Here is a 72089-nt window from a genome sequence, read left to right as displayed (position 1 = left end):
TAGCCCAAACAATTATATACCTGAGCAATGTAATGGTTAGTTGTAATTAAATATCTGTTGCCTTATTCAATACCATGATGTGCATGCCTAGTTTATTCTGTTATGGGAGATTATCAAAGCACTGCCATAAGAGGTAAAACATCTTGTTGGAGGCAAAGCTCACACCAGAATTCACTCTGTCCTATAAAGCAAAAGTTGAGTACCTGAATACAGCAATACCTGTGGACTCCAAAAACATCCTGGCTGCAGTGCTGATGACCTGTCTTTGAAATTAGCCATATCTCTAGCTCAGCAGTTGCAATAAAACTTTAACAAATATATCACTCTGTAACATTGCTAACAGTCTGACAATGTCACAATCTGACAATATCAGCCATGACTTGAACGTGCCAGTGTTGGACAGGGATGGAAAGGTTAAAAATTACACAACACCAGGTGAAAGTCCAACAGGTTAACTTGGAAGCACTAGCTTTCAGTGCGCTGCTCCTTCACCAGGCTGTTGTGGAGGTTAAGATCATGCTCACAGAATTTATAGCCAAAGGAGTCCAGTGTCATGGAGATGTGATACAGTAAACAATCTTAGATTAAAACTTCTACCTTTTATAACGAGATATGCTGGTTTCTGTTCTTTGCTATGTAAATCCCAGAACTTCTTTTAAATTACATTCTCAAGATAGCTCAGCTTTTTAAACAATAGGTGTGAAGTCTGTCTGTGTCCCAATGCTATGTCAGGCCGAAAAATCCTCTGGAAAGTTTTGCAGAGTTTTGCATGGGTTCATGCTGTTTTTGAGCAAAATAAAATTGAATTCTGCAAACACAAATTCATCCATAAATTTATATGTGTGCGCATGTAGGAGCGACAGATTGAGTTTGCATGTGAGTCTGTACATGTGGGTGTGAGAGAGAGTGTATTGTGCACACTACAGATCACACTACAGGTGACCCCACTGCACGAAACACTCTCTCTCTCACATACACACACTCCTATATACTCACACCCACGCATACCCTCCCTCATACATAAACTCTCTCTCTCATGAGCACACACATACATCCTCCACACTCAGACCAACATACACCCTCTCACGCACACCCCATCACACTCATACATACACTTAACCAAGCTTATATACACGCATATATACACACACACTCTATCACACGCACTCACACCCACATGCACACACTCACATGCACAATCTGTTGCTCCTACATGCGCATACATATAAACCTATGGGGTGAATTTGCTTTTGCAGAATGACATTTTATTTTGCTGCATAAATCCATGTAAAACGCTGTAAAACTATACAGAGGGTTTGTCAGTCTGTCATAGCATTGGGTCACAGACAGACTTCACATCTATTGTTTAAAAAGCTGAGCTATCTTGAGATTCAAAAGAACTTCTAGGATTTACATATCAAAGAACAGAAACCAACATATCCCATCATAAAAGATGAAAGTTTTAATCTAAGATTGTTTATCACATCTCACATCCACATGCACACACTCACATGACACTGGATTCCTTTGGCTATAACTTCTGTGAGCATGATCTTTTTCCCTCCCCACATACCTGATGAAGGAGCAGCGCTCCGAAAGCTAGTGCTTCTAAGTAAATCTGTTGGACTATAACCTGGTGTTGTGTGATTTTTAACTTTGACAATATCAGGTAAGCACTGATAACAAAGAACAAGACAAATCCAATGTGACCATCACTGCTTCACCAGTCTATTGGCAATCATTTGCAAAGTGATAGATCGTATCTCCAAAGCTGCCCTCAAGCAGCACTTACTGATGCTCAGTTTGCCAGTCATCTAGCTCCAGATCCTAATATCTAGACCAGGCTTGGTCCAGACTGCAGAATTTTCACAGAGAGTCAAGGCCCTTGACATCAAAACAGCATTGGTAACCCTGGGAATTGAACCTAATCGGGATTGTTAGGGGGAGGGGTTGGGTTGCAAGGAAGCATCTTCAATAACTAGAATCACTTACCAAGTGCAAAAGAAAATGGTTTTGTTTTTCATAGTCCAATCATCTCAGCCCAAGACATCATTACAGGAGTTCCTCAGCATAGCATCTTGGGCTCAACACCCAAAGATCTTCAGATACTTCAAAAGATCTTTTCTAGAAGTAGAAATGTTAATTGATGCTTGTGTGGTGTTCAATTTTCAAATCCTGAAATAATTACTTGCAAGCAGCAAGACTAAGACAATGTTCAATCTTGTGTGAATTAAATAGCAAGTAACATTTGTTCAACATAAATGATTTCTAATTGCCATCTTAACAAAAGAAAATTTAATCAAAACAATGACATTACTGAATTTCCTACCATCAATACCCTAAGAGTTATATTGACTAGAAACTTATCTGGACCAACCATCTAAAACTGCTGTTGGAAAATCAGGTCAGAGGTTGAGAATTCTGTGATGAGTAACTCACTTTCTGACTTCCTGTCCATCATTTACATCTCACAAGTCAGGAGTGTGATGAAATACTCTCAACTGGCCTGGATGAGTGAATCTCCAACCATCCAGGACAAGCTAACCTATTTTATTGTCATTCCATTCACCATTGTAAATATTCATTCCCTCAAGTGTCAATGCACAGTGGTAGCAATGTGTACTATATACATGGTGAACTGTAACAAGTCATCAAGGATCCTTCAACAGGTCCTATCACCTAGAAGGGCAACAGATCATAGAAATTATAAACCTGCAGGTTCCTCTCCAAGTCACACACTATCCCGACTTGGAACTATACCACTATTCTTCCACTGTCAGTAGGTCAAAATCCCAACATTCCCTTTCCATTATCACTGTGGGAGTACCTGCATCAGATGGACTGCAGGCAATCAAGAAGACAGCTTACCACCACCTTGTCAATATCAGTTAGGGATGAGCAAAAAATACTGGCCTAGCCAATGATGCCCAAATCCTCTGAATTTGTTTTAAACTGTCTGGAACTTCATTGGTGATGAGTTTGCCCATTTCTCTATTTGCCAGTACCATACCATAATCTCTTCCATTCACCTCTGTTTTCATTTTGGTTTATTAGGAGTTGACCTAAAGAAGTGTACACAAAACAATACAAGCCTCTTGCAGAAATAAGTAGCAATCTTGATACAAATAAATCAGCACACCATATGTACAAAGGTGAAAGCCCATCTAAACATAAGTTGTGAACATCAAACCCAGGTGGCCACACACAAAAATACAAGTAAGCATACACAGAAAATGAAAGCATGCATACTTAAACAATATAAATGTTAGAATATTGGTTATCAGAGTTTACTTCAAAAGGGGTTTTGGACCAATTTTAGTAGAAGCTGTTTTACAGATGGGTAGTTGATAAGGCAATCCAGCTGAATGTCTGGTGTAAAGTTGTGGAGTTAAAGAGATCTACAGCACAGAAAAAGGCCTGTTGACCCATTGAATCTATGACAACCAAAAATAACCACCGAACTATTCTAATCTCATTTTCTAACACTTGGCCCATAGACTTGTATGCTTTGCCATTGCAAGTGTACATTTAAATATTTCGTGCATGTTATGAGGGTTTCTGTCTCTAACACCCTTACAGACAGTGAGTTCTAGATTCCTACCACCCTCTACCTGAAAAATAAATCCTCATTTCCCCTCTAAATGTCCTGCCCATACTTTAAATCTATACTGTCTGATTATTGATCCTCCCAAACAGGGGAAAATTCCTTCCTGTCTACCTTGTTGTGTTGTCATTCTAAATCCATACCACTCAGGTATAGATTTCTAAAGTCTCTCAATGACAGTCATATGAACATCAGCAAAATCCTGGAACTACCTTGGACAACATTGTGGGTCTAGCTACACTACATAGATGGCACCAGAACAAGAAAACAGCTCACTACCAGTTTCTCAAGGCTATTTTGGATAGGAAATTCATGTGGCTCGCAATGGCCACATCTGGTGAATGGATAAGCAGCATTCCACCACCCAGACAAAAGTTACTGGGGATGCATCTCATGGAAGTGTTAGATGTCACTTTGATTAATGCGTCGATATAATATTGAGGCTATTGTGTTAACCATTAAAGAAGATCAAGTCTTGACTGCACACCTTTGACTGCAATGATATGATGTACTAATTGGAGCAGCAATGTCAGGTGTGCATGCACAAAATGTGGTCTGAGATTCTTTATTACAGATGTTGTTAACTGGGAATTTGTAATGCCAAGGACTCTCACAAAAAAAATTACAGGACCTGCCTATAGCTGGATGCCACCAGCATGCAATTGAAAATAAATGAATGCTGCTGTCTAACGGTTATAGACTCCAGCACATGTGGTTTATCTTCTGCTCCAAACTCTGATACTTACAGCCTAGTTTCACTTCCCAAATGAAGAACCAAAACCCGCTGCTTGGCCCCAGAGGCAATGGTTCACTGTGTTGTCAAAGAGATAAAGATGGGAGCTGGTACATTTGTCAACACTATCAGTCTCATCCACAATCTGTCCATTTTGATGACAATCTATTGTCAGTTAGCTCAGTTGATTGGGCAGTTGATTTGCATTACGGAGTGACACCAATAGAGTGGGTTCAATCCCTGGTCTGGTTGAGGTTACGATGAAAGACTTTCTTCTCAATCTCTCCCCTGGCCTGAGGCATGGTGACTTTTAGTTTGAACCACCAGCAGTCATCGCTCTCTAATGACAGAGCAGCATTGTGGTCTGGTAAGGTTATGGTGACTTTACCTTTACTACTTTGATAAGATAATGGGCTGCCTTTAGCTTTCAAATTGTGTAAATAGATTACTTTTATAATGATCCAACATTTTTAATATGCTCAAACAATCCTCCTGAATAAAGATGCTACAACTTTCCACAAATATATTTACTGCTAAATACTCACTTTCTCTGGTTGTGATACTTTCTGTAAATGTTGTAGATTTAAGAATAAAAATCTTCCTCATATTTTGGGCAGTTATATGTTGCCAAAAATGTCAAGATCGGTCGACATAATAAGATTGTTGAGTACTTGCAAAATAAAAGCCATGTAATATGGATGGAATGCACTGGCTAAACCATCTTTTAGTATCAATTATGGAAACTGTGGAAACCTGAGATAATATTTACAAAATGAGGTGAAGTAGTGGTTGTTGATGTCATGGTCAAGTTTGAAGGAGGTTCATTGCTGGAAAATGCATGGACACAACTAAGTACAAACTTTGGTGTCTCTGATGCTTGATAAGACTAACTCAGTTATATTGAATTCAAGGGTTTGTCATCAGAGCTCAGGAGAAATGATTTTATCCTCATGATAACTTGATGACATTTTAAAGAACTACAAAAATCAAGACTTTTACCAGCCAGATTACCAGATTGACTATGTTGCTTTCTCTGCACATTTGAAGCATGTTTATGGACTTTTATTGATTATCTATCTTTGTGCAATCTGTGAATTTTGGTACCATGCCTTCAGTCTTCTCATCTAAACCATTGATGTAAATAGTAAAAAGCTGAGGCCTTGGCACAAACCCTTGTGGACTCCACTTGTCCTTCCAATTAGACAAAGACCTATTTATATGTAGTCTCTGTTTTCTTCCAACCAGTCAATCTTCTATCCATGCTAATATATTACACTGTTCACCACGAGCTTCTATTTTCTATAACTTCCTTTGATGTGACATCTTATTAAATACCTTCATGAAATCCAAGTATATCATTTCTATAGGTTAACCACAAGTATTATTCTTAGTCCAAAACATTTCCCTTTCAAATTGGATGTAAAATTAGTTCATATTGTTATTGCTGCTCCATGGGGTCCCTTTAACCCTGAGATAATTGTTGAATCCTGTCACATTTCACAATATCAAGTCTATCATAAAATTCCCTGGACTCCAGAACGTACTGCTCAAAGAAATTATCTCAAAAACTTTCCATAAATTCCTCATCCAAGCTGTTACAATAATCTGATATTTTCAGTTTATATTCGGATAATAGGCACCAATGACTAATGCATCCCTTTAACACAAGTATGGCAATTGCTAAAAAAAACTCAACAGGTCTGGCAGCATCTGTGGAGAGAAAACAGAGTTAACATTTTGGGTCCAGTGACCCTTCTTCAGAAGTTCTGCCGAACCTGCTGAACTTCTCCAGCAATTTCTGTTTTAATATCTGATTTCCAGCATTTGCAGTTCTTTCTTTTCCCTTTCTCACAAGTATTGACTTCTTATACACTTTGTTTTACTTTGTGATTGCCATCAGGAAGCCTGTAGACCATTTGCGCCAGTGACTTCTTTCTCTTACAATTCCTCATCCGCACGAAAACCAATTCTATATCCTGACCTCCTGAATCAAGGTTATCTCTAACTATTGCACAAATGCCACCCTAATTAACAATGCTAGACCCCCATCTTTACCTAACTTCCTATTCTTCTTATATATCACATAACTCACAATATTCAAAGCTCTGTCATCTTGCAGTTGCATCTCTGCAATGGCTATCATATTTATATTTATTTACTTCAATGTGTGCTGTCAATTCATTTACTTTGTTATGAATGCTACAAAAAGACAAAAATAGTCTCTTGTACTTGAATGAATGCTACATACCTTCAAGTTCAAGAGACTAGTTTTGTCTTTTGTTATCTCTGTAACATCCAGTCTTGCCTTGTTGTAACTTAGGTTACAGGTAGCAGTATTTTAGATGGACTTAAAATTATGAAACATGGAAGATGGACACCAACTCGCACAGCGCTTCAGAGAACATTGTGGCAGAACACTTCAACTTCCCCTCCCACTCCACCGAGGACATGCAGGTCCTGGGCCTCCTCCATCGCCACTCCCTTACCAGCTGATGCCTGGAGGGAGAATGCATCATCTTCCTCCTCCATGTGGATTTCACCAGTTTCCTCATTTCCCCTCTCCCCACCTTATCCCAGTTCCAACCTTCCAGCTCAGCACCACCCTCATGACCTGTCCTTCCCACCTATCTGCTCCACCGTCCACTCTGACCTATCACCATTACCCCACCTCCATCTACCTATTGCACACTTCCACCCAGTGCCACCCCCTCCCATTTATCTTTCCATCCCTGAGGCTGCCAGTCTCATTCCTGATGAAGGGCATTTGCTTGAAACGTCGGTTTTCCTGCTCCTCGGATGCTGCCTGACCTGTTGTGCTTTTCCAGCACCACACTCTCGACTGTCATCTCCAGCATCTGCAGACCTCACTTTCGACCAGCCAGAAAAGCTTCATCCTCACCAGCATCTAGATCATCATCAATATTTCAGGGAGGGTGTTTTTTTTTCCTGCAAGTTTCATATGAGGCTGTAATGCACACCAAAGTTGTAGAAGATGCAATACACAGCCACAATGCAAACAATTCTCTGTGAGTGGTACTGCAAAGAATACCCAGACCTGCCCAAGCAAGTGAAAGCATTCAGCCTGCATGATAGCTCTAGCGATCCCAAAGTTTTGGTTATAAGTTGGACTCAGCTTTGTAATTGGGACAATTGTACAGTGTTATCTTCTCATGGTCTTTAAAATATCCCATCATCTCCTGCTTGTATTTTCAGGAGGAGCAGACACTGTGTAGACGTTTGAGCCTGGCTGCCACCTCCTGTCAGGAATGGTGCACTGCTATCCTCTGAGGAGCCTTCTCTGGATTGCCAAACCTTCTCAGCCTGTAACCCATTTCATGCAGAATCACATTCACCTCACCAGTCATCGGGCATGTGCACTGTGCCATCTCATCGCTTAGCCAACGAATCAGATTCATGTCACTAAATTGCGGTTCCACTGATCTGTACTTCTATTCCTTTAGATTTAGCAATGTTTAACAAATATTTGATCAAGTTTGAAGTTCTGCCTTTTCACGGCAGCATGTCAGTTTTTTTCACAACGTCCATTCGGCAAGCTTTCAAACAATAGGCCAAAAGTACAAAATAACTTCAAAATAATCATGTCTGTGAAATGACTCAGCTTCTTGATTAGCTTTGGGAAAGCAGCGAACCAATTCATAGAATCATACAATCATAGAATCCTTACTGTTTAAGCAGGCCATTCGGCCCAACAAATCCACATGACTCTCCAAAGACCATCCCACCCAGAACTCGCTCCTCCCCACCCTATCCCTCTAACCCTGCATTTCGCATGGCTAACCCACCTAGCCTACACATCCCTGGACATGATGGGCAACTTAGCATGGCAAAATTCCAGCTCCACGTAGTGGAGACTGGAACATCTAGAATGTAAAGTGATAAGCATCTGAGTGCAAAGAAAGATAATGGAGGAATACCCATGAATTGATTAGGATATTTTGCCTAAGGGATAAAGTTGGATCAGAGTGAAGCAGGAAATGGTTTGTACATTGGAATTTTGTGATGGGATCATTTGTACAGTTATGTGGAGTTGGCTCTGACATGACAAGAAAACTTTCCTGTTGAAAAACTTTAGAGCGTCTGCTTTGAATTTAAAGCAACTGTCTCTCTTTATTCTGTTCTTCTTCATGTCTTCTCTGAATCTGAGCTGGTAGTATGCCACATAAAAACTAGTACAAAGGCTACCTGTGCTATAGCTACCACTGGTTTCATTACTGCTGCCCAACAGAAACCGACAGCCAGGAGAGTTCAAACTACCACCATGTTTCACTTTCTGAGGAATGTGAGATTCTGCCAGTTTCAAATTAAAATAAAAACATTTCTTATCTGAAAGCATTTTACCTCATACCCTGACAATGAAGTTAAACTAATCTGTTTACTCAGAGACGAGGGCTTTAGCAAAATGGGGTGCTGGTGGACTTGAGTGAACAGAATGGGAACCTTTGTTTTAAATTCTGACTTGTTGTACTCATGTACAATCTAACCAATGTACAAAAAAAACTAAGAGTGTTCTGTCATTAATCTGCTGCATAAAGAAACTAATAAAGAAACTGTGGAGTGAGCTAAAAAAGCTGTTGCTGACTAAACCATTAAAAATGTTTAGAGGTAGAAATGGGTTGTAAGGAAACAGTCCTTTTTTTTGCTTTGAAAAATCAAACTGGGCTGTTTTATTGCCTTTGAGAATGACAACCCCATCTCAGCCACACCTACTCCTGAAAATAATACTATATTCCTCATTCAAGCAGTGTCCTGCAAACTCTAAGCACGTCATGTTGAAATGATAGCAGCATGCTGAAGATCATCATGGGCCCTCTTTGTTTGAAGCCCAGTTGGCAAAGTACATTTTTCTTCCTCTGAGGATCCTGACTTCCATTCTTCAAACTGATTTTTTAAAAATAGGTTGGCCCATTAATAGAGACACAGGGCTGAATCTTACATATTTTTAGCTAAGTATCAGTTTAGCTGAGTTTTAAGCAGGGGTTCTCTCTGTGAGGCCTGACAAGATCTTGCTAAACATGCCTCATTAATCACCTCAACCCATCCCAATGATTCCAACCCCATTTTAATATCCACCGTTCCCAGAAGAACTCATCACTCACTTTTTTTTCACTGAAGATTGGCATTCACTGTGCCAGCTCCACCTTTAAAAGACTGTGCACTCAGACCAGCTTTGGCACCACAAAGCGTCCTTGCTTGTCAAAGAACAGTCTTTCCAAAGATGTCTGTGAAATTATTATTGATATCAGGCAGAAGTGAGTTCAGTGAATTTAAATAGCCTTCTTTTAACAACATAATACAAAACAGTGAACTATTATCGTCATCATGATTGTGTCTGCTATATTTTATAGGACATTTATAGTATAGCCGAAATGTCATTGGACGGCTAATCCAGAAACCCAGTCTTATGCTCTGTGCTTTTGATTTCAAAACTTACTGCAGCAACTGCTGAAATTTAATTTCAGTCAAAAAGTTTCAAATGTAAAACTCATTTCCATAATGATCACCATGAAACTATCAGGAATCATGGACACTGCTTCGCCTGAGGCCCACTGAAGATGTTACCTAGTTGGGTGACAAAACGTCTGGAAATGAACCTCCCAGGTCAGCGAGCAAACCTACATCCAGAACCTCAACCTGAGCTATAAATCTTCTCAAAACTCGCTATTATCAGATTGTATAAAATTCCCATCTGGTTTATTAATATCCTTTATGTGAAGGTGGAAAATGGCACTCTGATCCTTGAACAGGGGCCTGGACATCCTGGTCAAAGGGATGTTGCAAAAGAGAAGAATCCTGTTCTCAGAGGGCAGGCACATGAGGCATACCACCAGACTCTAGTATCCTGGTCCGAGGTTACCACCTAGATCAGTATGATCTCCACAGTCTGTGGAAATGGCTAACAGTGCCATAAGAAGGTCAGATCCTTCTCCACTTATCCAAGGTAAATGCCATATCCTTCTCTCTATCTCTCTTTCACCCAGCTCCTACCAACCTGCTACTGTTATTATTGTCTAGAATATTTCCCTCATTTACTTTTATTCTGAGGAAGAGAGTTCCGAGGTCTCGGGGAAACACCAGTAAAAGGCATCATTGGCAAGGTTGCCTCTTGCACCTCCCAGCAGCTCAGATACTAATACCTTGGTGGGAACGTCAGGTTTAGGAAGTTTGGGAGCCCAAGCAGGTGAGCAGTCTGCAGCTGACTGGAGAAGAAATGTCCCAAGCCACTGGCACTTTGAGATGTGCCAGAGATCAGGCACCTGCTCAGCCCCAGGCAGGAGAGAATCCTGTGGTGAAGACAATCAGGGACTTTGCCCACGTGCACAGGGAGGATCAGACAGGGATGTCAGTCATAGTAGTCCACATTACCAAGAGCCTGTAAGAATGCAGCTACACAATGGTGACACAGCTGTCGCAATTATGTGATCATCTGCCTTCTCCAAGGACAGGATGGTGGATGCCACCAGGCCCAGCATATGCAGTACCTACTTCTGCCCAGTGACCTCACAGCCTGCTGGAGAGGTACACTCATCTACACTCTAGCAACTCAGTCATTGATCCTCAGGACTGAAGAAATGGCGATAGAGTGATGGAGAACCTGGAGTGGACCCCAGGTGCTCCTTCCTCACTGGGAGACAAGCTAGTGCCAGGAGGCACCAGCCAGATGTGGAATCACACAGACGTTCTTCTAACGTCTTCTCTCAGGACACTCAGGTGGCTGGAATCCTCCACTTCCGGTCCATTTGCCTTCTTCCCACCCTTGGGAATTCGAGTTTAGGGTCAACGACTAGATCAGGCAGCCCCAGATGAGAAGTGCTCAGACTCAGGTCAGTTCTGATGAAGGGTCACTGGGTTCAAAACATTAACTCTGTTTTTCTCTCCACAAATGCAGGCAGGCCTGCAGTGTTTCCAGCAATTTCTGCTTTGGTTCCTGGCCACGTTAGCCCCACCTCTGACACTGGTTGCTATGGAGCCACAGAACTGACAGTGACTCACTCCCTGGACTGCATAGACTCCCTGAGCAGGATTACCCTGATTGGATACATGCTGAAAATGTGTTGCTGGAAAAGCGCAGCAGGTCAGGCAGCATCCAAGGAACAGGAGAATCGACATTTCCGGCATAAGCCCTTCTTCAGGATTCCAGAAGAAGGGCTTATGCCCGAAACGTCGATTCTCCTGTTCTTTGGATGCTGCCTGACCTGCTGCGCTTTTCCAGCAACACATTTTCAGCTCTGATCGCCAGCATCTGCAGTCCTCATTTTCTCCTGATTGGATACGTGACCATGGCCAATCCTCTGGACTGGTATCAGATTCTGTCCTTAGCTTGTTGTGCCGGGACCTCTGATTGATGGGTACTGGCATGAACTTTGGTAAGGACTACTCTCCTTCGACTTTGAGACATGGCTGCCAGCTTTCCCCATGTGCCGTGTGCAGGTCACGTAAGCTGCTTGGACATGGTACAGCTATGAGTTGGTACAAACATAGTTAGAGACAAAAAAACTGCAGATGCTGGAATCCAAGGGAGATAAGCAGGAGGCTGGAAGAAAACAACAAGCCAGATAGTATCAGCATGTACGGAAGTCAATGATTCAGGTGTAAGACTGAGGGTGGGTGTCAGGAGAGCTGCAGCTAAAGGGGGTTGGGGTGTGGTGAGATGGCACCTCCTCCATTCCCCGTTCCACAGTTCCAATGCCACTCCCCCAAACACAATGAAGAGAGTGTCCTCCTTGACCTCATCTATTACCTCACCAGTCTCTGCATTTAATGGATAATCATTCAACACTTCTGCTAACTCCAATTAGACCCCACCACTGAGAACATTTTCCCTCCTCACCCCTCTCTGCCTTCCACAAGGACCAATCCTTGGTTTGCGCCACTCTCCCCACCAACCTCCTGAACCCACAGGTACCTTCCCCTGTAAATGGAAAAGATGCAAAACCTGCTGGTACACCATCCCCCTCACCTCCATGCTGGGCCCCAAACAGTCCTTCCAGGTGAGACAGTGGTTCATCTGCATCTCCTCCAACCTAGTTTACTGTATCCAGTGCTCTTGATGTGGTTTTCTCTACATCGGGGAGATCAAATGTAAACTAAGAGAATGTTTCGCCCAGTATCTCACCCGGGACTGCAGGGGCTGACTGGATTTCCCAGTCACAGCCCATTTTAATTCCCTCTCCGAATCCTTTTCTGACATGTCCATCCTCGGCCTCCTACCATTGCCACAGTGAATCAGATGGCAAACTGGAGGAAGAACACCTCATCTTCCATTTGGGCAGTCTGCAGCCCAGAGAACTTAACATTGTGCTCTCCAATTTCAAATAACCTCCCTTCCCATTCCCCAACGCCCTTCCCAGCAACCCCTCTTCCTTCCATTCCTCTGACCGGCCCTTCCTTCCAGCTACCAACCGGATTCATTCCTCCTGTCGACCAATTAGGTTGTACCGACTTCCTGGGTTCACCTAGCCTACCTCATCACCCTTCCCCCACCCCCTTTACCAGCAGCTCCACTTTCACCCACCCCAAGTCCTGAAGAAGGGTTACATCTGAAATGTTGACTTCTCCACCTCCTGATGCTGCCTGGCTTGCTGTGTTCTTCCAGCCTCCAGTTTGTCCACCATGAGTTGGATTTGGCACACTGCTGTATAGAGAAATGTATGCCCCCTTAATGCAAACTGATAGTTGCATGACTGTGCTAATACACAAGGCATGGATGGTTTGAGCATGCAGGTAGGTACGAAGTGTGCACACTAAGAGAGCAAGTGAGCAGACCTGAGACATAGCCTAAATGAAGAATAAACTTGCTAGTTACCAGAGTGCCCTGCAATGAAGGTTGTGCTCCTGTAAGTGGATGAGAGAGGTGCCATGAAGATAAGTCGTTGATCATTATCAAATACCAGTGGTAGGTCTGCACACAGCTGGTGCTCATGGATCATATCCCAGGATGCTGTTGCACGGTGACCAACTTCTTCACAGCCAATGGCAAACTGAAGTTGCCAGGTGCGCATTCTGACTTCTATGTCAAGAATTCTTAGCATCTAGATTGTTCGTGGTGGGTGATACAATAGAAAGCTGCATGATTATGAGATATGCATAGAATTAGGTCATTAACAAGTAATAGTCTTCCTCAGTAGGGTACTGCATCATGACAGCTTCACCTCAATATCCAGAACTTAGTTAAAAGATACAGTGAAGTTGTTCCTGATGCCAAAGCAGGCCTTAGTGAACTTCATGCGCAATTCTGATATATTTGATTAGATTAGATTCCCTACAGTATGGAAACAGGCCCTTCGGTCCAACAAGTCTACAGCGACCCTCCAAAGAGTAACCCACCCAGACCCATTCCCCTACCCTATATTTACCCCTGACTAATGCAGCTAACACTATGGGCAATTTAGCATGACCAATTTACCTAGCCTACAAATCTTTGGATTGTAGGAGAAAACCGGAGCATCCAGAGGAAACCCCTCGCAGACACAGGAAGAATGTGCAAACTCCACACAGACAGTCGACCAAAGCGGAAATCAAACCTGTGTCCCTGGTGCTTTGAGGCAGCAGTGCTAACCACTGAGCCACCATGCCGCCCTCCACTGAGCCACCGTGCTGCCCCTAGCACGCATCATTCAGGTCCCTATAAGATTACACCCACAGAGTTCACCCCTGGCAGCAGAGTGCAATGAATGCATTGCTCTCTCAGATCACTAGATCTACTGTCAGTGCCTGCTCTGCCATGGTGGGCCTCAATGGTATGGTCCCCTATCTTGGCTCTTTCCATGGCTCCCACCTATGTGGCTGTGATCATGTGAAGATCAGTGTCCCCTCTATTAATATAGGCCCTTTCCTAGATATTTTAACCCATTTCTCCTAAGAAAGGAATGCATGGTATGGCACTTATCACCTTTAAGGTCAATGCAAGTTGTTTCTATTCATTAGAAGCTGCTAAAAAAATCCATGCTTACAGATCTTCAATAATGCTTTGACTCTGAATACTGCGGAGAGGTCATAAGTAGCCCATGCATATATTTCTCCTATACTTATGTAGAGATTGTACCAGCCAGGTGGAACTCATAGAATATGGCTTCCCTGACTGGGCTGTTAATCTGGTCCCATCAGTGAGTCCTGGCTGACAGAAAAGAACTGGAATCTCAGACATCCTGTTCACTCTGAGAGCTAGCTCTGAGAGAACTGGATCATGTAAATAAAGAGTGATTTGGTGACTGGATATTGGCCTCTGTGGAGCTTTCTCAGCTGATGTGCAGCATGCACCCTGAGGCTTCACAGTTTCTGTGCTCGGTAGATGGTGAACATTTAGACCTAGTCCTATCCTAAGAGTTAGGGTACTGCTCTCACCTAGTTGGAGTGTAATATGTGATTGAATCTTTTCCTACACTGGATCCAAATTTGTCAGTTCACATTTTTTCTGCTGGTTGTCCAGTCATGTCAATTTCATCTGAGTTTCTTGTCTCTTCTTGCCACCCACTCCATGTTATCCTCCAGGAGGTCGCCTAGTCAACATCAGGGAATCTTAAGATTGCCCTGCCTGAGTGCCAGGTATTTGGCTCTCCCTGAGACATTTCAAGTTGTTTTCATTCTAATATCCTCTAACCTGAAGGAACAGTATGCAAAAGGTAGCTGCACTAATGCCTGCCATGGTCTGTTTAAAATCAGCACTTGGCCTGTACCAACAATTGGCTGCCAAAATCTGTCTCTGTGCCAGTTAAGAGATTATTTCTGTGAGACTTGGGGTAAATGATTATCTCATTCCTGGGGCAGAGTCAGGATCATTTGCCTTTTGTTCTCTGGCTCTGCATCAAGAACCATGTTTCCTGGTTTCTTTGACAAGCTGAATGAGCAGAAATCGCCTATTACCTCTGGTGGTTGTGCCATTAATCTTTATCTGTTACCCTGTCAACATTGTAACTTGTGATCTCAAATGAAACTCTGACATCCTCATTTCTTAAAACAGATTTCCAGAGGCTTATTTTCCTCTTTAACAAACACCTTTTCTTTCAACAATTCCTAATTTTCTGCAAAGCTCAGTTTTATCCAAGACTCAAACCTGGCTCAATGGGGAGATCTATCAAACATTTCCCTCACACTCTTGAGTAAAAGCAAGAAACAGCTTGTCATTCAGTAGACTTTTAATCTTTAACTCTCTTTCTCCACTATAGCCTTCTTGTTTTGCTCTTTTGTCAATTTTCCAGATCCTGTTTTTTCTGAATTTCTCTCCCTTGTTGCTCTTAAACTGAAGAACTCTCTCCTACAAAAGTTCTCCATCCACAATTGCTTATCTCAGTGACTCAATGTGACTATAAGCAGATCCATGGAAAGCTTCAACAGTGCCACGATGATGAAAACAATGGTCTGGCCTTAATCAAGCATGGATGTTTTTGTTCCATCTGCTTGGTGTCATGCACTCAGTTCTCTTTAATCTCAGAACAGGCAATGTCATTAGATATAAATAATAATTTAAATGGGCTCTTTCTCAAACTTTTCACAATATTTTGAGTGGATAAATATTGTCATAATTTGAGGAACCAAACATTGCAAGCATTCTGAGAAAATTAGACAATTTTAACGAGTTTACTGCTGAAGCAAATTTCCTGTTTTATCAGTGGTGACTCCATCAACTTGACTAATTGCTTCTTCCTGATTCATTTTTGGTATTCTGCAATGTTTCAGAATTATCCTCAAAATATCTTTGTAGCACTTCCATTGATTGAAAAGGTTGCAGGCACCAACACGCTCTTTACAATAGAAAGTGATTTCTCAGACACGTGACATGAAGAAATGGCGGGCCATTCAAGGTGTACCCCCATCATCAATGCCCACATGCTGATAACATTAGTTTAGACAAAATATTTTGCCAAATATTTATTCCTCAGCCAATTTTAAAACAACAAATATGATGGTCATTCATCTCAGTACTATTTGAGAGTCCTTGCTGTGCACTAACTAGCTGTTGAGTTTCCTTACATTGCAAACATGATCAAACATTATAAATATATTATTGGTTGATGTCCCAAGTTCATGAAAGGCACTATATAAATGTAAGTTCCTTTTTCCTTTTCTCTAACTGGTTGATCGTTTTATCTTGCTGCCATAACATTGATTGCCAAGGAATGTGATGAAACACTGCTGCTGGTTTTGTTTTCTGGTAAGATTGAAACACAAGCTGCAGATCCAAAATAGATCATGATGTGTTGGAAGTTGTATTCTGACTAGGCCATTAGGGCACCGAAATCAACAACCAAAAGTTCATAAATGATCTCTTCAGAGACTTTTATCCTTGCCTGTAGCTGATTAGCATTGTATTTTGAACCTGCTTTAGAAACGGCAGTATTCTCAGAAAAGATGTAGTACATACAACAACTCAGATGTTAAGAGCTGTATAGAAATGACAGGCACATGCTACCAATACAATGCATTTCCCTTGGCCTCACTTCAATCCAGATTCCTCACTTGATGCCTAACATTGATAGGAATACACATGTGACTGAACAAAAGCTAGCCCCGTCAAGGTGACTGGTTGATGAGACCAATTTCTCAGAAAACGAACAAGGAAAACTACTCATTAGGTTGCCATGAATGTACAGTAATTTCTATTGTCATTCAGTAGAAACAGAGAATTAAAAAGAGGAGAAGCACATGTTCACAGCTGTGGAAAGAAAAAGTTTTTATTGCTGATGGTATTCAGATGGAGCCTGTCTGGCTTGAGTTAAAATTAATAAGAATCTGGTTACCATGTTCAGAGTATGTTATGGACGACTGAATAATAGGAAAAGAATTGAGATTTGGAGAGGTTTGCGGCAATGCCAGACTTGTTTGACCATCTCAAAGCAACTGGGGTAAAACAAATGTTTGTAATCAGATAAGGAAGAGATCTTAGAATGCACATAGAACGATTTCTTTTTCAATTGGTATAAAGCATAGCTTACAAGAAAGAATATAATGGCAAATTTGATTCAGGATAATGGAGCAGGACACATAATGGTACACAGGTAGGACAGCACTGAAGGAATGAAGGCGCTGACCTCAAAATGAGCTAATCTTTCACCCTTTTCGCAGGCAGGAGACAGCATGCATGCAGTTCCCATTGGAAGCATGCCACATGTCACATTACCAAAAGCTGAAATATAGTGACCAGGAATACCACCTGAGACAGGCATGAAACTCTGCAAAATCAAAGTTTTGCACCTGTATCAGACCTGTCTTTCAGAAATTTGGCTGCCCTGAATTCAACTTGTGTCAAACTAGTTGTATTCAGGAAAACTGCATCTATATGCAGTCTAGCAATCAATCTGTACAGGAAACACTAGAGACTTTTACAAACAAGGTTAAGTTTTTTTTAAAATGCTGCTCAGAATGTGGAACCAGAATGGGCAAGAGTTCTCTTCCCATCTGTGTGGAAATATTCAGGACAACACTCAAGTGGTGTGGTGGCTCAGTGGTTAGCACTGCTGCCTCACAGCACCAAGAACCAGGTTTGATTCCAGCTTTAGCCAACTGTGTGGAGTTTGCACATTCTCCCGTTGTGTGTGTGGGATATTCCCACAGTCCAAAGATGAGCAGGCTAGATGGATCAGCCATGGGAAATGCAGGGATAGGCTAGGGGGGGAGGAGATGGTACATTGTGTAGGTGGGCTGCCCTTCAGGGGGGGGGGGGAGGGGGGGTGCAGTGTGGACTCGAAGGGCTGAATGGCCTGGTTCTACACTGCAGGGATATGATGAATTGCCAACCTAGTAAGACATGTTCTATTTACCTCTGATCATCCTAATCATTTCCTCCTTCGAAATCTCCTTCCCAATCACCTCCCCATCCCTTCTCCACAGCACTCAACCATCTTTCTCCAACACCAGGATTGTATAACAGCCCCTACTAGCAACAAAACCGGCCAAAACATACATTTCCTTTGCTTGTGAGTTGCCTGATGATTCAAAGCACACATTTGCAGCTTGCCAGTGTAAATTAAGTGAGGTCCAAGGCTCCATTTTTGGGTGCCTCTGGCTAGCTATCAGTTATGCTCGTTTGGCTGGATGGTTGGTTTGTGAAGCAGTGTGACACCAACAGCGTGGATTCAATTCCCATTACTGACTAAGATTGCCACGAAGGATTCTCCTTCTCAACCTCTCCGCTCACTTGAGGTATGGTGGCCATCAGATTAAATCACCACCAGTTGTCTCTGTCTAATGAGAGAGTAGCCCTATGGTCTGGTAAGACGATGTGAACTCTCATTCCAATGTAGAGATTATTTACTGAGTCTAATCAATTTCATTGCAAAGTCTTACTCGATTCAGGTCAAGTTATGTGAATAAAAAGGATTAGTCAATAGTAAAATGTCAGACTGAAAGTTAGACAATATTAGTGGGATGAAATGATTTAGTTCACATTAACTAGTTCAAGAATAGCTCACATACATAAGGTGAATAACACCCAGACTAAAAACACACACCAATGAGGCAAAAGTAAGACAGAAAAGATTCCTTGGATACATAGGATGGCTAGCTTTTAACTAAATTTGAAAAATGGACACCTGATAAATATAAACAGAAGGAAACAATGAAAGTTGTAAAAGCAATGCACAAGGGAAGAAAAGCAGAAATTAGGAGATCCAAGCAGAAGCATGAATGAATAGTATTAATCAACATGAAGCAAATAACAAGAATATTAAACAAGAATATTAAAAGTGAAAGGACGGTCAAGAAATTGACAGGTTCAATTGTGATAAAAGGAATAACTTTGTATTTGGGAGTGAATGGAAAAGATGCCTCAATTTTTACAGAACAAGATGAAAAATACATTGTGGATGTACCTGAGGAGGTTGAGAAAAAATACCATTGGATTTAAATACACAAAAGCAATTTATTGATGCTATAAAAGAATAAAATTGGAAAAGTCACCAGGTCTAGATAGCATACAATTAGAATGTTGAAGAAAGTTGTTGTGGGGTTGCTAATCTTTCATTAGGTACCATATGTTAGATTCATGACAAAGGTCAGGGTGTGGAATTAAGGAACAAGTACCTGAATTACTTGCAAATTTAGCACAAATATGCAGGTTGCGGGATAAGTAAAAGCAATAATCTATAAGATTAGGTTTGGGACCTCTGTTTCATAATTTATAGTATTTGTTTGAATTTAAAATCAAGTAACTCAACAATTGAAAAAGTTGCCAAATTGAGGAATACAATTAACACTGAGAAAGCATGTTACATAGGGCAAGATGAAACTGGAAAACTTGTAGACTGGACAATTAAATAGTAAATTAATCATAGCATTGTGGAGTCATAGAATGATACAGTACAGAAGGAGACTATTTAGCCATTGAACCTGTGATAGCTCCTTGGTAGGTCTAAACAATTAGTCCCACACTTCTCTGATAACCCTTAACTGCCCTGTGGGCAATTAGGGATGGGATTTAAATGCTGGCCTGGCTAGTAACACCTTCATCTCGTGAATGAATAAAAAATTACTTCCCTTCAAGTATTTATTCAATTAATTTACTTCCACCATCTTTTCAAGCTGTCCAATCCTAATTACAACAACTCACTGTGTAACATATTACTTTCTCAGTTGCCCCTACCAATTATCTTAAACACTGTCTCCAGATTACCAATCCTTCTTCAGCCAGAAACAATTTATTTTTATTTATTCTATCAAAACAGTCAGAATTTTGAACACAGGTGATGCTCACCCTTTCTCCTGCAAGGGTGATGCTCCGCCTGGCCTATCAGTACTGGGGTCTCTCACTTTTGGATCAGACGAGAGGCTGAATTTCGAAAGCCCTGAACCCGGTGCCAGGATGACCTCCGGGGGAAGGCTCCGGCACCAGCTGACCGGTGAACACTTTTGGGTTCGGCTACCTGATTGATCTGCCAGTAACATAAGCTTGTCTCAAAGATTAAGCCATGCATGTCTAAGTACTCACAGCCGGTACAGTGAAACTCTATGACTCTCTCAAATCTTCTAACCTTCTCTGCCTTTTAAAGAAAACAACTCACTTTTTCTACTTTCTGTAAGTAACTGAAGTCCTGAATCCCTAGAATCATAAGTTAATTTCTTAGACCCCAAGACCATAACAAATAGGAGCAGGAGTAGGTTATTCAGCTCTTGAGCCTGCTCCACCATTCAATAGAATCATTGCTTATCCAACTTTCCTCACATCCACTTTCTGGCCCTTTCCCCACAGTCCTTGTTTCTCTTACTGATCAACAATCTATCTACCTCACTCTCAAATATACACAAGGACTCTACCCCAAAACTTTCGGTGGCAAGGTGTTGCAAAGATTCACAATGGTGAGAGAAGACATTGCTTCCCATCTCAGTCAAAATTTGCATTCCTTTTATTCTGAGACTAGGGTCAAGACTCCCCCATAACTAGAACTATCCTTTCAGCATTTACCTGTCAAGCTGCTTAAGAATCTTATATGTTTTTGGAGATCACCATTCATTCGTTTAAATTCCAAAGAACTCCCACTTGTTTAACCTTTGTATAAAGACAGTCCCTTCATATCAGGAAACATCCTCATGAACTTTCTCTGAACTGCCTCCAATTAAATGATGCCTTGCCTTAAACATGCAAGCCAAAGCTTTTCACAGTACTCCAAATGTGGTCTCACCATCATCCTGGACAGTTGCAGTAAGACTTCCCTATTCTTATACTCCAATCCCTTTGAAATAAGGGACAACATTCCTTTAACCTTCCTGATTAGCTGATGTACTTGTATGTTAGCTTTCTACATTTCATTAACAAGTATCCTCTAGTACCCTTGTGTTTCAGTTTTCTGCAGTTCTTCCTGATTAAATAATACTTTATTCTTCTGTTTTCCTTCCAAAATGCACAAATTTGCATTTGCCCATGTTATATTCCATTTGCCACTTTTCACCCACTTACTTAACGTGTCAATATCTCTCTATAAACAGCTTGTATCCTTCTCACAACCTGCCTTTCCACCTATTCTTGTAATATCTGTAAATGTGGCTATAGTACATTTGCTTCCTTCCTCCAAATCATTAGTATCTTCTGAACACTTTCTCATGCTTTGATATCCTTCTTATAGTGCCCAAAATTGAACACAATACTCATGCTGAGGCTTAACAAGTGTTTTATTAAAGTTTGGCATAACTTCTTTCAAATTATTCAGTTTCTCTATCAATTAAGCCAAAATTCCCACCTATTTTTAGCAGCCTGCTCAATTTGTCTGACCACGTTCAAAGATTTCTGTACATACACCCTAAAGTCTCTCTCCTCCTGTACCTCCATCAAAATTGAACTATTTGATATATAATGCTTCTCCACAATTTTTCTATCAAGATAACTTTATGCAGCTTTGTGTTACATTTAAGCTTTCATAAAGAGACTAAATCGAAATTCCCAAAAGTAATCATACTTGACTTTAAACAGTAACTGTTTTTGTCCATGGATGATGTTGATTCTGTTCCACTTATTGAACACTTTCTGTATTTTATTTTATCTGTCCACTTAAGCAGAGCCTGTTTCTGCATTCCTATTGTCAATTACATTTCTACATTTTGTGGCATCTGTAAACTTTGCAATTGTGTTCTTTTACCCAAGTCCAGGTCCCTAACATGAAAGCAATGTTCCTAATGCAAGGAACCAAACTGTCTATCAATAATGCCCCACCCCATTCTGGCATGAAAGGAACTAATTCACCACCAAACTCTGCTCTCTGTCCCTTAGCCAAATTTGATCAACTGTTTCCACTGCTTTTTCATTTATCATTCAACTTTGCTAACAGGTCTATTAAGTGACAACCTGTCAAACAGCTTTGAAAAATTCATAAATATCATCAATTATACTATCTTTGCTAATCCATTCAGCTGTATTATCAAAGAATTTGATAAATGCAGTAAAATGTCTTTAACAAACCTGTATTGACTTTATTTAATTAGTCCAAACATTTCCAAACCTCAACTAATTTTGTCCTGGACTGCTATCCATAAATGTTACCACCACCCATCTGTACCTTCCTCCACCCACCAATCCCAACCCCTGGGCAGCACCAACTATCCCAGAGCTGATGTTAAGCCAAAAGCAAAAACAGAAATTGCTGGAAAATCTCAGCAGGTCAGGTAGCATCAGTAGAGAGAAATCAGAGTTAACTCTGACTTTTCACCACAGATGCTGCCAGACTGCTGAGATTTTCCAGCAATTTCTAATTTCCTGCATCTGTGGTTTTCTCATTGTTTTTTAAATCTGATTTAAAAATCTGCAGTTGCCAGGTTTCAGCATCTTTGAGAGTAGTAACATAGAGGCAGGAGTAGGCTATTCAGCCCCTTCAGCTTGCTCTGCCATTCACTATGAACTTGGATGATCATCCAACTCAGTACTCTGTTCCCACTTTCGCCCCATATCCTTTGATCTCTTTAGCCCTAAGAACTGTGACTACTTCTCTCTTGAAAAGCCTTAATAGTTTAGCCTCAATGATTTCCTGTGGCAGAAAATATCACCGGTTGTCTGGGTGAAGAAATTCTCCCTCATCTCTGTCCTAAAAGGCCAACCATTTATGCTTAGACTGTGACCCCTGGTTCTGGACTACACAGTGATTGAGAACATCCTCCCTACATCTACTCAGGTGAATTCTGTTAGAATTATAATCCCAGCTATATTCAGTCTATCCCCGTATGTCAGTCCTGTCATCAGTCTCGTAAAGGAGGGATTAGAAAGAGGGGAAGAACTGGCAGCTCAATATTCCAGGATATAGAGGTTTCAAGTGTGATAGAGGTGGGGTCAATACATTATTAATAATGGAGACCATCACAACAGTAATGAGAGAGATATATCTTGCAAGGCTATCAATATGAGACCATTTGAATAGAGGTTAGAAATGATAATGGGGCAATCACTTTGCTGGGATTATACTACAGGCCATCAGAGGGAAAGAGAAGAGCAAATATGCAGGCAAATCACAGACTTGTATGACAGGAATAGGGTTATAGTAGGGGATTTCAACTTTCCTAACAATAACTGGGATTGCCTTAGCGTGAAATGATTAGGCAATGTGGAACTTTTAAAGATCATCCAAGCGAATCTTTTATGCCAATATATAGGTGGTCCTACTAGAGATGGGCCAGTGCTGGACTTAGGTAATGAAGCTAGTCAACTGGTTGAGTGTCAGTGGGCAAACATTTTGGGAATAATGACCACAACTCAATGTTTCAAAGTCATTGTAGAAAGAGATAAGTGAAGATTTTAAATGTCTAATTTGGGATAAGGTTGAGTTCAATTTCATTATGCAGGACCTGGCAAATTTAGACTGGTAACAGCTTGTAGCAGATAAGTCTTAAAATGGGAATCTTTTAAAGGTAGAATGGTAAGAATTCAGGGTTGACATATTTGTCTAAGAGTAATAGACCAGGGGCAGCAAGTCCAGGAGTACCGAGAGATAAATTGAATCAGGTTTTTTGGAGAGATTATTTGGTCCAAGGTCTAATAAGATTTTTCATTGTATCTAACCAAACCCACCTTGTTAACTACCTCTCCTTCATTTATAGCACTGCTTTTGTCCAATTCCAGCTCCATTTTACCATGCACCACTCCTAAAACAACTCAATATTACCATGATATCCAGAATTGACAAGCATCACTTGCACGTGTCATTTAAATGCTCACTGTGTGCCCAGACAAGAACTGTCAGTCTGGAGCTGTACAGTTCCTGGCATTTGTCCCTGACATATAAGACAGGGGCTCCTCATCCCTTATGTGGACAGCATCCTAACTCTGACCGCTGTGATAGGCTAACTGACCATTTTCAAGTCCCTCGTCTGCAATTGAAAGCTGCCCTTGCTTTACTGTGCCAGGAACACCTGAGTGAAGCCTATCCCTTCTGACTTGACAGAAATCTGCTGACAACTATAACAAGCTTCCTTCCTTTGTGTCTGAGTAAAACAGCATGGCAAAATGGAAGTAATATGAGACTGATCACTCTGGCTGATGGGAAAGTGCACAAAAGTGAGGCAAGGCAGGGCTGCTGAAAGCATCTGGACAGAGTAAGTGCTAAAGACACAGCAAACAAATAGCCCAGAGATGCAGCATGGTCCAGTTAATGAGCTGGGTGAAACATGTCCTTGCTGACACATTACAAAGTAATTTGCTGGTGCAGTGCAAGGTGAACATTGAAGTATAAAATTGTACTGTAAATGGATTGGAGATGTGCCATGAAGGTTCTTAATGGTCAGCACATAGCAGATACCAATGAGAATAAATGTAAGGTGTGTGGCTGGTGTCCATCAAACATGCTTTGATTTATTGGTGCTGGTGTCCAACATAGATACCCTTCGGAATAAGCAACACGCAGAATTCGCCAGGTACCTGCTCTGGTTTCCATGTCGAGGTTGATTGATATCCAGCTTGTTTGGTGCATCTGTAAGCTGAATACTAATGAGATGAGTTGGACCATTAAAAAGGCATTTAACAACCTCTAATCCTCCTGGACTAAATACTTGCTTTTGCCGAGCGAGGAACTCAGTGCACCACTGTCAAGAAAGATGCCCCTACATCAAGGTAGACCCCTGGAAAATGTTCTCACACAATTCTGTCATAAATTTCATTGATGCCTATGTCACTTAGACCCCTATAAAATTTTACTCCCAGTTAAATGTGACAGAATGGGCTTTGTTTGGAAAAAGAGCCACAGAAAATGGGGGGGATACTAAATGAATATTTTGCATCAGTATTTACTGTGGAAAAGGATATGGAAGATATAGACTGTAGGGAAATAGATAGTGACATCCTGCAAAATGTCCAGACAACAGAGGAGGAATGCTGGAGGTCTTGAAACGGTTAAAGGTGGATAAATCCCCAGGACCTGATCAGGTGTACCCGAGAACTCTGTGGGAAGCTAGAGAAGTGATTGCTGGGCCTCTTGCTGAGACATTTGTATCATCGATAGTCACAGGTGAGGTGCTGGAAGACTGGAGGTAGGCAAATGTGGTGCTACTGTTTAAGAAGGGCGGTAAAGACAAGCCAGGGAACTATAGACCAATGAGCCTGACCTCAGTGGTGGGCAAGTTGTTGGAGGGAATCCTGAGGGACAGGATGTGCATGTATTTGGAAAGGCAAGGACTGATTAGGGATAGTCAACATGGCTTTGTGCATGGGAAACCATGTCTCACAAGCTTGATTGAGATTTTTGAAAAAATAACAAAGAAGATTGATGAGGGCAGAGCAGTAGATGTGATCTATATGGACTTCAGTAAAGCATTCAACAAGGTTGCCCATGGGAGACAGATTAAAAGGTTAGAACTCATGGAATACAGGGAGACCTAGCTGCTTGGATACAGAACTGGCTCAAAGGTAGAAGACAGAGTGTGTGGTGGAGGGTTGTTTTTCAGACTGGAGGCCTGTGACCAGTGGAATGCCACAAGGATCGGTGCTGGGTCCTCTACTTTTTCTCATTTACATAAAAGATTTGGATGCGAGCATTAGAGGTACAGTTAGTAAGTTTGCAGATAAAATTGGAAGTGTAGTGGACAGCAAAGAGGGTTACCTCAGGTTACAACAGGATCTGGACCAGATGGGCCAATGGGCTGAGAAGTGGCAGATGGAGTTTAATTCAGATAAATGTGAGGTGCTGCATTTTGGGAAAGCAAATCTTAGCAGTACTTATACACTTAATGGTAAGGTCCTAGAGACCTTGGAGTGCAGGTTCATAGCTCCTTGAAAGTGGAATTGCATAGATAGGATAGTGAATAAGGCGTTTGGTTTGCTTTCCTTTATTGGTCAGAGTATTGAGTACAGGAGTTGGGAGGTCATGTTGCAGCTGTACAGGACATTGGTTAGGCCACTGTTGGAATATTGCGTGCAATTCTGGTCTCCTTCCTATCGGAAAGATGTTGTGAAACTTGAAAGGGTTCAGAAAAGATTTACAAGGATGTTGCCAGGGTTGGAGAATTTGAGCTATGTGGAGAGGCTGAACAGGCTGGGGCTGTTTTCCCTGGAGCGTCGGAGGCTGAGGGGTGACCTTATAGAAGTTTACAAAATTATGAGGGGCATGGATATGATAGATAGACTAGAGGGCATAGGTTTAGAGTGAGAGGGGAAAGATATAAAAGAGACCTAAGGAGCAACTTTTTCACGCAGAGGGTGGTATGTGTATGGAATGAGCTGCCAGAGGATGTGGTGGAGGCTGGTACAATTACAGCATTTAAGAGGCATTTGGAAGGGTATATGAATAGGAAGTGTTTGGAGGGATATGGGCTGAGTGCTGGCAGATGGGACAAGATTGGGTTGGGATATCTGGTTGGCATGGACAGGTTGGACCGAAGGGTCTGTTTCCAGGCTGTACATCTCAATGACTCTATCACTTAATATCTTCGAAATTAAGAAACTAAATAGGGCAGAAAAGCAAAATAATGAAGAATACAGGAAAACACATTAGAATATGAGTCTCACTACCACAAAGAATGATTGAGATAAATAGATTAAACTCTTTCAAAAAGATATTAGACAAGTACATTAAAGCTAAGGAATAAAAACACCAGCGCAATCTTGTTTGACTGAATGACTCGGCTTTGTTCCCTGCCCTCAATTCAGCATAATTTTACTCCTTTTAATCAGAATTTTCCAATTTTTTTTGGAAATTCAGATTGAACTCAAACAATACGGCACAGTGTTTAAAAAGAGAAAATGTTGAGAAGCTATTTCACATTACCTATCGTGGATATTGGCAAATTTCTAAGAAACAACTTTCTGAATACCAAATGCAGAAAGGGCAACATGCATTCGTCTTCTGAATAGACAGAAAACCAGGAGCAGTAGTCACAGTTTCCTGATGCTCAAAACTAATTAGTGAGACTTGCTCACACTAATGAGCATTCTTACTACTGCCATTTAGAAATGGAGTCCATAATGAAATGAATGAATGCTTAGAAAGGATTAAGCTGATTGGGCCCAGTCAATATGAATTTCTAAAAGACTATGATGTGCTTGACTAATGTAAGTAATTTAATTAAGAGTAAATATTAATAAAGGGAGTGCATTGGATATTCAGACAACTAATCCAACATCTTTAAAAGGAACTGAATGAGAGAAAAGTCAGGGAAATGGAACTAGAGTAGATGGACGAATTTGAAGAGCTGATGATGACAGATGTGGGCCAAATGGCCTCCCAACATTCTTTAGTTCCCATAATTCATGAAGTCTCAAGCAGAATGCTTCATGGCAATTAACTTCCTTTGTACCATAGTTTCTTTGGAATAATCTTGCTGCCAAAAAATGTGATTTTAATATCTGTAAATCTTTTGGAAATTTTTCAACAAACTACATATTATCCCAGGTACTTTCTCATATCTCAGTATTGAGAATGGACATTGCATCTGTAATGCATTCCTAGTGGTCTTGGAGAAGGGACACAGTTATGGCAGGTGTCAATGTATGACATTCATTGCTTTGTTTGACATTTACCAGACTCCTTCCTGTCTGACTAGGCAACACATCTGGGGAACAGATGAGCAAAGAAAACATGTTATTTTTCAAGAGGCAAATAGATAGATTACCCTTAACTGTAGTTTGGTTGGGCCGAAATGTTTCCATCCTCAAATATAAGGTCACTCGGTTGGATGACTAAAAGCATAAAGAGATCAAATAAGATTTGGATGGCAAAATACTCTGAAGGTTGTGTTGGAAAAATAATTGAAAATATCTTTATTGACTGAACATGTTGCTCGAACAGGCAATTAATTAGTCTTCTGAAAAGTAATCCAGTACAACCTTGCTAGTGGGATCATCAGCAAATGGCAAAGCAAATAGTGCGGAAATGTATTTCACACAGTTACAACACAGAAGAATTAAGGAAATTAAAGAGTTCCAGGATCAGGAATGAGGCCAACAGAGCCAACCCTCAAAGGTCTGAGAATAAAATATTAAGAAAAAACAGTTCCAGCCTTGTTTTATTACTGTTAATCCCATATACAGAGCAGGATCTTATTTATTTAGTGTTTATCACAACTAATCAAAACATTCCAAAATTCTTCATGTAATAAATTTCATTGAAATTGAGTAGTTGTTCTTCAGCAGGGAAATTTAGCAAACAATTTTGTATACAGCAGGATCCCACAAACAGTAGTTTGACATAAAACTAATTCCCTAATTTTTGGGGGCTGTAGCTAAAGAAAGAGTTCTGAGAGTGAGACACTGAAATAACTTTCTGCTCTTCTCTAAATAACACAATACATTTATAATATATGACTCATTGCACACTGCACCTCAAACATTTGGCTTTAAAAATGCCTCTTACAACTGGACAGTTTTGTCTCCCTGTTTATTGTATGAGACATCTCCCAGAATGGAGGCAAGTTTTGACATGGCAGTATCCTATGTACAAGTCCAGTTTGGCTGTCCTATTCATCTCCCATCCTCCTAATTACCTCTCCATTATGGTTACAAGCAATCTCTTCCACGGCAGTTATAATGCTAAATGGTCATGAAAAAATTTATAATAACAAATGTAGATGCTTAGAGGGAAAACTTGATGAGAAGGTGTGACAGGTGGTCTCCCCAGTGGTCGGTACTGGGGTTATCATTATATTCACAAGAGACTTGGATAAAGGAATCGGGAGCTGTTATCTTTGTTCATGATGACATTAAATTAAGCCACATGGCAACTAGAGTAGATTGAAACAGAAAGTAGCCAAGAGGCATTGATAGATATAATGAATGTGTAAAATTATGACAAATGGTGTGGCAAAGCATGAAGTCATCTACTTAGGACATATCAACAATAGATCAAAGGATTTTCTAAATGATGAAAGATTGGAACTATGGTTGAGGAGAGATATTTAGAAGTCTAAATACAGAAATTGCTGAAAGCAAGTGAACAGTCATAAAAATAACTGGATCCTACAATAAGAAAACTTTGGATAAACCTGCCATCAGGGAAAGAGTTGTTGGGTAACCATTGCAATGCAGTCCTGCATCTTGCAATTAGGATTGCAAAATCAGTAAGTAGAATGTCACTCTGCTGTTAATCTATTTGCTATTTCAAAGATTACATTAAATTGGATTATAATACAAAACATTTTGGGGGCTGTACCTGGTCTAATTTCACAATTATTGTGAACATTCTTTTAACTTCTATCTGTGGAATTTTGAGTGAAATTTGAGTGTTTTCATTATGCCTCTTATTTTAATGGATTTAGATAATTCAAGTTGCACAAAACACATTTTAGAATGAGTAACTGTGCACCACAATAACTTCTGAACTTTTCTTATTGTCTTTGCCTTTATGAAATCCCAATGTGGTTTTCTTTGCCTTTTATATTGTATGGAGATTGATTTGTAAGTGCCAAGTGTTATTGAAGTTATATGATTGCTGATCTTTCATGCATTCCCAATTAGTTTCTCCACCATTGGTGGCCAGTCCTTCAACTATCCTGTCCCTAAGCTGTGGAATTCGCTTCCTACAGAAGCCTCTCTGTTTTCATCCTGTAAGGCACTTCATGAAACCTACCTCTCTAAACAAGCTTTTGGTCATCTGATTTATATCTGTTCATGTGAATTAATGTCATTGAGCTGAGAAAGACACTTTTGATCAGTAAGTGAATCAAGGCTCCTGGGGAAAAGGCAGGAAAGTGGAGGAGGATTATCAGATGAGGCATGATCTCATTGAATGGTGGAGCAGACTCAATGGGCAGAATGGCCTACTTTGGCTCCTGTGCTTTATGGTTTGTTTTATAATGCTCTGGTGAACCACCTTGGGATGTCTAATTATGTTAAAGGTATTATGCAAATATAAGTTGTTGGTATTTCTTTTTCAGAGTCTGAAAAGGCCTCAAGCTTTTTATTGGCTAATGTGGGTACTGATGAAGGGCTTTTGCCTGAAACGTTGATTTTCCTGCTCCTTGGATGCTGCCTGACCTGCTGTGCTTTTCCAGCACCACTCTGATCTAGACTCTGGTTTCCAGCATCTGTAGTCCTCACTTTTCCCCAATGTGGGTACTATGTTATTGAAATGGGTAGTGTGTTCCATCTCCACATAATGGTGCCACCAACAAATGATGAAAACTCTGGTAAGCTTGTCACACAATATATTACATTGAAACAGAAATTAATTGTGAATCATTTACTAAACAACAATATGTACATGCACTGATTCAGGCAGCAATTTTATCCCTTCTGGGATGAGTAATATCCCTTCTGGGCTGGAGTTTTGTCAGACTAAGGGGTGTCCTGTCTACTGGTCAGAAGACTAATGGAGAACACATGTCAATTCTGTGGGAGAGAGCTGAGGAAACTCAGTACGATTCAGGCATTTAAGTAGCCACCAATGACTAGGGTCACCAGGGCAAGTGCTCTATATTCTGGGAGCTGCTGGTCAATCAGAAGTTGGCAACTCTTCATGTCACCCAGCACCAACAGGAGTGCCCAGTGTCAGTGAAGCACTCACCAGACGCCCAAGATATGCCCATCACACACCCAGAGGTGAAAGGTGAGTGAACGCCAGTTGTGGCTTGGAAGTTGTAATAGTAGGGGGAGAGAGGGGATCAGAAGCAAGGGCAGATGGGTGTTTTTCTGCAGCCCAAGGGGAGCTTCAGGTCGGCATAGAGCGGCAGATAGTAAGGGATCCACTGGGAGGCCACTGGCAAATCCTGAACGCATGGTTCCTCTTGAATCCCTGAGCCACCACTAAATGAGAGTTGGGGTGGGGGAACATCGTGGGAGGGGAGTGGGAGATATTGGGAGAAGGGGTATCAGTTTATGAATGAGTCTCCTGTCGAGCCCACCCCTGGTTAACGGGAAATCCGCAGCGGCCCCGTGTGCTTGTTGGGAAGAGTGGCCGCAGGAAAGCGCTCTCTCTCGAGTTTAAGTGAGCCCCCAGCCCCGCCCGTTCCTTCAGTAGATCCTGAGCGGCAATTAAACACACACAAACTCTGCTCCATTCGGAACAGCTATTCCAATCCCCAGCTGCAAAAGTGAAGCAAAAAAAAAACCCCGACTTCAGAGTTTTACACACTGTAAAAGCAGCGACTGAAGGGTTTGATAGACATTCTCTTGACAAATATGCGTTAGCTGGCGAATAATGATTTGGATTTCACTCCCTCGCGATTAAGAAATGGCTCGATCTCCCGGTGCTGTTTGCGAGCCCAGCACTTTTTCCTGCAATGATCACCGTCTGGTTTCGAGCAATTGTACGCATTTTCCATGAACTCTGTTTTGCAGATCCCGGCTGATTTTAGTGGATCCCGCATGGAAGTGGAATGCCGTGAAAAGTTGGATTTGGCGAAGGGGGGGGGGGGGGGGTTAGATCCGAGTATCAGCTGAACGGTGTCCCCTTTAGTTTTCTTAAGGTGAACAGATTTCTAGCAGCCATTAAAACCGTTAGTTAGATGGGAAACTTCTATTTAGTGCAACAGATGATCTTTGTAATATGCTATTGCTGAAAACACGAAAATGTTAGCCTGGGAGTACAAAATACCGCAGCGATTCCTCCCTCTGTGTGTCTCCCCACCCTTTCCGGACGTAAGATCGCCTTTAATTACAGCATTGGAGCAAGGTTCGGAACTGAACTGCAGTGAGAGCGGCGAGAGGATGAGGCAGAGACTATTCCAATCAAAAGATCACCCGGAAACCAACGATTCCGTGGCGTTAATATTGGAGTTGGTTATAGGAAACGATTCTGGCCGGGATTTCTGTAACGTCTGTATGGAATCCTTCACTTGATGTGTAGGCCGACACTCCTCCGAAAGCAGCTTTTTTTAAAAAAACAATCTGTTTTTCTTTTTCATTATTAACTTCACTGGCGTCTTGTGAACCTTTGCTGGATGTTGTTGGGAAAGCCCGTGAGCGGGCAGTTTGCGTTTCCCTTCGCTCTGCCTTTCACTATCCAGTCAAACTTTCTTCTCTTCAGGAAAATAAAAACAAAACCGATAATAAACTCAGGGGCTCTTTCTGTTGTTGTCCCATCTTTCCCCAAGTGAAATCGAAGCAGCTACATTGGGAGTGTGTGTGTATGTGTGGAGACATTACAATCCTTGAACAGGCTGGACAGTTGTAAACTTCGATGCAAGGTCAAGATGATACAACATCTCATGGGTAGGATGGCCAGCATCCGGCCCACCAGCTCTTCCCCGCCCCCCAAGAAAGAAAGCGCAGTCTGACTGTCTTCACATTTCTCGTTTGCCCCTTCAGTTGCTTCGTATTTTGTGCTCCCGGGGTATTGGAAAGGCCTCTTTGTTTATCTAATTGCCTCGCTGATGGATAAATCAGATCATATCAGTCTCTCGAACTTGATGCAAATATCAATTAATATCGGTAGATATATGTTATACACAAGTATACAGCAAGATACAAACTTGCACTCTTCAAATTTATGTATTTTCCATAGTCTTCTATTGCTTCTGTAATGAGGACCCTTGCACCAGAAATATAAACCCACGATTGCAAATGACTTTGTAAAATAAAATTTTAAAAAAGATTAAAATAAAAAGTCAGCACTAACATTCTTTCTTAGGTCATTCGTAGCTAACACTTTAATTGTAGGTTCATGGTTTACACTCAGTTGTAATGGTGTGGAAATGTATCCTCCAGCCGGGGCTGTGATTCTTATTCAGTTATAAATCGCTTCTGGTTTTAGGTGGAACAAAAAGCATGAGCAATAAGTTGCCAATGGGTTGTGAGTGGTCGAACAGTCGGTGTGAAATGGCGAGGGGGTTCCCCTGGCTGGTGGGGAACAGGACAGTCAGCTTTAAAGCTGGGGCTGGGGAGGGAGCGGCGCATGCGCGGCTGGTCGTCCCGCTTGCCCGCGGGAGGAGTCAGGGCTTCGAGTTGAGGAGGAGAGAGTGAGGGAGTGAGGGGGGAGTGAGAGGGAGGACAGGTGAGATCCAGGCGCTGGAGCAGAGAGCACGGAGCCCCTTGTGGATCATGGTCCTGTGTGGATCGCCCAGCCTGGATCTGCTGTGGCTGCGGACGCCAGTGGATTGTATATAAAACCTGAAGGCTGAGCCGCACAGAGGAGCTCAGGAAATACTGCAAGCAGGGAAGGGGAAGAAGAGAGAGAGAGAGAGGGGGGCGCTGGGGTTGTCGAGAGACAGATCACCCAACCCCGCAAAGCGCAGGCTTCTGACCACAGCCTCAGAATGTCAGCCAGGACTTTTGAACCATGTGTGTGGGACCGCTCAGTGTCTGCGGACTCCGCTCTCTAACAGCTCCGGACGCTGTGTGGGCTGCTGCAAAATCCCAACCCGAGTACGGACCGAAAACTTGATTCGAGGCTGGAAGAAGGAAATCTTGCCCGTTTGAACCCAGCGCCAGCGGAGATCAGAAGACTGAGAGAGAGAGAGAGAGAGAGTGCGGGGGCAGGGGGGGTTCTGCTGGGGAAAGCACTCCCAGTTTATTGCTGACGATCTGGCCAAAGGCATTTTGTTCCTGAATATTTTATTCCTTCCAAAGTGTTTCCGCACATCACGCCCACGGTTTGTTAGAAGCACTAATTATTTCTATTGCAGATGGACATTGATGTCAATAGCCCTCATTCCTTGGAGGGGAAACAGTGTTGATATTCTCCACTTGGATCAGTTAAGAAAGGGAATGCGGTTGAGACGCTTAACTCGCTGAGCCAGGTTTCAATAATTCAGTCTGAAAGCCAATTTTCATCGTGTTGATCCTCGGAGCCCTCACGCCAAGGGCATCCCGTGCCTAACCCGTTTCATGCTTTGGCGGGAGGGATCGAGATCTTAAGCACCAGATCACCGCAGAGGAGTTACCTGGTGGATACTGTAAGCTTGGATTACTTGGTGACCGCTTTGCCAAAGAAGTATGGGGGTAGGTCTGCCATGAGGCTGCAGGATCGTCCGTGGTTTTGTTTTTAAAGCAAAGATGTACAGTGTGTTATCTTATAAAGGAACTGTGCTCTTAGTAACCTTTAACATAAGCGTGCGGTAGCTGTGCGAATCATGACCATTTCTACCATCGGATGCTGTAGTAAACTATCATTAGTCGCTACAAGTATGTGTCGGTTTAGAAGGGAACCTTGCTTTTTTTTAAACTTGGGCACTGTATAAAGACTGCAGAGCCTGTTCCTTACGCGAAGTGGCTTTTATAAATTGCACCCAGGCAGATTGCGATTTATTACGCCAACTAAGACGTTTCTTTGAAGCTTCTCCGAGCTCACCATCTCAATGGTTCTCTATTTGAATGCTAACTGTTGTACATGACAGGAATGTAATAACAATGACATTACTGAAGTCCAGTCAAGAACTGGCTTCAGTTTGGGTGAACATGCACATTGTCTCAGATGGTAGTGCAGGTATTTCTGCCCACACCGTGTGAAAATGGCCCTTCCCCCCCCCCCACCCCGGGATATTTATGACTTCGATGTGCACAATTACTTTTAAATCGTAAAAATATTACAAACATATACTTTCTAAATTCTGTGTAACTAACTGTATTTTCCCAAACGGTGTGTAGCTCCATCTAGTGTGGAGTGACCCTTCGCGCGTCTGTTTCATTCCAAAATATAGCTCAGGTTAATCTCTTTAAAGACGCATAGCTCGAGCTGAACAGCCAAAGGGAGCTAATAAAAAACTATATCACAGTTTTTAAAAATGTCACAGTGAACAAAATAATGCCGAGGTTTTGTATGCCAATAACGTAGTGCAAATAAATATTTTGTTTTCCGTTAGACATCACCGTTGAAGTCAAAGGGGTGATTTTAAATCACACTTAAGTGGCCCCATGTCAGTTTGCTGAACTGCCACTTCGAGAATGTGGAAAAACACAACCACAGGAAGTTGTTCCCATGTAATGATTCCTGGTTTTTCACCGTGCACACTGCTGCGGGGGGAGAAAAGCAACAATCCGTGACTATAACGAATATGATTTGATTTACAACCTGCTAAATTCACAATTTTAATTGAGTGCCAAAGAAGATAGAGTCGTCCACTGGTCTCAAATGACCATTGAGTTGAAGGCTTGTTAACCTCAAAGTAGTGTTTACTGACCCGGGCAGGGGCAGCTTCTGAAAGAATATGTTTCAGGGCTCCGTCACAGAATGACAAATCAAAGCTGATTGTCCCCGTATACAAAAAACAAAAGTTGACAAACCTAAGGCCCGAAATTTTCAGCAGCATCAAACTTCAAGCATGCAAATGAAAATGAAATTCGGGCCATTTGAAGCTAGTGGATTGGCAGTGCCGGGGAATCTCTACTCGCACGGCTACCCGGGTAACATCATCATTTGGAAAGAACTGCGAAGATTAAGATGCCGGATTTTCTTAGTTTGCACACATGGTATGGCTCGAATTCCACTTTTAGCTGGAAGATAGCACCATTATTTCGAAACACTCAAGCAGTAGGTGACCCTCAGCAGAACGATTGCCAGTGCTTGCAAGCGGCAGACCATACATTGGAGAACAATTGGGACTGCGTTTGCAGTTCCGGATGATCACCAACTTTATGCTGATGCCTTTAAGCACAACGAACGGAAAGAGTGTCGTGGGGCAGGGTTTTCTCTCCCTTTCCCCAGCTTTATATACAGTTGCAGGCCAATTTACATATTTTTATATTCAGAGGAAGTCTTGCATTATTACAGTTTGCCTGACGCGACCTTTTTTTAAAAAAAAATCTCCCTGAATAGTTCAGCCGGCCGACTTAATGGGATCGGACATGTAGGAGCGAATTCTCTGAAATTAGAAGGGGTCCAGGCATCGGACAGGGAAGTGTGTTTAGAAAAAGATGCCTTTGGATAGGGGAGAAGGGGGTCTTATTATGGCGCAGTTTCTAACCCGGGCCTGAAACAATAAGTTGTTATTCCTGTTGATTGTGAGGGGAATGGGGGGAGGGGGGGGGGTGGTTGGCTATAATTGGAATCAATAGACTGTCTGCCTTGAGCAGAAATAATAATCGCTGAAATAACGTCGTATAATTGGCTTCTGATTCTAAACTCTCCGAAGAGAAGGAGGCACTCTCTTGGGGGCGGGGAGATGAGAGCCTGGCGTACAAGGTTCCTTACCTTTGCAGGAGGGTACATGTCAGTGTCTGCATGTTCTGGAAAACTTTACTAGAAGTGGCAGGCTCTCTGCTGTTGGGGGAGCGTGAGGAAGTGAGTGTTATTGGGGACGATGAACTCTTGTGTTTGAGATTTTTTTTGGTGGTGCTGGCTACCTTGTCTTCCTCCAGTAACCCCCCACCTCAACTCTTGAAGTTGGAAAACAAATTGCAAACGACTCGTCAAATAGGTGGTATTGTTTTTGTTCGTAGGAATTCAATAGCTGAGACTAAACTTCTCCAGAAGATGTCTTAAGATTAACAAATTAATGCTGTATTTCTTGCTAACGATTAATTACTTGCGAAGTTCCATCATTTTACATATTCATTTTAATGAAGATGCTTGCCCCAGCCTATTATAATACTGGACGCTTGACTTTTTTCTAATCACAGCCCGACTCCTTAACTTACACTGAGCAGTCCAAATAAGTCAATCGATGACTATTTCTGGAATTTTATTTGGGAGAAATAGCTTAGATGTGGAAAACATCAAATGATACAAGGGCTTTCTAAAACACCTGGACAGACGATTCTGTTGAAACTGACTGCGGTATGCTATGGAAAGAGTGAGGAGCAATAAATTTACAGATTTCTACATAAAAAAAGCTACCTCCGTTTCAGAGGTGTGATGTATATCAATTGAAACCAACACAATCTATTCCACAACGATTGTTATTTTTGGAATTGCAGCAAATGCATTCAGTTCGCCATTTTGACGAACACAGGCAGGTAACCTTTCAGTTCACGTCGAGTGGAAACTATTTCGAAGTCTCACAGCTATATCCTCACTGCCCCCAATATTTTGTTTTCGGAGGTGCCCTGGCTCCCTCCCATTAGATCATTCGAGGGGTGAGGGAGCCCCCATGTGTCGAACACAAGATTTCTGAAATCATTAACCCCTAAACTGATTTTGAAGATACCTTCTTTGCCACTTTGACGGGAAGTTTGTGTGTGTGGGCGGGGGTTGGGGTTGGGGTGGTTGATGCAGTTTTGGAATTTAACTTCTACGTTTCGGAACCAATTTCAATTCATACAGCCAGCGATTTCTAAGTGGTTGGGAGTTAATTCTTCTGCGTTGGTTGAACATATTAAATAGATAAAGTGTTTTAGATCGACTGCAAATTCTTCTGACAGTTTATTTTCAAAACAGACGAATTGTGAAAAATAAATGACCGTAGGAAAATCAAATCAACAAAATAGCCCGCAGGATGTCATTTGTAAAGCTCCTGCCTAACTCCCCTCCCTCCCCCAATGAACACACTTTTCTTTTTTTTGATGGTTATCATATAATCGTATTACGGAAGTAACGTTCGCATTGTGAGGAAACCTCATCCATCCACTCTCTGCTATTTGCGGTGCAGCAATCTGTCCGAGCTGTGCAAAGTAGTCGCTGGCTGTAAACTGCATTGAGCTGAAATCCTTTGTTATAAACTAACAGCCGAGTGCTTCTAGCTTCCTGATATCTTACGAGAATAGACGATGGTTTTGATATTGCTTTTCAATTTGGCTTTGGACGTTGGAATTTCCAGATAAGTAAGAGTATCTGGAGACAGGTTTAATGATAAATAACCAGGCTGTGACATCTAGGTGATAGATGTGAGGTTGCGGATATCAAGTAAAGTCGCTCTGTGCTTCATCATGTTTGGGACAAAATCAGTGCAGAAGTTTGGACGGCTGTCTGTCAGCTCTTTTCCCACTTCTCCATTTCTCCTAAAACAAAAGCATTCGCCACTTCCTCCAGTGAAAAGCTGATTTACTATTTGTTTTCTAAGAGCATTTAAATGAACAGAAAAGTCACGGGAATGGGAGAAGTGTAGATCACTCCTAACTGAACAGCAGCAACAGAAAGAGGACATGAAATTGTTGGGCTTATCGAAATAATCTGTTTCCTTATAAGGTGCTGTAGTTCTGCTTTTGAAGGTGTAAATGATTCTTGGTTCTGAATCTTAACGAGTCAATCTCTGTTCTCATTTTGCTCTGTCACCAGCTCTAATTAAGAAATCAAGAGTTTTTCACGTATATTACAGTATGCTGTACAATCCCCACCCAACCCATGTGACTGAAACAGTTTCCTGTTTAAATATTTCTGCTTAGGAAGATATTTACATAACTTTTTGATGATCTCCTAACATGTACTAAGTGCACTTAGTGCAATTTATATAAACAAATATTGTGACTGCTAGCGGTAGTGCACTTATCTCGCATTGATTATCATCAAACAGTCGTAGAAGGACGGTTGACTCCACACAATCCTATCATCTGTTAGTGTATCAGATTGCAGTCTGAATATTTCAGTGATAAAACATTTTTAACAGGCCCAGAACCGACAGAACGTTTTATAAATTGGCTTAGACTCGGGAAATTAAAGTGAATCGCGCATTAAATAAAAACAGTTAAAGACCTTGGGAAAGTGAATTTTCTTTTTTCATAATAGTGTCTTTAAACTCAGTTGCCACAAACTTGTCTGTGGACACCAAGCCAAATATTTCGTTTCATACTTAATAATTTTATTAGTTTATATCTCCTTTGATAAAAAAAGGTCAATTTGCCCACAGAACTATTGCTTTGGATCTCTTCAGAACGGGTTTGTTGTTAGAAGTAACTCTCAAAAGAGTCGGCTACTCGGCTATAGAGGCCACGGGATGCAAAAGTCACCTCCGTAGCATCTTGCCTATTTTAATTTCAAACGGTCACATCGATTTTCGTTATTGTCAATAAAGGCGTATTGTATTTGCCTTATAAAAAATGTATCTGACGTGACTAGATATAATCCAGATATTCATCAGCCCTCTAATTTTAGCGCACTTTTCCTTACTTTCACCATTTACAATGGGAGTTTTCGTGTGGCCAACAGAATTGGGTTTGTATTGACTAGGCTTGTTGCTGTTTTGGTTTAAAACTCAGCATTTTTGTAAATTATCGCAAGAGCGTTGAATTCTTACTGGAAGCAAGAACTAGCGTTTGAAACTTTATTTTCACCTAGTAACTACAGATGGGTTTGTTATGATACACGTTGATGCGTATAGTTTGTTCCTCAAAACGAAGATCGTCTCAAGATTAGAATAACTGAGCTTTCTGTGGCAATGTACCAGGTAGTAGCTTGAAGTGCAAAATCATGTTGCATGCCTTTTGGCTTAAATTACAGACATTAATTGCAACGAAAATCATTGTCTCCCCAATTAATTCTTGATAAAATTTTAATTTTTGATCCAATTCCATATTATAATCACTGTTCCTTTTCATCAAGGACTATACTAACATCGTGAATATTTCAATTTCTTCAATTTATAATCTTATCACGTGAATATGACAACATAAGAAAAAAAATCTGACTGACTAATAATCTTTCCACGTGTTTTGCACAGATACCAAAACCTTCCTCTTATAAGAAAGAAACCTTTTTCACATACTGTAGTCGCCTCTTCACTGACTGCCAATAGTATCTGAAAAGTGGGTGTGTAAATTTCTATTATTTTTGTGCGTAAATTACCATCTTTAGTCTTATCTCAGTGCAGAATCTAATGGAGATATTTACATGTTCTTCTTGGATAGGTTTTATTTGAGACAATAGACTGCTATTTCTTCCAATTGGAAGTTGCTCGAAAATGGACGGCAATAAACTTTGTATGTAATTGAAGGTTAATAATGCATCTGATCCCCATTCTTAAGAAAAAAAAACTTCAATGCTGAGAAATATTCAGAGAGTACCTGTTGAGGACACCGGACCTATCCGCTGCATAGATTTTTAATACATCTATTTTCAGACAGTATTGTAACGAAGGATAAAGGGCATAGCGTTACCCTTTTTTGATCCGTGGACTGTTTCCTGTTAGTAATGGTAAAACAAATCCAGCCTCTATCTTTCTTGGGTTAACCGAAAGCTGATTTGAAGTCGGGTGTTTCGGGGATGCTGGAAGTTGGACGCCCATTTAAAAGCGAGGTAGTGATGCAGTACCTTCATTTTCAATATTATGCCACTTGATGGGTACATTTAAAAGGTGCCAGATCAATCATTAGACATTGGTAGAATGAAAATCTATTGTCAAAGTACTGTTATGTTTTAGTCTGGTGGAAATGTAGTAATTTTGAGCATGTTGGTACACAGGCAAACTGAATGTAACCAATTTCATTGGTCAAAATCCTAGTGTAACTGTTAGACATTAGTGGAGAAAAAGACTATCTGAAACGTTTGATTTGAAAGCGAAACCTTTGTGTTCATATTTTAGCTCAGTCGAGCCACCTTAATTCCCTTCCCAGTCGACAGCCTAGTTTTTCGCTGAACTTGCCCTGTCACCGTTTCATGGTGGTTCAGCATTATTAGTCGGTTGGCAGCAAGTTTTCATACATATTTTCACGCCAGCAGTCCAACTTGTAGATCAATGCAATCATATCCGCATGCACAGTTCTGGCAAGCAATCTGAATGTTTTGCTTTGCAAGCGGATCGCAAAATTCACTGCTCTTTCTGTCCATTTGTTTGCTTAGTGGGAGTGTATTAGTTGAAACCCAAACATTTTAAATGTCACCCAGGTATTCGCGAAAAGCCCTTTAGGTTTCAATGTGCTTGCAAAACGGAGGTGATTTTGTCCACTCCTGAGATGGGAAGACTTGCCAAACATTGTCTTTCGGCTGCCTGTCAAAAGTAGAATGAGATGTTAGAATATGTAAATTGCTGATGAAAACTTATGTCTAACAATTTGATATCATGCTTCACCAATAGAAAGCAGCAGGACGAATTATGCAACTGGTGTAGAACTGCAGTCTGAAATTGGAAACATGGACCCAACTAGGTTGGAAATGGAAAGGGTCTTTAATTTATGGGCGCGGTGCAGTTCTATTTAAGATTTCTTGAAAAAAAAAGTTAGCTACACCGCAGCTTGGTAACATAGAGAACAGATGTTCCTATGGTCGGATTTGATTAAACATTGCTGACGAAAGCATTTACATGGCGTTGTAGAAAATAAAATACTTTAGAAATTTCATACTTTGACAGTTAACTGGAGGTCGACAAAGTGCAGGGAATAAACTAATTATTAAATAAACCAAACTCCTTCAAGTTTTGGCTTAACTTCATTTTGGGTGAGTCATTTTTTTTTGTTTCAACGTTTCCAAATGCAAGGGATCATTTAGAGAATTGCGTTTGATGTAACGTTTGAGTTTTGGATCGGGTGCATGCCTTGGATTGGAAGCACACAGTTTAGCTGTAACGATTTATTGAGTTGATTCGATTGAGAGGTTTAGAGGACTGTAAACATAAACTCTTCCTTGTGTGAGGCTGAGCCCCTAATATTTCCAAAAGTGTGGACTGTACATAACACTAATTCACAGCAATAACATGTATACTTGTTGTGAGTTTTCAGGTCGAGGGGTTAGATTTGAATTTTAAATATAATGTTCTCTCCATGCAAAGGAAATATGGTCTCTAGGATGGTCCTCAGATCGACGTGTTCTTGCTATACCGCATTCTCCTTATACATTAAGGGTGGTGGTGGGGTGTTTAGGATGTGACGTGTGTGCACATTACAAAGTTAATAAAATGACTTTCTTTTTGGTATAATCACTTTTCAATATCTGCCTTTTAACGTGAAGTCGCATTGCTGAAAACTAATTTCTTTTTCCATACGTAAATCTTGACCTGGATAGAAAGTGATGCTTGGCTGAGCTTTCCTACATTTTACTCGTTTTAAATCGTTCGGGAAGAAGGTGTTCGGGTTTCTGAAGTAGTTGCCACCTGTTGGCGAAGTGTTATTTCCCGGGGGAAACATCCCGTATCAGTGGAGGTGTCAATTCAAGTCTTCCGTCCCACTTAATTAGCCAAAGCTGGGAGTAGAAATGGAATTGAAGTGTGACAGAACCGTTTTTCATGTGTAATTCATCGACTTTTGCCCTGCAAAAATAAAATCTAGTTAGATCCTCAATCAGAGCTCAACAGTGACGTTAGCTCGAGGTTACAGTAGGGTAAAAACAATGACTGCAGATGCTGGAAACCAGATTCTGGATCAGTGGTGCTGGAAGAGCACAGCAATTCAGGCAGCATCCGACGAGCAGCAAAATCGACGTTCCTGATTTTTGCCCAAAACGTCGATTTTGCTGCTCGTCGGATGCTGCCTGAACTGCTGTGCTCTTCCAGCACCACTGATCCAGAATCGAGGTTATAGTAATCAGTGCAGGTACTAAGGGCCGAATGGCGTCCTTCCCTAAAATTCTGTGCTTGTCAGGAATTATAAAGTCGAGGAAATATGACTTGGATTGGTATTTCTATATTTAAAGGGCGGTACAATGGCTTCAGTGAATAATAGAGAAAATTATCTTTAAAGAACCAGTTATTTGATCTCTTGCTCTAAAATCAAACGGTTTTTTTTCCTGACAGCAGTCATGTTTCTTGCACGAAACGGGAATATGTTTATCTCCTTGTGCATATGAACCTGTCTGAAGGCTCAGACTGCCCTATAATGTTAGACCATTTCTCATAGCCTATCTCATCTGTTACGACCAAGATGTAGAAACGGACCGTTGAAGGACGCTAATATTTAATATGTATTGCTTCCCGAAGATTAGAACGACTTTAGAGGCTGCCACTTCAGAATATGGACACGTTTCTTCCGATAATTATCTGTTGCGTTTTTATACTCAAACCACCTCTTGGCAAATATTTACACGTAAATTATCACCTCCGTTGAGAATAATTAAGGAGACTTCTCCCCTTTCCTTTGGTTATTTTGGCTATATTTCAAAACTATCAGAAACAGGCCTGTGCAGGATTAGTTGAATTCAGCCTTTGCCAACAGGTCAGAGGATGCTAAAGAGCGTCAAATGTTCATTTCTATGGACTTTTCAATATTGACATTAACCGTCCAAAGTCATAGATCTTGGTTTGTCCAATTTTGGTTCAATGAAGAAGCTAAGCTAAAAAACGGTGATTCGGTTACACTTCAGTCTATTGTCTGTTGCGCCCCTGAATATCCCACTTGAGGCAGAATAGCAAAGTTATATTCAAATTGTGGTTCTTGAGACTGATCTGGTCCGGGCTGCAACTGTTCGCCAATGACAATGATTCAGATACATCTGGTAAATTGTCCCAGATGTGCGTGAGTTAGTGTAATTGATGGTCAGCCAATGAAGGTTAGAAATGGTACTTGAACAAAAGGAGCTATCTTTTCACCTAAAGGTACGTGTTAACATTACTGCATTACCAGTCATCATTCTTGTGAACGTCTATCTATTTTCATCGACTTCCTTGATGTGTATGGTTTCTGATTTATGTTGTGCAGGGTGGTGGAGAGACAGTGCAAAGGGCGGTTTACTCAGCTTTGAAAAGTGCCATGGCCTGGAGGTACCTGCTGGTTACTGCCACTCTCTTATCGGGCTGCAAACAGGTCCTGGTAGAAGCAAGCTCCTGGTGGTGAGTTCCACTTTTTAAAAGTCTAATTAATAAGTGTGATCCTTATTAAGCGTTAACGGTGCAACTTTGTGTCTGAGTTGCACGGTTATGGGGTAAACCCGTTGAAATCCCGTGGTGTAGACATCATCCCAGTACAAAGTCCGCACATGTGATCCCTTCATGTGTTTTTTTTTTAACTACAAACGACATTAATACCGTGACATATGCTTAACATATCTGAAATGCAGAGTCCATTTCCTCAAAATGTTTATCAAAGCGGTAAACTGTGAAAACCAAACCGTCGGCTCTGAGGTAAATGCTGCCTCACGGCGTCACGTTATGCAATGTGGCCTTTTACCATTATTAAAATCTTGTATTAGACCGATCCAAGTAATTGACAGAATTAAAGAACGTCCCTTGTACAGATGACTTTACCCCAATTGGTGTCTTTACTTTTAAGAATTCTGCACCATCTGGGAACTAAGTTCTTTCTGTGCTGGGATAATCATGCTGTTTGTATTTTCACGATATTTTCCTCACAACTGTATTTAGAGACATAGAGCTGTATGGCACAGAAACAGACCCTTCGGTCTAACTCGTCCATGCCGACCAGATATCCTAAATACGTCTAGTCACATTTGCCAGCATTTGGCCATTATTCCTCTCAACCCTTCCAATGCATATACCCACCCAGATGCGTTTAAATGTTGTAGTTGTAATTGTCAAAATGAGTACTTTTTAAGCTGATAAATGTAAAAATATCTATCACTTAACTTAGCTGATAACTCACATGCAGTACTTTGTTAAGAATTAATTCATGACAATCATCTGAGATATTCTGTTGCACGTAACTGGGCAATCCCAACACCTGAATAAATCTGGCTGGCTACAATAATCTATATTTAAGTCAACTGAATTTAAAATAATTCAACCGGAGCTGTGAAGGAAGTACTGAGTTTTTTTCCCGTGTTAATTAATGCTGTTTACTGTTACACCAAATCTACTTTTAAATATTACTATTGTTTTCTTTCTTGGATGGTTGTTAGCAACGGTATTTGCGAAAGGAATGGTTCACCAGTACTTTCAAATTATTAAAACATTTAATTTTCAAATGTTTAATATATACCTATAATTGTCCTAATGTCTTAGAGTTGATTTATACCTCAATTGAGTTAAATTTCACATAGACTTTTTTTTGTACTTTGTCTTCACCATTTTCTACCTCTTCCATAGTTCCTTAAGACTATGCTTGGTAGATTATGAGTTTTGTTTTTGTCTATCCTCAAGTTCCCTCACCAAAATCTTCCCTTAAATGACAAATTCTTGGCAATTGTGTTTGGAGAAGACATCTTTTCCTAAACTTTTTCTTTTCCCCACTTCAGGTCTTTAGCCATGAATCCCATTCAAATACCAGAAGTGTACATTATAGGAGCCCAGCCTTTGTGTAGCCAACTGGCTGGGCTTTCTCAAGGCCAAAAGAAGCTTTGCCAGTTGTACCGGGATCACATGCAGTATATTGGAGAGGGCGCTAAAACTGGCATCAAGGAATGCCAGCATCAATTCAGACACCGGCGGTGGAATTGCAGCACTGTTGATAACACATCTGTCTTCGGCAGGGTCATGCAGATAGGTACATTTTCCCCCAAAATTATGCATATTGTATTAGAAATTGTAGTTTGTGTGTACCCATGTATACATTTGTCCAAGTATTTTTGCATTTCCTAATAGCTTTACAGAAATATATAAATTGTGACAAATCTGCCTTTGTTCATACAATTCCTGTTGAATAGACCTCCTTACTATTTTTCTGCTTGAATGACCTAAAGCCTGTTCATTTTTATTTGATAGTTTGCCTTTTATATTTCCTTTTAAATAATCTGATGCATTTGTATCATCACTAACCTTTCCATGAAGTCACATATGAGAAAAATCTTAATGACAGCAACTCATTATTAAAACAAAACTACATTTTGAACAGGTAAATACATAAACTACAAGTAATCTGCCATCATACTTGTAATAAACAAATTAATTATATATCATCAGCATATTGAAATATTTCGTTCAGTCAGAAACCTCACCAATAGTAGGACACTGTTACATTCAAAGACCATATGTACAAAGTACACCTTGTAACCAGTAAAAGTATTAATGTTTGTAAAATCTGGATGAAATAATCTCTTTTACTAGTAGTTGGTTACTGGTTAAAGGCACTCATTAGTTAAAACAAACAGGGATATGCACTTCATGATTTAATTGTTTAAAAACCCAATCCCTTTAATGGGTTTGACCTCATCAAGCATTTTAATTCTACATGTTTTGCACAATTTGAGAGAAGCAGTTTTAATTTTTAGAAGTTGACGTGGATGACAAATGTGGTAATGACAGCTACATCTTCTGGTTTTGGGTTGGCCTTGGATAACCCACATCAAGAGAAGAACCATGCTAAAACTGCCAAAAGTTTAAACTATTTATGTTTGAATGTAATATTTTTTAATCTTAGAAGCAAACAAATACATTTATTAAATTTTCAAGTCTGCTCACTTTTTTTTATAATTCCATTCAATATTTATCCCTCAACAACATCACGTAAACTAAGGATTATCTGGTCATTATCACATTTTTTTTGTTGGACCTTGCTGTGAATTAACTGCCTGCTGCATTTTCTATATTAATACATTCAGTGACACAGCTTCAGAAAGGGAAATTCATTGACTGTAAATTGCTTTGGGATGTCTTGAGGTTATGAAAGGCACAATATAAATACATGTCTTTCTTTTATAAACTATGACAGGCTTGACTTCTAGGCTCAAAGAACTGTCATAGAACTAAGTTGAATGTTCACAATTTTTTTCTTCTTAATTAACCTTAGCATAGTCAAACCTATGTAAATTGGTTTAATTGCATTTTTCATCATGGGCAGGGATTGTATTCTTCACTCGTTCAACCATTGTACACTTACCCAATCTTGGCCAGTATCCAGTGACACCATAGTTCTAGTTTATTGAAATATTGGAAACTGCAATAATTGCAATTCCTGTTTGCATGTTACTCCAAATTACAAGTCAATCTGAAAACCATGACCTGATGATAAATCTGAACAAATATTGCCCATTGCTCATTTCTTTTGCAAGTAATGATATAATGACTCAGAATCATTTTCTGTCTACTTCTGTACACTTTTTGATATTATATTTTTATTGCTCTTCTTTCTTAATTGAGCTTTGACTATTGTGTAGAATCACTGGCAAAGAGCCTTGGGGTGAAAAGCAAAGAAACTAGCTTGTGTTAAGTTACATAGTTGTTTTGTATTTCTTCTGTATCTGATTCTATGTGGCCTCTTGAAGTATTTCTTTAACTACCATACAAGCTCCTTGCCTGCTTTAAATCAGCACTTTATTCAAAGTTCCTTCTTCTTAAAATGACAATTGAAAACTTAATCCAGACCTTTATTAAGAAAAATGGCAAGTAATCTTTACAATTTTTTATAGTAACAAATGGAATGTATTCTTGTATCAATCTTAAGCAGTTATTTGGACATATATATTTCTTATTAGACTTTTGGTACAGTGTTGAATAGAAGGCAGGAGTTTTCACTAGGTTATGCTGTTCTCTCCTGTGAAATTGAATGGAAATTCAAAGAATTTTAAATACAAATTGTGTCCTGTACAAATCAAATTTCTGCAATTGTTTGCACTTGTGTTACATATATACTACTTGGAAGGCAGCCCCAAATCTTCAAGATTGGTCACACCCCAAATCAGATTAATCACTATTGTGAATTTCTAATTACTCCTGTTTGCAGGCCTTCAAAGAGCCTCTTAAAATTAAGGCACCTTTTACAAGTTTGTTTTTGTTAACTTTCTAAGAAACTGACTACTGTACTGTAATATAATTTGTAACTGGCTCTGTGTAGACTTTTGAAAAGTCAATTTCAGTTTTTAAGATCAGGCTACTGACAGATAGTCTAAATCACTATGATTAAAATTTTTACTTGGTGTTAGATTGATTTTCACCTGTACCAGTAAAACTACATTAGATTATTACTCTTATGTATGTAAGGAAATATTCATCACAGCAAATATTTTTTAAAACAAAATTCTAATATGTTTCCTACTGCACTGACTGTGTTGATTTGAAATGAAAAAATACTGCTCAATAGTGGTACAATTTTGAACACAATTTATGTCTGGCCCTCTGGTTGTATTCAAAAGAGAAACACGTGGCATAGTTGACTATTCATGATGTAGCTAAAACTATATATACAATGGTTGGAGTTTTCAAATTAATTTTAGAGCAAAGTTGCAAGAAGCTCTGTTAAGATTTTATTTTCAATTTGTTTTTCTTTAATTCACCAAGAAGATCTAGATTAGAATATTATGTGCTAATTCTATAGAAATAATCTACATATTCTTTAATATAATGCAGGGACATACTGTAATTATTTGAGACAGTCATCTGTGTTGCATAGCTTTGACATGGAAAGAGTTTTCACCTTTGTTTGTGTAGCATGTAATAAACACAATCATTTCATTTTCCCAACAACTGAGGGCCTTCTGGGTCTTCCGCAATAAACCATGATAATATGCCGGAATTATTACCAGACTGATTTTGAATGTGCGTGTTTTTAAAAAGAAATGTTGATTGATTTACCCTGCTGTATTGAAGCCTTTTATAATTCCCACTAGGAAGCCGAGAGACTGCGTTCACCTATGGGATCTCAGCAGCTGGAGTGGTGCATGCAATCAGCCGTGCTTGTCGTGAAGGGGAGCTGGCTACATGTGGCTGCAGTCGTGCTGCACGGCCCAAGGATTTACCACGTGATTGGCTATGGGGTGGCTGTGGAGATAATGTAGAATATGGCTACCGGTTTGCAAAGGAGTTTGTGGATGCCAGGGAGAGGGAGAAGATCTATCAGAAAGGAACGTATGATAGTGCCAGGACATTCATGAATCTTCATAACAACGAGGCTGGAAGAAGGGTAAAGTGATATTACCTTCTTTGAATTTATTGAACATTAATGTATATTAGTAGATTGAAGAGATATTCATATAGTTTTTCTTTCCCTTTGCGATTTCTTTTTTAAAATTAGCTGTAAATAGCTTTTTTTCCACAATTACTTGTGACCAATTTTACAATATCTCAAATTATCAATTACACTCCATGTATAGCCTGTGAGTCAAGAGATTAAAAAGTTCATTCCCCATTTGTGGGGTGAGACTTTAGTGAGATATTGAGGTAATGCTACATTGTCAGATGTTCTGTCCTTCAGATGAGAAGTTAGACATTGTCCTCCTGTTAATTTTAGAGATGAAGGTAGTTGCATGAGATCAAATAGCATTAGCCAAATAACAGTGATTTCTCCAGTTCTTTGGCTAAAATCTCTCCCAGCAATAACACCACCTGAAACAGGTCTCACTAACAGGTTGATGCATCTTGCTGTCTGCAAATTTGTTGTCACTGTTGCCCCCATATTCGAAGCTGCACCTCAAATCAAGGAATATCTTGCTTGTAGGTTAGAATATGTGGAAAATGGGAGAAAAATAACATCAAATGATATTCAGAAATTTGGAATAAATGTTTTATTATGTCCATAATGTGGTAGATACCTCTAATAAACTTTTATAATTGGCCTTCTATTATGCTGCTAATTTATGTAACAGCAGAATTTGTTTGTATGAACAATTAAAAAGTCAACAAGTTTGTTTGGGTCTGGATTTGTTCAGGTGAGGATGGCAGATTTTCTTCTCTAAAGAGACATTAGCAAACTAGATGGATTTTTACTAATTTGGTAGTTTAATTGTCACCATTCCTAAGGTTGGCTTTTTAGACTGGATTTATTTAATTAAAATTAAATTCCCCAGCTTGTGTGTAGGACCTGAGATCATGTTCTGGATCATTAGTTCAGGGCTCTGGTTTACTAATTCAGTAACATAACAACTTTGCTACTGGACCCCCTTAGGTCAGCTTAGCACAGCCGATGCAGAGTAAAACTTCATCTACTCTGCCCCTCCTTGAAACTTGCTTTTTCCTGTGTTGAGACAGGATTCTTTTATGGAAGTAAAATAATTTGCATCTCTTTTTGGTTTTCAGCATTCACATTTTCAGGCCATTGTATAAATGAAAGTTTTTGCCAATTTAAGTATAAAGTATGCTCAGTAGTGGGCCTTTAATTAAATAATACTAATTTAAATAATCTAAGAGATTTTTATAATTTCACAAAGGTCATTATTTAAATGACTTTATCTACATTCTTATACTCAGAATTCTGATTCAGCTATTCCCAATAATGGAAATGTGTTGCTGGAAAAATGCAGCAGGTCAGGCAGCATCTAGGGAACAGGAGAATCGACGTTTCGGGCATTAGCCCTTCTTCAGGAGGGCTAATGCCCGAAACGTCGATTCTCCTGTTCCCTAGATGCTGCCTGACCTGCTGCGTTTTTCCAGCAACACACTTCCATCTCTGATCTCCAGCATCTGCAGACCTCACTTATTCCCAATAATGGTTAATGTACAATTTAGGATTGGAATATAGAAGAAATAGGTTCAACAGGATAAATTATAAAACAAGCCTGCACATTCCATAAAAGGTACTGCAGTGTTCTATGGATTCCAAGACCTAACCATAGAAATTAATACAGCCCTGTAGGTTGTTAATTTCTAATGAGCAAAAGCGTAGCAGACTAATAAAATGCAATAGCTTCTTCACTGGCTTGAGCTCACTGCTTTGATTGCTCTTAAATGTAGAGAAACGTGAATTGATTTTGGCAGGAACAGAATTTGCTCAAATTTAAACATATGGAACATTACAAATGTTTTTACATTTCCCTGTCATCTGTTGCAAATAGTTTATAGTTTGTCTCCATGGGCACTAATGCATATAGCCAGCTGTCTAAAAATTGAGTCTGAAGCTGACAATGACAGGCATAATCCTTGGTAGTGAGATATGGTCCAATGCTAATAACGTAAACTCTAGGCTTACTTGAGTGAGTTGTCATAATAGTCACTTTTTTTCAAAAAACTATATCCATTGACATCATGCTTTTCTTCCTATTCTAGTACTTATTCAAAGTTTTATTACACTGGTAAGGCCAATGATTAGAAACTTGTCAGTGACAAAAGACTAGTATTTCTCATTTCTGTGCCTATTTGTATCACTATATCATAATTAAACTTCTTAGGCCCCTGATTTCTAATAGGTTGGAAGATATGATTTTGAACAAAATAATAATTTGAAAATAAAGATATGCACAAAATGTTAATTGTAAGACATTGAGCATGTGAAAAGAGAGTGTCAATGATCAGGAATGCTAATTGGGATATTATGGATATAAGCTCAATGATTTCATGACCATTCTGGATGGAAATCATAGAGAGCATGCATAAGATTTCCTACATAAGATTTTCTCCCTGCATAAAATGTACCCCTGCAGAGTTACAGATTAGCAATCCAGGAGTCTGGAGTAATGATTCAAAGAACATAAGTTCAAATTCCAGCATGCCATTTGAGAATTTGGATTTTTAACATCTGCAAATCAGAAAAAAAAATAGTTTAATATGGTGGACTGATTCGCTAATATTCTTTAGGCAAGAGAACCCACAATTCTTATCTGGTTTGCCTGTAAGTTCTGTCCCATACTAACTTGGTTGACACCTTATTTTTTGAAGTTGTCTACCAAGTCACTCAATTGCACCAATTACTACAAAATATATTTTCACCACAGGCTCAAGAAAGTGATCAACTGCCACCTTTATCAAGCTATCTAGGGAAGAGCAATAAATGTCACGCCAGCGATTCTCTCATTCTGAAGTGTTGATGATTCCAGCCTGAAGCAAACATTTGCAAAATTAATCCCTATATTCCAGATATGTAATTTTTACTATCTATCATTAAGTGGCAAAATGCTTCTCTATTGAATAATATAACACACTAAAGTATAATAATGTCTTGAGTATTTATAGGAGTTAGCCTTTATCTGAAACTTCAGACAGTCATTTTAAGTATTTTTTTCAAAGCAGCCCAAACTTACTAGTATATTCAGTTAATCAATAAGTTATTATTGCTAAAGTTGATATTGCTTTTGGGACTGGTGGAGTGAAATTGTATTGTATGATAGTTGTATAATAACATAAAAGTTTGTGTGAAGTCCCTTTCTCCAATAGTGTTACAGAGATACTGAGTCAATTGAAAATTGCATTTTCAGCCAATGAGTAGAAATGGCTCATGTGTAGATTTCTTTTAGTTGCTTTGTAACTACAATTAAAAATAAAAGATGTTTGTAACTGACAAATAACCTAATTGGCAGTTGTAGCTATTTGTCAATAAAGTATGGTGCTGGATAAAGCACAGCAGGTCAGGCAGCATCTGAGGAGTGGGAGAGTGATGTTTCGGCATAACCCTTCATCAGGACTGGGCCTGAAACATTGACTGTCTTGCTCCTCAGATGCTACCTGATCTGCTGTGCTTTATCCAGCACCACATTTTATCGATTCTGACTTCTCCAGCATCTGCAGTCCTCACTATCTCATAGTTGTAGTCATTTGAAATATGCAAATAAGTAAGGTTTTGTAAGAGTTAAAATTTAAGATTGCTTTAAAAGACTAAGATGGTTGGAGTTTTTCTTTCATGGTTTAGGTCATTTCAACCCTTTAATTGGATTATTTTCTTAGATTCCTTGAGTTTAATTAATTTTCTATTCGGTATAAACTATAGCAAGGTTGTAGTAGCGTTATATCTAGGACATAAGAGAGTTCACCCATTCTGGATAATGGTAGCTTTAATAGAATGTATGTTATATATGCTTTATATCTCATACATATATAAAATATATAAACATTTCAATGTTCCTGTAAATGAAATAACCTGAGCTCCTTTTCAATGAGGCATTGGAAAATAGCAAAAGAGTGTTTTGTTTGCTCTTCCAAACAATGAATATATAGCAGTAACTATTGTAATTTCTTTCTTATTGCTGTTTATGAGCTTCCGGAAGTGTCTGGTGGTGGAGTTTGGGGAATGGGAATGAAACCCCTGATTATTGAAAGATTACCAATTCACAAACTAATCTAAAGTTACATGTCCAATCTTCAAATAGAATGGAATTTATCAAAAGAAATGTCATCGTTTTTCAGAACCCCTTGCAGTTCCAAACAAAATCTGAATAAGCTACTTTCCATGTGATCCATCACTTAAGGCAGAAATTATTATTTCAAATTTGGTTTCCTTACATCTTCAAAATTCAATATACGCAATATTGAGTGCTACTTTAGAAGCATTTATTGGTTAAGAAATAAATCAAAGCTAGCTAAGATCTGTGTATAAAATAAATAAGAAATTAAAATATGAACAGGTAGAATATTCTTGAATTATCTCCAGTTTCTCCTTTCCTGAGGATAATGATTAATGTTTGATTAGAGTCCAGTGGGTTCTGGCCTACACCCATTCTTTACGCAATTAATAATGCATAATATATTATTTTAGATAATAAATCTCTTTGAGAAATTTCACAGTGTGGATATATTGAAGCTATATTCAATTTTCTTCTCTCAAGGACCCTGACAAAGCACTTCATCAGCGGTCATTGACTTCCAATGGACATAGAAACGTAGGGGCAGAAGTAAGCCATGCAGCTTTCAAGCCTGTTCTGCCATTCAAGTTCATAGCTGATCATATACCTCCTCATCATTTTTTCCTCTGCCATCACCGTACCCCATAATGTCATTAGTATCTAACAATCTTTCAATCTCTCTCTTGAATACACTCAATGATTGAGCATCCACAGCCAAAACGTTCTCATCAAAATCTGGAGATACCTGAATTGATGGTGAATCCATTGTAACTCAGTATGATATCACATTGATCGATATTCAGGACTCTTTACTGTACTTGCAAATAGAAGTGAATACTTGCATTAATACCAAATTTCTGCCTTCAATAACACAAGTTTGGCAAAGTACTCATAAATGTGATAAGCGACAGAAGACAATGTTTGATTTACATGTATTATATGAAAGCTATTATTATAACCTCCTCAATCCAGTATGATGAGACCTCTTCTGTATTTAATATAAAGTTACAACATTAATTCAACTTTGCTGCATGCAAAGAGAACACAAATCTGCTCTCTATTAATGTGGACATTTTGCAGTTCCAAATTTCTAATGATTGACACAAGTGATGGATGTTGAATTTTTACATATTAGTTGTTGGATACTGCAATTTGATCAAACTGAGGTGCTTTATCTGGGTACAAAACTCAGTTTAATGAAACTTTTAAATGATAAATGGGAACTATGGTAGCACAGTAAATATGAACTCCAGGAGCAATGGAAACAATCTGCTTCTTTTTAATTCCCTGTAGTATTCCCAGGGATGTAATGCAGTGTTCATAAATCAAGGATTTGGAATCCATTCTCATCAACTATCCAAGCACAAGGACATAAATGCTCCATGTGCAGCTCTTTTTTCAAGAAATGTAATAATTTGTACCTATTGGAAATTATTAAACTTGCAAACTTAATAGTTACAACAGTTGTGTTGACCTAGCAAAGGAGAGGTACTAAGTTCATACATTAGCTAAAATCACCACTTGCAAGTATGTAGCCCCAATTGGCAAATAGACTGTGTTTCAGAATTTTAAAAAATGATTAAGTTATGTTACATCTTTTCAGAAGTGCAACTTCTCATGATGGATTGTGAAGCAGCATTAATTGTGTCCCCAGAGAGTTATACAGACATTTTGGAAGGTGCAGAAGGCAGCTTGGGTATTTAGAATTTTCACAAAAGTAAAAAAATTGCAGCTTCATTAGATGTTTGACTCACAGCTGTACTGTTAGTAATTATTCCATGTCCAGTAGAGAAACTGGGCAAGATGTTATTTTTAAAGTGTCGGTCTTTAAACTGTCAGTAGATCTGAGGATGTTTCAGTCTACAGAGGCTAACCACTTAAAAAAAAATCAGTTCACCCAGTAATGCTTGAATACTTGAATCTGAAGTGCAATTTTATTGGGATTTAGACTTTAGACAAATGAAATAAATATTTAAACATTGTAATAACAACTGTTTATATTTGGAAATATAACTCTGTGAAAATAAAACCTCTGAAGTCTAACGAATAGCATAGGTTAAGATTGACAAATTTACATCACAAAGACCGCCAGATCGATCTGAGCATTTTCATATTTGGGCAAGATGTGATCTACTTACAACATAAGCAGGTTTGTCCTGCAATGATTACAACCTGTTTGAAGTTCAGGAACAATTGCTTTAAATTTTGTTCTTCAGTTTTTCATTATACAGCTAAATTGGTTAATAATTAAAGATTTAGGTCTTGATAATATAATTTTATATGTTGGGACGAGGAATGGATATGGTGCCAATTTACTATCCAAAATATAAACTTATTGAATTTGCTTATAATTCAAAACTTTTCTTAGGCCATAATTCAACCTCAAACCTCAAGGATATGCAAGCAAGTTTATACAACCTGTCCTTATAATTTAATCCTTTAAGTCTGGCTTTCATTTCAGTGAATCTGTGCTGCTGTCCTCCAAAATCAATGGGTCAGGTTTTGCTTAAACTATAATGGGGGTTGAACTAGTAAGTGATTCCTGGAGAACTATTTATTGCATGATTTGCACTACACCACAGTAAGCTTTCAAAAATAGCACATTTTGGATGATACTTTTGATAAATTTTCTGCTTTTCTCTGTTAATTGCCTAATAACTCGTCAGAGAAATTTAAGCCTAATAATTCATAGCAAAGCAGCCTCATAATGTTGTCATAATTGTTAATGATTGCCAAGTCAACCTCTTACCAAGGAGGTAAACAGTTATAAGCATGGAATCTCATTTACTGAAGCTACAATGTGTTTTAACTTTTAAGGTATGTTAAACATTGTATTACTTTTAATTTTTCATTTTAATCTCTTTTTCCTCTCTTCCAATGCAATTTTTCTTTGTTTTTTTTTTAATTCATGACATGGAATTCTCCCAGTCTAATTCACCCTCCTTCTCAGTCCCTTCCTTTGTTTTTACATCAGTCTTTAAATCTCATTGGTTAAAGAGGTTCAGCAATCATCCTATTATTCATTAAGGTACTTGGTTCTTTTTGTTCCACTATTATCAGTTAGTCTTTCCAGAAATCTGCAGGCAAAAAACCCAGAAATATGCAAATCAAAGGTCTGTGAGATGCATCACAAAGCCTGACCTAACATATATGATAACTAAAATCAGTGGTCAAGGTGGGGTATGACCAAAGTTCTATAAAACTGAAGCATTGATTCATTATTTTTGTCTTCCAATTCACATGAGATAAAGGTCAAGTTTAATTGATATTTTAGTACCTGTGCACTAGCTTTCATGATTTGTGTATATACATACTGAGCTCCTTTTTTCTCCTTCATAAATCATATTTTTTGATCCTTAAGAAATTATTACAATTTGTCTTTCACAATCTGAAGTGGGTGAACTCACGCTTTCCAATGTTTAACTCTATCTGCCACTCATTTAGCCTTTTGTTCCTTTGTAAATTCTCTTCTTATTTTGAGAATAATATATAATTTTGAAGTGAGCCACATTTGTTCTTTTCACTGTGACTTGGGGCAATTGAAATTTAGGTATGTCCGTGCTATGGCAAAAAAGAATTGCACAAAGTGATAAGTAATAGCATAGAAATAAAGTAATAGCATATAAAACAATCAGGCATAAAATAATTTCCTCCTTGTCCACCTTAATTTGAGCAATGAATTATGGGAGTCCAGCCTTTTCACAGATTCTCCAACAAGGAGAAGGGAGACAACCTGAAAGTTAATTCAGTTTTCAAATGTTTTAAATATCATTCCAGACTGGGTATCATTTGACTGAAAGACAGTGCTTGATGTATCCACTAAGCACCTTAATTTTGTATTTTTCCATGCTCTGAGTCTATGAATACTGAACTTTCTAATTTTATTTTAATTATGGTTAAGACCATTTCCATTGTTTATTCTTTCCTCATAGAAGTTATATCCTGGGGATATAATTTTCAAGAAAAATTTGCACTTTTTTGTCACTGGACCTCCTTGTGTCTTCCTAGGCTTAGGAGTACAGCTATGCAAAACATGTAGTATGATAAGAGTAAAGTATAACTAATCCCTTGATTTGCAAAAAATTGGTCCTGCAGTAGCTCATCTACCTCTGTAGTACCGCACTGTGAATCATTGTTTGTATTAATTCTGGTTCAATTTCCATTCAAGAAAGTTCCAGCTAGTTTACTAATCAAATCAATTTTTTTTCTAAACATGCAGGAAAGTGCATTATCTAGATACAGCTAATATTTTCATGAAATGTTTTAATCTAGTAGGTTTGAAAACTTTGAGGCCCATTTCTTTTGACGAGCAGTTTGCTGAAGTGGTTCTCCGGTGCTGACTATTATTCCCATTGCTGTTGAAAACCTGTATTAATCGACCATTTTAACGTTTCCGTCAGGATGCTGCAAAGCGTTTCACAATAAATAAATTACTTTTGATGTCTAATCATAGTAAACATAACAACCAGCTCACAGATAGCCAGATCTCACAAACAGCAAATAAATGAAGTGTTTCATGTCATTGGTAGTGAGAGGTATGTTGACCAAAGGACCACCAGAAATCTCTGCTTTCTAAATATTTTCACAAGAGCTTAATTTCTAAAATCAATTTACACAATAGTTATTTGTAATGTGCGTTTTTTTGTATTAAATGTACAGAATTGTGCATATGCAACTGTTTTAAAGTTGTCCCTTGAACAACAACATCACTACTGTTGTAAATAACTTCTGTTGGTTGGGAATAACTGAAAAAATGACCATATATGTCAGTAGAAGCAAAGCTCATTCAGCTAATATAGATGCAGGCAACAGTGTTTTTGTCTTTCAGCTCTTGGCAACTGTTTCTGTTTCAGTCACTTTTCTACCCAGCAGTCTTGCAGCTTTAATCCCGTATTGTTGTCGAGCTAAAAGTGCAATTGCAGTTCCCCTTGGAATTTATCACTGACTAGTCAATTAATCAGGCCTCTGCTTTAAAGAAATCATTAATAACATCACTCTTCCTTGCTCCCTCCTGAGATATGTACTTGTTTTCATGTTTTGGCACCACTCTCCTCTGTTGAATGTGAATTTCAGGGACATAACGTAATAATGGAAGTTAGCCTTGTGATTAACACAGCATCAGTTCAATACTGTGCACTTACTTTCGAATGTAATGCATTAATGCAGCACCTTGTCTGTTATAGTGAGCTAACACTGATTGTTAAAATGTAGATTCCTATCAGATTTCAAACTACTGGATCTATATTTCCAGATGCTGTTCACTGCAGTGACTTTAGGTAATCTCCCACTTGGACCTATTTGAATCTTGAGTTGATGGCCATGTTCTGAAATAATCCACCCAGGCAAAGTAGATTCTGTCGAAGTGTTAAAACATGTTGAGGAGCTGGAAGGAGATTCAGTAGAGGCATTGGTCAACTAACTTCTAATTTGAAGAGCTAGTATTAATCGACTTTCTTCCTTTTGGATTTAAAGTTCATTCATTATTAAAGAAAAAAAATTATTTTAGATTGGTGCGTGAACTATTTTAATCTATGGCAGTAATTGTGACAAATTAGGTTTAGTCAAGTTTCTAGAATACTAATGAAAGTATTTTTAAAAACGCAATCAATATTACTGCAATAAAGAAGAGCATTTTTGGATTTTTGTAACTTTTTGCTCTGTGAAGACTGAATGAGACATTAGACATCTTGAGGGTGCCAAATACTGAGCCGTATATAAAACCTATGACAGTATGAGTTGTGTCAGTCAGAATTGCAGTTTGAATTCAGTTTTCAGAGGATTCTGGAAATTTTAAATACCTATCTCCTGAGTGTCAAAGTCTGTAGGACTGGGTCTGTCTGTAAGTCAATAGGATTGAGGTGACAGAGACTAGGTAGGAATTTTACGTAGGAAGTATGTTTCTTAGGGACAGAATTTTGCAGTCCTCTGCCCGGTCTGTTTTTGGCCAGGGGGTGGAGGTGCAGTACATAAAATATGATGGGTGGTTAGTCCACTGCTTTTCAGCTCGCCCCGACCCCTTCCCCATAAAGCAATTGACACACATCATTTTTGAAAAGCTATTAATGGCCAGTTGGGCATGTTAAGAAACCAGATATTATGTTTGCATTCTTAAATCAACTGTCTTTTTGCCTGGACTCTGGCTGGACTGGGTGTGTCCTTTTAACTAGATTGCTTTAAAAAATGGAAAAGAACATGCATGTGTGCTTCAAGGGCTGCCCTGTACTGTATGTATTAAGGACATCACCTCCAGATACCAACCCACCTTTTTCACCAAAACTTGCCTCTCTCACACCCCTTGCTGCAGGGCTAGCTGATGTTTCCCCACACAAAACCCATGACATACTTGGATCATGGGTGTCAGGGCTTCAGGTTTTGTGGGGGAGGGGGTGCAGTTTTGGAGCTTTAGGGACTGCTCCAGCTGCTGACCAAGTGGTTCGTCTAGTAGCTCCTGGGAGTGTGATCCCCTCCAACTGAGGGGCACAAGTCCCACTCTCTGTACTGACAACACCTCCCATTTGGAATTGCTATATGGATCTGTGATTTTGTTTAATGGATGTCAATCAACATCTGATTATTTTTCTGGGGTGGGTGGGGGTGGTCAAGCAGGATATGTCTCTCACCACCACCCCCAATCAATATTCAGCATGAATTGACCTGCGGAGCATGTGGTGTTGATAGAGTGGATACCCTTAAGTGAGGTGGGTAGGTGGGGGTGAGAATCTAAGGGATGTGGAGTAGAGGTGTTTCAGAGTCTTTCAGCCAGGTGAGGGTTGGGGCTACTGAAAGTGTGTGGAGTTTGGTGGGGACAGAGTCTGGCCAGTCCTGTCACAGTCCCTGGGTTGCGAAGCGGTGGAAAGGAACTGTTTCGTGAACTCTGCTTTCCCCGTTATTTTAACACCTCCCTGTCTGCTGTTTCTTCCAGATGGTCTATAACTTGGCGGATGTGGCCTGTAAATGCCACGGCGTGTCGGGTTCTTGCAGCCTGAAGACCTGCTGGTTACAGTTAGCTGACTTCCGCAAGGTTGGCGATGCGCTCAAGGAGAAATATGACAGTGCCACAGCCATGAGGCTGAATGGCCGCGGCAAACTGGTACAGGTGAACAGCCGCTTCAACCCGCCCACCACCCTGGACCTAGTCTATGTCGACCAGAGCCCCGATTACTGTGTCCGCAACGAAAGTACCGGCTCCCTGGGCACGCAAGGCCGTCTGTGCAACAAGACCTCGGAGGGCATGGACGGCTGTGCGCTGATGTGTTGTGGTCGGGGCTATGACCAATTCAAGACGGTTCGCACTGAGCGCTGCCACTGCAAATTCCACTGGTGCTGCTATGTCAAGTGCAAAAAGTGCACAGAGGTGGTCGATCAGTTTGTCTGCAAATAACCGGTACCCCTCCAAACACAGAAAACCTGTAGCTACAGAGGGAAAGAGAAACCTTGAGAAATTCGAGACTCCTAGGAATGGGCTGCAAAGCGCAAACTGCCTCTTAATATTTCAGCCAATGGAAAGCAAATTGATCAAATCAAATGACAACTGCAAAACTACGTACATTTTAAGCTTTACAGAAGATCCATTTAAAATGCATTTAACGCCAAACACTGACTAATATGGAATTAGAAAGTAATGGGAGACGGGTCTGCTCAATTGTCAAATATCTAGAGACTAGGATCAACACTCAACGTGCACTCAAGAGTTGCCCCGCCTTGATATCTCTCCAAGTGCAGACTGGCCCAGAGGGAATGATTGGTGTTGACTATTTACGAGATAAAATTTTCCCTGAGATCTGAACATGGAAACAACGTGAACGCTCTTAACACTCTTGATCTTTAAAGAGAGGGACTGCACACCCCCCCCCCCCCCCCCCCACCAACCCCAGCCCAACCCAACCTAACCTAACCTGGAAGTGAACTAATTTCGGATATAAGTGTGTCAATCTAGTTTTACACTACAGAAATTTCACTAAAGAGGCAACTCTGCTGATGATCACTCATTGGCTACCCCGAGACTTAAACTTGACAGAAGTTTCCTGGGTTCCTGTGTCACCTTCTAATATTTAAAAGCATTGTTTAATTCCTGGCTTGCCATGTATTTATTTTGCAGAAAATATTTGCTGTGGTGGCAGTCTGGTTTCTGTGTGTTTTAAACCAGTTAAGTCCACACAATGCACAGACTGGGAGAGTTGTAGCACAGATGGACATTAACGTAGAGAACATCTTTCATTGCAATATTTTAGTTTCCAAAATAAAAGATATATAACTGCAGGTCGAAAATGGAAGGACTTGCTGGTATGGTAACTATATATTACGGGCAAACTAAGGTTTATTGGTGTCTAATATTCCAACTTTGTATATACGTCTACAATCAGCGATTTAAATTGTATTTATTACAAGTTATATTTAGATTAGATTTGTCTAAATCTGCATTTTAATGGATTTGCTGCAATTGTAGTCATCTAACATGTCCAATTTGTTTTCCTTTTGTAAATCCGTGGAATGTCACGCAAAGTGGACATTGCTAATGTTTGTAGGATGTGTGTCTTCCTCCAACCCCCGAACAGTTTGGGAGTGGACGGGGGAGGGAGGTGGTTCAGTTCCCTGGAATGTTGCACTGACCTAAGTTGTAAAATTGTTACAAACAGCACTTGTGCACCGCACCATTCCCATAAAACGTTAGGGTATTTTTTGGGGGTTGAATTGGTTTATAGTTTGTGTTGCGTTCGTTCCCAAGAAACAGGAGACTTTTTTTTTGTCGTGTCGGGTTAGCGTAGAACTTGCATACGTGGGAAATATGGTAACTTGGTGACTATCTTGTTGGGGCAATATTTGTCTCTGTGGTACCACAGTTTCTGGCAGCGTGTCTTTATAGCGATGCATTGAACATCTCTTAAGTGCTGTACATTTCAAAGTGGATTTTTTCAATTATAACGGTACAATGTTGCAAAAATAGATATAACCCAGGCCAGTAACAAAAATGTCATTGCAATTAATTTAACCGTGGATAACTTTAATCTCGTGTATTTTGTTGTATGCTTTTGGTGGTCTGACTATGGAACAGTACTTGATTATAGTTCATTGAATAACCTTAATCGTTATACCACCCCTTAATGTTTAATGGCTATTTATGAGGAGAGTTATTTTCAATGTTGGAAATAAAATTGCTATAGTTCCAAATGTTATTGTTTGTCTATTCCCATGCAGTAAGTTGTGTTTGTTTCAAAAAATCCTTTCGCTAACTCAGTATTGTTCTTAACTGTTTCCAAGGGTTATCCATGTTAATTCACCTAAACACGCATTTCAATTGATTTTCTTTTATTTCACCTTTCCAGTTAAATAATTAGAATAACGTTCGAGATTCAAGGGAAATGAATCCTTTCACCTGTAGATGGGAAATGCCATTAGTTGCAGGACTGGGTGGTCGCACGTTTCATCTTTTAGGAAGTTATTTGGGAGAGGGGGAGTCACAATTTCTGTCGGTTTTAGAGGTAGAATAGCTTTTATTTGTCATTTCTACCATATACAACTGATACAGTAAGAATGAGAGTATCCAGCATCTGTTCTGATAGTACCTCACAAAGCCTGTCTTGATTTATTTTTAATACACTTTGTCAATTTTGAGGAAGAAACGGAATGTGTTTGTCGTTGTATTTGAAAGTTGTTTCCCTTTCACTGATTTGGAGATAGGGAGACATGAACTGAATGAAGGATAACACTATTAAAGACCTCCTTTATGTTCTGATCCTTCAAAATAGGGCGGCGCCTCGGGTGCAGGAGGCTGGATTCACAGCCATCTGCCCAACTATTTCCATTCTTACTTGCCTTACTGAATTTTCACCTCAAGTAACCCGATCAAAAGCAAAGCCCGCCGACGTATCGATCTGCCTGAATTGGGTCTTAGCTCTATTAAGGTTGATTTGGAGGAGCTGGACTGAGGTGTACGAAGTTAAAAATCACACACACCAGGCTAGTCCAACAGGTTTATTTGGAAGCACTAGCTTTCAGAGTGCTGCTCCTTCAGGTTATGAAGATGCAGTGTTTCGAAAGCTAGTGCTTCCAAATAAACCTGTTGGACTATAATCAAATGTTGTGTGATTTTTAACTCTATTAAGCTGCAATATTTCCAGCTTACACTATCAGTTGTATTTTCAATTTGATCTGCTGCATTTTGGAAGAAGTTACTTGCATCTGGTCTGGAAATATCCATCAACATAGATTTATAAAGCAGATATTGTAAAATCAGTTTGCAATTCATGAACTTGTAGTGATTTCAAAGCTCAGAGTTCACTCTGAGAGTGTGAAGGTACTGTAGGATCCGATAAGTGCAGCTGTTCACTCAGCTTTTCACAATGTTAATTTCTCTTTAAATCGAATATGTTTCATTCTCCAGCTACCACAATTCTAATATTCTTCCAAAAACACGAGCATCTCTCACTTTCTTTGGTACCAAACTGCAGAAAGATGTTGATGAAGTCATTCTCAGTTTTTGACAAACCTGTGATGTTTACCAAACATTTCCTGCGTAATAGTAAGCGCTTGCAGTCAGAAAACCAGTCATGCTTGACAATGGACAAGGAAAGACTCATTACAAATGTAAATTCGCCATTGGGAACGTTTCTCTGCAAGCAAATAATTTGTGGGTTTTCGACAGAGAACATCTGGTTCTATTCTTCCTCCACCCATCATATCATTGATCAATGTGCTGTCGTTTGGGAAATTGTGCAAACAATTTTAAAATATATCAGCACCTTGTCCTGCATCTGTTCAGATGGCGAGTCTATAGATTTAAAAATATTAATTCATTGCCAAAACAGAGCTTTTGTGTTCCAAATAGATATATGCCTTCAATTCAAAGGCAATCCTTCACCTGGAGATTTGCTTTACTGGACATAATTATTCAAATATTCCTGTTTTCTGGAAAGATATTGTCCAGTCCATAAACATAAAAAACTTTGCAAGCACTTTCATGTAATGATGACAAATTGTATCATGTATTTACTGACAGTCTACAAGTTGTTTCACTGCTGAGTTTGCAGGTCAAAATCCAGACAACGAGGAAAGGTTTTCTGGGAAATAAATCAACTTGATCGTGTAAACGGATGATCAGTCGAGGCTTCGTTCTCTAGAGTTAACTAGCTCAAGTTTTTTCCCAGAAAGATTATTTTACCCTCAAAAAAACACAAGCCTCTATTCATATTTTCATTGGGATGTACATTGGTGGAAATGGGAGTTGTTAAACTTCCTGCATAAGCACATGCAGCATTTTCATGAACTGTTGATATATTCCAAAATTTTGCCCTCCAAGAAAGCAGATCGTGGTGGATAAACTCCAAGTTTCTGCACTGGCAGTTACCAGAATGATTGAGCTTTGGGCAACGCCTGGGGAATTTTTTTGAGGTTCTCGTCAGCAATGACTACACTCCAGGCTTACTTTGTTTTCGATGTAGTGCAATTGGAAACGTCCTGATAAACTCTAAAATAACTCTACATATTTTTTGACAATCATGTATCTGTGTCTGAAGCTTGGTAATGGACAGTTCATTCATTCATTATAGTAATGAGAAATACAAATACATCTAACACCAAAAATTGTTGCAGCTTTTTTTTTCAAATGCTTCAAATATACTATAGATAAATAACTTACACAATGCTTCATGTTCTGCACAGTAGATGTTCTCGCTACCCTTGGGTGGTGGCACTCATATTTCTGTGCCAATTCACAATAAATGGAAAAGCTTTGAGGGTAGGAAGATAATGTGCATTTATTGAAATTGGATAATGATTATTATGATAGAATGATTATATTCTATAAGCACTAAATCTCAAGAAATAAAGTCAGCACTTGTCTCAAAAAGTAACACTCCAGAAATGATGGAATAGGCATTCAGTTCAGACGGTATATATCCCAAAACATCTAGGAAACAGCAGAGACTTTGACAACAATCCTTCAAATATTTTTTGGAAATAAGAGTTGTGGCTGAGGACTGGATGGGTGCCAATGTAACACTTCATTTAAAAAGGGAAAAAGGGAAAAAAACTCTTGTAACTGTGGATACTGGAAGTGGATATGTGTCTACAGGCCATAATGTGGGATCAAGATAATACTTAGACATGAGTTACTAAAGACAGCTAGCACACATTGGTAAAAAAGTAATTTAGATATTTAAAGTTCAATAAAAACCTTTGTTCAAGTAACTGGATTGAAATATTGTGCATTGAATAACAAAGGTGTCCTTTTTTTTAACAAAACTACATAGACATTTGATAAAACAAGAACTTGTAATATTGTAGAAGAGATGACAGCCAGGAAAGCAGACTGGTTATATGAATGAGAAAAACAATTAGTGATTTTAACAAAACACGTATTCAAGAGATATTAGTTGTATTATCTAAGCTAATGGTTTTCTTAATCTAATAATGTCATTTGGAATTGAATGTAGAAGTTGCATTGTGGAAGTTTGCAAATGACATTAAAATGTGATTAATTATGAGCAGGCCTTTATTCAATTTGGATAGGTAGATGCTGAACAACATGTAATATAGAGAAATGATACATTTTAGGCAAATGAGACAAAGTCTGCTAACTCATAAAACTTTAAAAATAGCAGACTAGCTTAAACGTTCAGGCATATAATCTTTCAGTGGGTGGAGTGGTTGATACATGTGAAATAATTTAGACATAGATTTTATAAAAAGGAGCATCAAGTTCCCAGCAACAGTGATGCTGATGTAACACAAATAACTCATTATACTGTAGTTAGGAATTGTTTAATTTTGTGTGCCCTATGTTAGAAATATGTCAAGGTCGGAGAGTAAAGAAGTGTTTTATGATATATTTCCACATCTGAGGGGTTAGATAAAGATGCCCAGGTCTTGTCCTTGGCTCTGTTTTAATTAAGATGATTAAGAGGAAATTTGGTGTTAGCAAATAAAGAAGTATTCCAATATTGTAAGTACAAAAATGCTATTTCCATGCTTTGGGGAGTCAGTAACTAGAGGGCATAAATTTAAATCATCACAAAAAGAATAAAAGGAAAAGTTAGTGAACATTTGCTAAGGATCAGCTATTTAGACATGGAATGCTCCATCAGAAACAAGATAGAGTCAGAATTGAAAACCACATAAAAAAAGGAAGTGGCTGATTTTCTTTTAAAGTGGAATGAGTGGGAAAATAAAGATATGTGAATAACCCTTTTAGATAGTCAACCTTAGCACAATGGGCCAAATGACCTTCTTTGCTATGAAATTCAATGATTCAATGTTGAAATGGTTCTATGGATTTAAGTGTCATTTTATATTGTGTTGGAGTAACCAAAACATTATCACATGGGTGTAATGAAAAGGTCATGGTCATAATGTCTATAGTTTCTTGATTTTTCTCTATGTGATGCAATTCCAAATCCTTGATGGAACATTTCAAGTTTATATCATAAATTGCATAGGAATGGCTATTTGCTCAGTTTGGTATTGTGTTGATATTAGATTGTCCCTTCTGTTAATGATAAGTGAAAAGTTTACAGTTTTATATTAGTTTGCTGCTAGTTTTATTTTACATATAAAGTTAGTTCAAGTCCTCCAATGTGTGTTATAATTACCTGCAGTAGAATTAAAGCATCAATGCTTGTAATCAGGAAAACTAACCTCCTACTTCCAAAAAAACTGAGAAGAACTAAAAACTACCAGGAACAGTAGTATCTTGCTTGTGGAGTATGCAATTAATAAGTATTTCTGTTCAGTGAATATGACCATAAAGTTCTATGCCCACATCTAAGGGAAATTAATGTTTTCTCATCTTGATTTTTGCTGCATCAGCGGGCTCATCCAGTGAAGCCATTAATGTCAGATATTTTTCCTTAATAGAGATAAATGAGATAGAATCAATAAAACCGGGACAAATAGTTCCAGTGAACCATTTAAAATGTTCTGTTACAACTGCAAGGAAAGGAAGATGCTATCTCTAATTCTTCCAAATTTGATTGTTGTTTTAACATTAATCACTTTGTGAATATGCTCTAAATTACCACAATGAACAAAACATGTGCATTAGTGGATCTTTATCAGTTTTCTGGAAGCAAGAGGCTAATTTCTCTGATTACAAACACTGGTGCTTTTATGGACATATCCTGACATGCTTTGGTTAGCCTGTTATAAAGTAAAAACTGGCAGCCTAGTATCATAAGTCTATAGCCTGACATTTATCGTTAGTACAAAAATGAACAATGTACATAAAAATCAAAATCTCCTGAAAAACTGAAAAAGCAAACAATATCTGCAAAAATCCACATGTAAAATGTTTACAGCTAACCACTTTACTCATTGTGTTCCAGGGCAATCTGTCTTTGTAACATAATCAAGGGTATTTATCTTGTTCTGGAAAAAAGCACAGTTCCAGCGTTTTGCGATTACTGCAATGAGTTCTAAATGCTTGCCAATTTTTACTTTCCACAGTGTGTTGATAGCATTCCAGATTTCTTGCAAAAATAATAAACCATGGGTGAAACTAAATAAATAAGTCCAAAGATGTGCAGGTTAGGTGAATTGGCCATGCTAAATTGCCCATAGTGTTCAGGGTTTTGTAGGCCAGGTGTATTAGATAGATGAAATGTAGAGTAATAGGATAGGGGAATGGGTCTGGATAGGATACTCTTTGGAGGGTTGTTGTGGACTTGTTGGGCCAAACAGCCTGTTTCCACACTGTAGGGATTCTATAATTCTATGAAATGACCATCATTATTCTGTTTCAAGTCTCATTTGGACATGTTTTGTAGTTTTATTAAGTAACCAAACTCAGGCCTTCTGGATCAATTATTTTAATCCATCATTTATTACACTCTTGTTGAGAACTGTAGGTTGCAATTTGACCTGATGATTTTCAAAATGATCAATTTTCTGTTCTAAAGAACGATGGCTATATTACACTTCTAATGTCACAGTTGTAACTTGTTACATGCTTATTCATCTCCAACTTTAAAACTTTCAATACAGTTTACACTGTTATATCTTTCAAATTGATTTTCAATTTCTTCTGATGCCATCCAGCTGCCAGGTTATTTATTTTGTTGGTCTTCTACCTTTCCATCAATATTTTGGCTCAAAGTCATATTCCCATTGAACTTGAAGCTCTTCCAATGCCATTCTATAATCTGTGAAGATTTATCTCTGTTTTTTGTCCTTCCCTCTGGTCATTGCTAAATTCATCCATAGATGATTATGGATTCTAACATGATATCTTTGAAGAACTAATATAATGCACCACTATGCTGGTGGAATACATTTTTTAAATAAAATGTATTGCTGCAGCAAGTTTGATGGGGGCAGAGAATGAAAAACACATCATGTTCATACAAAATCAACAGCAATTAATGGTTGGATGTTCTTCAAAAATGTGTTTAGCATGGTAACTTAATCCAAGGATATTATGAATGATTTCTAGATGTTCAGATAGGAAGTCAATAAAGCAGATGGTAAGGTCAATGAGTGTAAAGTTGAACTTTTTTTAGGTTAACAAATAGTCTCATTAAAGATGATGATCTCAATGGAATGGGCTAATGATTTTAACAAAAAAAAAGTTGTGAAGTAAATTTTGGCCACTTCATCTTTAACAGACAAACAATTGGATGCATTGAAAATGGTTGGCTATGAGCAGCAATTTTACAGAAAATATTTATTCTGAAATTCTCAAAGTTGTGCTGACTTTCGGGTGAGATTCAATATACAAATAGAATTCATTATTTCTAAATCCATTGCATTGCAGAAGGATCCATATCAGTTCTGACATGGTAGTTTCCTTTCAGTGAGTGCTTACCAACAACAGTTAATATTTGAATATGGAAATACTCTAGAACTTCCATTAACTATTGATTATATAACAGCTTTTGAGTGGTTACTTACCACAGGTGAGGTACTTAGGTTCCATATATCATGCTGTTCTCCAAAGGATAAGTACTGGAAGATGCCTTTCAATTGTTGTGCAGTAATAAAAATTGAAGTAAACTGTGAAGAAGTAATTGCACTATTTAGAGAATTTCTTTAATATTTATCATCATGAATAGAAACATCATAAAAATTAAACTTATTGATGGCAGATGCTTAACTGAATTGAAGAGCTTTAAGAAGAAGAAACGTTTAATAAAACATAACAAAAACTAGACATATCATTGGTTTTAGTCTCATATTTATTACTAATACAATTGCTAATAATAATATGGTAAAATAGATGTCACTATGATTCTAATCTATTGTTAAACTTAATCCACTTAAATCCATTTGGTTTTATTCAATCATTGTAAAGTTAATGAGGTTTTGAAGGGTTTACATGTGCAAACATTTTTAAAATTTTTAAGTATATTTTACAGTATAATTTTGATTTATGTTGCAATACCATCGCTTCATAAGAAGTGGAAGTATGATTGTTCAAAACAATTGGATAATTTTGAAATTGTGTTAGTAGAATAATGTACTACTGAATCCCCAAGTTGAGTGCGGCATTATTTAGAAGCTATATTAATCTGTAACTATATATGTCAGTAATTTTCCACATGTTCTGTTAAAGTCAATGCCACAACTCAAACAAATAGATTACAAATGCACAATGAATTAAATTCAGGTGGTGAGAAGATTTGAAAGACAAATGGACCAACAATGTGATTTTGCAATGATTTCCCATATATAGACTGTGTACTAATTATTTATAAGTATAAAATATAGTATACATTTTATAGTAAAGATGTATAATTAGAAAAAATGAATTTTGTGCGAGGAAATGGAACAATTTTCATTTCCAGCATCCAGTGTCACCATCAAGTATTTGTGTGCTAGGTTAGCTATAGAGTCATGAGTCGAGAGTGTGGTGCTGGAAAAGCACAGCAGGTCAGACAGCATCCAAGGAGCAGGAGAATCAACGTTTTGGGCAAAAGCTCTTCATCAGGAATGAGGTTTGTGAGCTGAGGGGGTGGTGAGATAAATGGGAGGGAGGGTTGTGCTGGGGGGAAGGTAGCTGAAAGTGTGATAGGTGGATGGAGGTGGGGTAATGGTGTTAGGTCAGAGAGGAGGGTGGAGCAGATAGGTGGAAAGAAAGATGGACAGGTAGGACAGGTCAAGACAGTGGTGCTGAGTTGGAAGGTTGGAACTAGGATAAGGTGGAGGAAATGAGGAAATTGGTGAAAAACTGGTGAAAAAATGACCTACCTGTCCATCTTCCTTCCCACCTATCCGCTCTATCCTCCTTTCCGAACTATCATCATTACCCCCACCTCCATTTACCTATTGTACTCTCAGCTATCTACACACCAGCCCCACCCACCTCCCATTTATCTCACCACGCCCTCAGCTCACAGCTTCATTCCTGATGAAGGACTTTTGCCCGAAATGTCAATTCTCCTGCTCCTTGAATGCTGCCTGACCTGCTGTGCTTTTCCAGCACCACACTCTCGATTCTAACCTCCAGCATCTGCAGTCCTCATTTTCACTTCGCTGTAGAGCAATGGCCTTTTAACAACAATATACTTCAATCTAATTTCCTAGGAGCATTCCTATTTTTCTGCTCTGTCACCAGTCTTGATGATTGAAATTGAGGGTTGCTGCAACTCCATATCGATGAATTCTCTACAGCCAGAGAGGGGAAATTACTGTCAACAAATCAATTTGAGGAGCAATAAGAGATCTGTCTCAAAAAAGGCTAATGAATTGCCCTATTGATATGGAAAAAGCAGTGAATTGTTAAGGTAAAGAAATTGAGGACAAAAAGAAATTCTACAGAGGTCTATGACACATTGACTCAGAATGGGGGCAAGTGTGAGCTGATGAGCTAGTGATGGAATTGGGTCATAGGGTGGGTAGATTGAGTGCAGTGGTGCATAGGATGGAAGATAGAATCAGGGAAGGTAGTTGCATGGTCAGAAGGGGTGGTTTGGTTGGAGGATTCATTGATTGAGGGAGGATTTGAGTAGAAGTCAATGTGAATGATTTGGGGCATTGGTTGTTTAGCTACACTGGAATTAAACTAGTTGAGCATTTCCTGGGTAACTATTCAGATATATTCAATGGAAATGTGCTGAACTTTATTTGAGACATCCAGCAACGGTTCCAGGGAACAGAAGAATTGCCCTTTGGAAAGACAAACCTCTGGGAAACTCCCACAGAGTCAAACATCTGCAGGGCCCCAAAGTGCATCTGCAGGGTCCCAAAGCGCATCTTGGGTGGTAAGTCCAGATGGAATGTTTTGGCCAAGATATCCCATTGTTAGGCATAGTTAAAAATAGAGCAGTCCAAATCCAGATTGTGGATTGTGGCAAACATTTGCTTTGGCAAGTTGGAAGAAATGAGTACATTGAAATTGGTGGCGGATTCTTTCTGATTTCATGGATTATTTTGAATTTATATAATGTGGGCAAATAGCATAACCTCTGAAAAGATTAAAACCATGCAAATCGAATTTTACCCTGACTGCCTAGATGATTAGATCAAAATGACTGAATATCAATGTATCCTATTACAGATTATAAAGAAAGACACATGTTCACACAGTACCTTAGTGTCTCACAGAAAATACTAATAAGGTTGATCAAAGTGCAGGCAGTGGAATGATTTCAAAAATTGTATGAGCACTATGAAAGAAATATTTTTCCAGGCCACAGTGAAAGTGTGGTCAAACGGAGTGGTTGAATGTAATTGCTTTAGAAAGCCAGCATGGATTTGATGGGCCAAATTATCTCCTGTGCCATAAACATGATGGCTCAAAGTGTGTGATTGACAAGATTGCTGTACTTTTTGAATTGCTGCATAAAATGCTTGCCTAGTCTTTTGTGTTCACTGTTTTATTTGTTGAGTGTACACTTAGCCCAGTCTTCCTTGTTAATGGTACTGCTGCAAAGACAACATTTGAAAGTTTGGAAGACTTTTTTTTTAAATGCTAAGTTTACAGAACCAATTTTGCAAGGTTATAATTATGTAAAACAGTCAAAGGCTAAAGGTTAAGATGGGTTTTGTGTATGTGTGCAGTAACAATGAAAAGTTCAGCTTTAAAAGTTCCAATTCAACAGTTATACATTGCATCAAAACTTTATATTTGTTACGACATTGGGAGGCATAACGGAATTATATTTTGACAAGAAAGAAAGCAGTAATTTTCTTGATTAAGGCATTAGAACTGGGCAGAAATTATTCATGAAAGTATATAATTTTTGTCACAATCCGTTATGATCCCCATAAAAACTGATTACTTAGAAAGAGAAATTCGAAATTCAAATTAATGACTGAACAGATGACAAGCCAAGATTTCAAGTTTTAAGATATTTACTGTAAC

General features: G+C 39.2%; 1 protein-coding gene across 2 annotated transcripts; it reads left to right on the top strand.

The window, feature by feature from the left end:
- The first annotated feature begins 33184 nt into the window (after positions 1-33184).
- On the top strand, positions 33185-61963 carry wnt5a (wingless-type MMTV integration site family, member 5a). 2 transcript variants are annotated; one of them, XM_043708088.2, is made up of 5 exons: positions 33185-34128; positions 43621-43751; positions 45113-45360; positions 48419-48711; positions 59718-61963. In XM_043708088.2, the coding sequence occupies exons 1-5, from the start codon at positions 34123-34125 to the stop codon at positions 60174-60176; spliced, it is 1137 nt and encodes a 378-aa protein (XP_043564023.2). In that variant the 5' UTR covers positions 33185-34122; the 3' UTR covers positions 60177-61963. The 2 variants fall into 2 exon arrangements, with proteins under 2 accessions (XP_043564023.2, XP_043564022.2); XM_043708087.2 differs by lacking the exon at positions 33185-34128 and adding an exon at positions 42564-43517.
- Positions 61964-72089: the final 10126 nt, after the last annotated feature.

Source organism: Chiloscyllium plagiosum, unplaced genomic scaffold, assembly GCF_037043375.1.
Source record: "Chiloscyllium plagiosum isolate Xiang-an unplaced genomic scaffold, Cpla_swu_hap1 HiC_scaffold_14, whole genome shotgun sequence".
Classification (NCBI taxonomy): Eukaryota; Metazoa; Chordata; class Chondrichthyes; order Orectolobiformes; family Hemiscylliidae; genus Chiloscyllium; species Chiloscyllium plagiosum.
Note: the sequence above shows the minus strand (reverse complement) of the source record. Positions and strands in the feature narration are given on the sequence as shown.

Bases quoted from the DNA above. Each gene is read 5' to 3' on its own strand.
- wnt5a (XM_043708087.2), top strand. From the start codon at position 43,479: ATGGTACTTGAACAAAAGGAGCTATCTTTTCACCTAAAG. The intron at 45,361-48,418 runs GTACATTTTCCC...AATTCCCACTAG, and splicing joins CGGCAGGGTCATGCAGATAG to GAAGCCGAGAGACTGCGTTC. The intron at 48,712-59,717 runs GTAAAGTGATAT...TGTTTCTTCCAG, and splicing joins ACAACGAGGCTGGAAGAAGG to ATGGTCTATAACTTGGCGGA.